Consider the following 72,089-nt stretch of genomic DNA (forward strand, 5'->3'; position numbering starts at 1 on the left):
GGAATAAAAGGATGCAAATGACATTTTTTAAAATCGAATTCATTGTATAATCGTCAAAATAATCAAGAGATTAATCTAATACCAAAATGACAGAAATTTGAAGTTTTTAAATAAAATACAACAATCAATACATGAAGTTTTATATAATATAATATAATATAATATATAATAATAATAATATCTGCGATTGGTTGGCAACCAGTTCAGGGTGTCCCCTGCCTACTGCCCGATGACAGCTGGAATAGGCTCCAGCACGCCCGCGACCCCCGTGGGGACTAAGCGGTTCAGAAAATGGATGGATGGATGGATAATATAATATAATATAATAGAATAGAATAGAATAGAATAGAATAGAATATATAGTTTGAACTGATTGTCTTTGCTGTGGTTGATTGTCATCGTTTTTTAATATTTTGCTTTCTTGACACATAGTGACACGAATAAATGACACCGTTGTGGTCTCTTTTCGGATGACAGTCCAGCCAAGTGGGAAGCTTCACTAATGATCATAGCTTCATCACAAACTATGGATGGATGTTATTAATCTTTCATTCATTTGCCTTCCATTCGCCAAAGTCAAAGTCCAAAGTCCTTAAAGGGCTGGAAAAAGTGGTAGTGCAGAGGTTACGATAGGACAACCTCCACCCTAATTACCCTCATTACTCACCCGTGCTCATAATTTATCTCGACCTCATCTGGAAATAAAAAAAACGGCATCATTAATAACAAATCAAACTGCCAAAGAGAAGTTTTGCTAAGTAAGATGAGTCTTGCTGATTTTTGTTCCTTGAGGTAAAAAAATAATGAGCTTATTTTGACGGACAGCAATAGAACGCACATGCTCCAAATACTGATTCATAAAAAAATAAAAATAAAATAGAAACACTGACCGGCGATGAAGCGTTTGCACTTTACTTCCGACTACCACTTTAGGCAAATCTTTTATTTTCGTCCATATCCTACTTGTATCTTCTTGCCATAGATCAATAGCTCATCACAAGGCTCATTAGTAGACAAGATGGATTTAATGATGTAAGGAAATGAGGAGTTGGTTAAAGAGGGCCAGTAAAGCATGCACCTTAACAGTTAACTGTAAAGAAGGAGATGGATTATTTATTTTGGGATTAAATGAGTGAGTGGCTTCATGTCCATTTTCAGCGACTTTCATTTTCTTGCTGTGTTGTGAATTAGTATGTGAAATAGTTGTTGAATTCTGTCTGAATGTAATAATTCCTTTTCTGTGGATTGCTTGCCTACCCATCAAGTGTGAAATGAAATAACCAAGTAAATATTGTCCTATATCCTTGCTTGTATCCTTTTCATCAAATTTGGATTTGTTTCATGTTATCTGAAATGTTGTTTCTCCGTCTCATGTTTGCGTCAATATTAACTTGTCAGGTCCTTTTAAGAAAAGCATAATAAAGGCATTTATATTTGATTTTAGAACATTTTTTATGCAATGTTTTACTCGCTTAAAAAAAGCAGCCGCATTTTAGCGCAGACAAATTGATTGCAATCTCGGAATCTGTAATGAATGCGGCGTTCAACATGTATCCAGTCATTACATTTCCTCATTTTGCGTTGTTTTCGAGTTAAAGATAATCAATTTTCTTACAAGCTCAAGTCCCGTGCGTGTTCACGGCCTAAAGTATGCCAAAGTGCTTCCATTAATCACAAACTACACCCTAGAGGGATATTCAATTGCACATCCTAGAATACAAGTGAGACAAAAAAGGCGCCGTGTAAAACAGGAAAAGATAGCAAAGTTACCATCCAAGTTCCTTTTGTTTTCCAATATCCGACCACTTGAATTTTACTCATGCGGTGATTTGTGAAAAGCTCATTTGTCATCCAGCAGGTGAGGAGAAACAGTCACTCTGACCTCCGCTCTTCCGCTAATGAGACAGAACCAATGCAAAGTCTGGAAATATTTGTCCAAATTCCACCCCTCCAATTGGCAGTGCTAAATTTGATTTGTCAAATCTCCCTTCTTTCCACCCATCAATTCTCTATACTGCTCATTAATTTTAAATAAATAAATATGAATAAAGGATACACTCATTTGAACACAATACCTAGTAAACAGGACTATGCATGTGGCCGTTAACTAGAGTGGGAATTTGTAAAGAAAACAATACATCAAAGCCACTCGATGAGCTAAATGTTATTTAAAATTTGCATATCAGTGGTGACTGCTCATCTGCCTCGCTGATTATCCGGGATCATCTAGGGACACAAATGTAATACCGAAGCAATCAGTCTTGTAGATGTTGATATTTCTCAGGTCAAATTGGAATATGCGACCTACTATGGGGGGGGGGGGGGGGTGGAGCAATTTCAATTAATCCAAGGGGGACCGTGAACCCTTCTATGAAGTGACGCGCTATTCCATCAAATAGACGCTGAGGCTTTTACAAAAAATAATAAAAGACAGTCACTTAGTGACAAGGTTGGTCGTTGGTGTGCACCAAACTGGATGGAATACATTTTGCTGGCTAATTGATCAAAGTGGTCGTACATCAATGCAGATTAGATAGAGGCCATTACATTTACATAGTCCATGTAAACATTCATCCATCTAGTTACTCCTGGATAGAACTTTTGGCTGTAATTTTCTCTTTTGTTCATATTGCCCATCACTTGAATAATGCATTTTTTATTTCTCCATTAGAGAATGCTTTATTGCGTATAATCCACACCCTCAAGTGAGCCCTCATTGATATGACGAGAATTCTACTTGCAGATTCTTGTGACAGTTTCAGTGCATTGTTTTCTCTTGTTTTTACGTCTGAATGATGAGGAAATACCTCTTTGAAGTTTTTATGCTTTGTTTCAAAGTGAGAGCTAAATTCCTTTGGAATCTTCCCCACCTGCTTCTCTGGTTGCAACATTTTCAGTCTCATTCTTCTTTGAAATGGCACTTTTCAATGTCCAGTTTATATTCGAAGAACGATCTTGCTTTCCAAGAACTCCTTTCAGCCCACGTTTGAATGAATAAGTGCTCTAATCCATGTCCAGCTCTGTTGGATAAACATAGCAGCACTAAAAGAGACTACAGCACCTGAACGGGCCACCATGAGTCTTTGGTGGTCTTTGTGGGCGATCCCCACAAAGCGTTTCTGTCCCCCCGTGCTCTGAAAGCAGCGAGCGAGAGCCGAGCCAAAGCAGCTGAGCCTGATGAGAAGAATCGAGGCCTGTGAGGAATCTGGCGGGAAACGGAGGCCGATTGGAGCGTGCCGATATCCGCCATCTTGGCTTGTCACCTGAATAGCCGCTTTGATTGCAGTGAATGGGCCCATAAAGCATTATGGGGGTACCGATAAGCTTCAGTTGGGTTTTGGCTGGTGTTCCTTTTGGCTTTTTGCAGCTGCGACCTGCAATGCCAGACCAGCACCTGGGATTCCAGATGTCTCGAGGTGGCATCTCTCAAGCAACATTAGCGCTCAGGGTGACATTCATCATTCTTCAGCCTGGCACGGCCGAGCCCGCAGTGTCGTGCCAACTTCCTATCGACCTGCATATATCAGTTGGAGCGAGACCTTCCGGACAAAACAGGGGCAGGTGGGAGATTTTTGGGAAGGGCAAGCAAAAATCTTTGCCAAAACTACAACAATAATACTAATATGGATAGCTGAACCTAAGAATTGTGAAGTCGACATGCTTCGCTTCCCACCAGTAGCTGTTGTTTGTGCTAATGTTTATTCCATTTCGTCTTACTAACTACTTTGTGTGGAATTTTTGGTTTAGTGCCAAACTTGTCAATTAAGGAGCTCGCTTGATTTGAAATGATATCTTCTATAATTACGGAAGGTGCTTGACACACATGACTTTGCCTGGTTTAATCAGCAGCTGCATCCATCACTTGTCTCAGCTCATTCGCACTAAGTCAACTCAACCAGATGAATTATGGACCATCCTACAGTCAAATTGTCTCATCCGAGGCCTAACTTCAGCTGATTTCTAACGGCTTGTCGACTTGAATTCCTTAGCAGGCCTGTTTTGGCCCACGGGCCATATGTTTGACAATGTCTCTCCATTCCTAGCCCCAATATGAACAGTATTACTCGTTTCACTACAGGCTATCTTTGGAGTCATGCCGGGTAAACAGCAAGTCAAAGCACTTGCCAGCTGCACACTGTGTGACGAGAATAATAATGTGTGCACGGAGATGGTCGATTCTCTATCGTATTTAATCTGTGGAAAAAAATAGTAAAATGGCAGAAATGTGAATGCATGTGTAAGAGACAGGTCTGATGTACCATCATTTAATGGCACCTACCCAGAAACCTTTAAAAAAAAAAAAACATGGCGATACACATACGGGCGCTATGACATCTTCTCCACTGACCTTTACTAGTCCCAAATGTGTCTCCTTGAAGAAAGTCATATCCCTTGTCGGCTGCTAATATGTTGAAAGATGCCAAAAGACAGAGTGTGAGTGAATGTTGTGAAAATGCATTTTCCATTAATGATTCATCAAAGTGTCAGTGCGGAGGTAAAAGTGGAAAATCTCATTTGGTCAAGTAACATTGATAGAAAAAGCTCCAACACACACTGACTGGCGCCTATATTGCTTTCTCAGGCAACCACAATGAAGTCAAGGTAAAGAAGAGATTGATTCTGTGGAGCCGGACGGAGATGGCTTGTACATTGGGCTGGATCAGCACCCCCCCCCCCCCCCCCCATTGTCCCCCCCCCACCAGTCAGCCAAACAGTAGGGTGATTAATGACACCCCTTCCATTACCCTCTGAGCAGAGACGGGACGTCAGGTTGAAGGTTGATGGAAAACATCACAGTGTGTGGTATTACGCACCATCATACACATTAGGGTTTCGACCTCACAGAGCGCCCACCTCCCGTTTTCTCTCGTTCTATTTTTTTCCTGCTGCCACGCCGTATTTATATCCTTCAGGTATCCTAGGATTTGTCGTTGCGGTGGCTGCGCAAGACTTATTGTTATTGCTGAGGTTTTGGGCGAATTGCTGCTGCTATTAGACTGATTGGATTTTCAACATTCTCCCAAAAGATAACAATACTCTTACTATCAAATTAATAAAAAATACCAATAAGTAAATGTTTTTTTGATATATATATATATATAGGCATTATGTGGTTTTATCTTTTCCTTGTATTCCTTTGTATGTCTGGTTAGTGTGTCTACCTGTGCTCATTAACCTGAGCCGTTGTGTTAGCCAATCGGCTCCTTTGTGTCTTGTTCAGGTGTTCCTCGCTACCTTGTCAATTTGTTTGTATTTAGTTCCCTGCTTTATTTCACTTCTGTTTGTTCATTGTCCATGCCACATGTAGTTGCTGTTTGTTTTTCAAGACAAGTTTCTAGCTTTCAAGCTTTTTTTTTGGGGGGGGGGCTTGTGTTTCTGATCATGCACAAGTTGCTTGCCTCTTTGGTTTTAATCTAGGTTTTCATTTAGTTTTTGTTTTTCATCTTGCCCTCGCCTGCCGCTGACAAACATTAGAAACACAGTAAGTCAAAGTACACTCAACACTAACAAGTATATCGTGTCTGAATCAGCTTTTAATTTATGCACAGCAACACAAGCAGACATGTAAAGAGTTAGTTGCAACTGAACCACTGAATAACCTAATATTTGGTTCTGAACAAAAATGTCTCTTCCTTTTATTTTGCAGTATACACGGGTAGCTCTCCAGTTGGCAAGGATAGTGTTTGCTACACTGTACAGTAAATACCATAAACATCCTGCTCCCACAAATACAAAAACAGGAAAAAAAAAAAAAAGAAATAGCAAACACTCTTCTCTTTAACGTTTTTTTTTCTTACAAAAAATACAAAAAGTACTGCGACTGAACTGGTGCAGGCTAATGTGAATACTGCCAGTTACATTTCAGAATACACAAAGAATTTTCTTTTGAATATTTAAGACAAGTATATAAAAAAAATAATTACAAAACTAAATTGTATCAATCACTTGTTGCATGAGTCTAACAGAAAAAAAAGTAGCTTGACTTCAAATATCTACAGCCTGATTCTTGCGAGTTATCTTCAAAAGAAAAAAAAAAATGGAATGCTGTCATGCAAACTGAGACGTCAGATGAGTCATGCAAAGCAGATTTTATGTGCCTCATTAGAAATGCAGCACTTTTCACAGAGTCACAGGAAAGTTAAAATCGATTCCCCCTTTCGTGTTTGTCGAGCTGTCGTCCATTTCCCAGAAAGGGAACTGAGCTTTCCAAACGTACCGCAAGGCACCTGAGAGTGGGCCGCTCCCTCTGTTGGCATGGCAACGTGTTCACCTTTTCGCTGCCAGAGTTTCAGAGTGGACGGAGCTGCCCGACGCGTGGTTTTATGAATCTCAATATATATGCAACAATTTAATTCAGTCAGGGTGGGGGTGGGGGGAGGGCAGCCATTTGGCATCTTCTTCTTTAATAGTCATCATAGGTGTTAAGGTCGGTGAAGTATGCGTTGGTGTAGGTCTTCCCGGTGCGCTGTGGGTTGAAGTACTTTTGCCGTTCCTCCAGAATCAGATTGTTTTTGTTGAAGGCCTGCATGAGGAAACGAGAAAAGGACCAATTAGTCTGCTCTCATTTTTCCTCAATAGTGATTAAATAATTATTCAGCTCAAAAATGGGAAGGTATGTTAGGGGCTGCACTGAAAAGACACAAATTGTAAACAAAAAAAATATTTTTTCTTCTTGAATTAGGATTTTATGAAAGGGATTTTTACATTCAAACTTTTCTTGAATATATTATATATTTAATATATTCCTTCTATAAAAATTATTGTAATTTCAATGTTGTTCACTTACTGCTTTTTTTTCTTTTATTGTTTTAACCTACGTAAGAAATCTTTTTTCCTCATAACCACATTTTTTAATTGTGTCAACTTTAATCTCGTCCCTATTCTTTTCAGTGTGGCCCTAAAAAATAAAGTCAAGCAATTGAAAGGCATGAAATGAAACATCCATTTTATATATATATCTATATATCTATATATATAGATATATATATATGGCATTTGGGAACAAGGTTGAAAGGAGCGCAAGTCCACCACGTAGTTAAAAGTGTTTACTTTGGTTTCTGTCATCACTAACAACCAGTATCAGCCATTTCTGTACTATAATGAGAGCAAAAGAATGTTAACAATAAGGACACGATGGACTCCGCTTTGGAACTAAGTACAACATCAGCCATTTGATCAATTCAATGTGATCAATTTGTGTAATTGAACATTTGATAATACTGCACATACAGGCATGGACACGGAGCGAAGGCGCTATCCCCGCATTTTATTTGCCTTCATTTCCGTGATGTGATTTGTACGCAAAGAATTGTAATCAACACGTTGTAGTCCCATAGGGACACTTGGGATTGCATCCCTGTGAAAGAGGCCCCTTGGCGACTCCTTCACAGCTGTGCTCGAGTGCTAATGAGCACTTTTTGCACCTAGAATGCGCTGACTGAAAGAAAGATTGTCGGATTCCGAAGAATCAAGCACTCAAAAGTAATGTGTTGGAAAATGCACCGTGTCAATAATGTCACAGAGAACCTGTTTCGATGGAGACTGAAGATTATCAACTGTTTAGCTGCAGTCGGACTGCAAATGCATGATTCGGGGAAACTAATGTCAAATTGGATCAAGTAAAAAAAAAAAAAAAAAAAACAAGATTAGGAAGATTTCAATAGCTCAACAGAAGTACCAGACGTATTGGCTATTCATTTTAGTGGCTATAGATTAGCACTTAGTCTGATAACAAATTTTGCAAACACTGCATGTGGTATAAAAAAAGTCGACCAACTTTTTGGGCATACTAAAAGTACTGCAAAGTCTTTCTTAGTTTAACTATTATGTCATCCCATTTCATTTCTTCAAATTAGTTAAGGTTAGAATATTGCTTCAAGCTGTTCTGGTGTTAGTGATGAACAGAGGAGCATTTAGGGGAAAAAAAAAAGCGCATCGATACATCAAATTAAACACAAAACGTGACAAAACCAGAGACAAAAAACATGCAAATAGTGGCAATCGCAAAGAGAAATATCATCTCACAAGCTGTGCAGGGGAGAGGAAAGGTGTGCGATTTCTTCACGATGCTCGGGTAAAGGCTGGGTAAGGAGGGGAGGGGTTTTAGCATGATCAACTAAAGGCTGTACTCCAACCTGTCGCGCACAGGAAGTGCCACAGGAAGTGGAAGGGACACGGTGAGGGGTGGAAGAGGAACTGTTTTGGTCAGAGAATTTGTTTGGGGTGGGGGGGGGGGGGGTCGAGAGGTGGGATGTAGTAGCGAGGTCAGTGGTTAGTAGAATATCTCCAGGCCCCGCACAGACACCCCCATGTTAGCAGAGACAGGCTGGTGGTGCATGGCGGGCTCGTCCAAGGGCAAGAGAACCGAAACGTCTGGCTGCAAGGAGAGGAAGGAAACAAAACCAAACCTTTTGCTTCATTATTCTTCAATGGACACCACGTGACCATGTAACCCATATGCACTGCTTCTTTTTCTGCTCTGGATGATAATGACGATGCTTTGAAGATTATTATTCAAATGTGAGCTCTTGCAAAAACTCCTATTCTTAATTGAACCTATTTAGAAAGACAGGCACAATACGCCAGAGGAAAAATAGTGTTGGTTCTGTTCAATTTCTTCTTTCTTTTTGTCACATGATGTGGAGCGTCTGTATTAATATCCGCCTCTGTCTGCAAATGAACACAGCAAATTATGCTCCTGACTCTAATTGCATGACAGATGAACACTCCTGACACCTTCATGCCTTGATGAAATTAGACTTGGACATGTTTGTGCTGAGCCAAATCATCTTTTGCCTAACGGAGCCCCTTGGCTATTCACTCTTTGTTTATAAAACATGTCTTATGTAATTATGTGCAATTTTTCCAGGTCATTGCTGCAGATAAATGGAGCAAGGTAACAATTTATAGAGAAGGGTTACGCGATTAAACTACCTGGAAAGGTCTTTGGGAAGGTCTATTTGTACTTTCTGGACATAGATTTGACACCTCAGGTATAACTTCTTTTTTTTTTTTGGGTGGGATTTCGCCTACACTCAAACTACAACTAAAAAGTGGGAGATCTCCAAGACACAGTGCGAGTGTTCCCTGACAGCCCCGAGGTGTATGAATATATTATGAGAAAGCAGAAGTTTGACTCCGACATAGAACAAAGTGACACAGTGAGACGCCAGAGGAGCACATGAAAAGAAATGCAGGCAACACTTGTCAATCTGTTAACAAGGCTAGATCGAGGATGTCAGCACTCTGCGGGTGTTTGTGTGACAGTCGAGTCATGCAGCTCAAATATCCCGTACGGACCTTAATGGCTTCCACCGTGTCGTATTTGTCCAGTTTGTTGATGTGGTTGGTGATGCTGGTGTTGAGCGGCGCGGCCGAGATGGGGTGAATGACGGTGGCGTCGTGAGATTGCTGTTGGTAGTGTTGGCAGTACGAATACACCAACAGGGTGACCAGGCATCCCAGGATGGAGCTGCTGAGGCCCACGGCAATCATGTGGAACAGGTTGAAGTCTGAATGGAGATGGGGATAGAAAGGAGTTGGTCCTTGGAGCTGAAAATCATACCATGTAATATTACATACAATACTTTCAAATATATTTCTATTTTGTCTCTAAATAAACACGGCATAAGTGACAGAAACAATTTGGGTTTTTGGCTGCGAGCTAAGATTGCGTGCGCGCCAGCTGCCAGTTATTTACCAACACACGCCAGCGTGTCTTCTGAACTCTGAGCACTTTCATCAGCATTCCTGCAGCTGTTGCACGAGTAAACAGGGTTAAAAGAGATTTTATTGAGCTCCTCAAAGTGTAACTGTGTAGCTAAGGTACGTTTTTTCTCCGGATTTCTGCACCTGAATTTTAAGCGTAGTACATTACTGGAGGGCGTGTGGAACGTGGATTAGCACGTAATTCCGATTTCTGTGGTGAGATCTTATCAGATCAGCATTTCTCTTCAATTCTTCTTTTACAGAGGGATTAATCGTCATTTAAATAGAAATGGAAATGAATGCTGCACACCTCTCTCACACATCCAAGTACACTCACACATTTATTACCTCCACAGTGTCTCTCCTCCTGACTGGAGCGTGCAATGGAGACTTCTGAAGGAGGAAAAAAAAAATAGCAAAAGGTATTAGAATTGGGCCTGGAACGGGCGCAAACACACCCCTGCTCGCGTGACAAATTACACCTCCGTTGGCGAATGCTGAGATGAAAGCTGCTTTCAATATGATAAAGATAACAGAAGAAAGTCTGCAAGCTATAATCATGGCCGTGGCAGCACCTGGAGTGCTTTATGAAAAGTAGAGGTCCTCATTAGAGAAAATGAAGTACAAAACATTCCCAATGCGCCGTCATTGACAAGCCTTCACATTAAAGGCGATTGATGATAGAAGAAAATGGGTAATTCTCTCCCATTTTTGCCAAGTATTATATCCTTTGCTAATGAACGCTGAATGATTAAAACCCTTTGATTCAGCTAATTGTTCACGCTTGTGATTAATGGAAGTAATCGCATGGCTCCCATGAATATTGTAAAGGAACACTTTTTTTTTGACTCGTGCATTAAAATGATTGTCGTGGATATTTATGACGAATATGTTTCATCTTCCGTTAATGAAATTCAATGCGAATCGGCTTTTGGTGTTAACTTTCTGTCGATAGCGATATGGCCGCCTAAGCAGATATCAATATTATTGGCGAAGGAAAAACAATGTGTATACATTTGACTTTGACAAAGCTGCCATTTCTTCTATTTTCTGACAAAAGATTACGTGCCTCGACTGATCTATCTCACTTTATACATCACACAAGTGCCCAAAGCCAGATAAATAATCCATTTTTTTTTTTTTATCATTACATAATTTAAACGACTGCCTTGGGCCTATGTACCAGAGATGGATCTTCAATGTATTTGAGTGTATGAATGAGTACCTGGTATAAGGTTGGAGTCTGGTGAGCACGGCCTGCTCTCACTGCTGTTTCCTGAGCACTGATTTCCAGTGGGAAACAGGACATCGCAATGACGGACACGTAACTGAGCCCCTCTGGAGTCGCACAGGGACCACTGGGACCAGCTGGACCAGCTCTCTGCAAACAAAAATGAGCTGTGTCATGTTTGTGTGGGCCCTTGGTTATGTATTAGTCATGCGTGGCTACCCTCCACAGGGTCTAGAGTGGCTGAAAAGAAGAAGCAATGGAACTTGTGTGTGTACCTGGACAGGCTTGAGTGTTGCATAGAGCCTCCTCAGTGTGCAGGCCAAGGCAGATGTCTCCTCCATAAGCAGGCGGGGGGTTACTGCAAGTTCGCGTCCTCATGTAATGTCCACCTCCGCATGTCACAGAACACTTGGACCATGAAGACCAACAGGACCAGCTTCCATCCACTTAAGGCAGCAAGAAAAAAAAAGAGAGGTTTCGCCTTGAGACAGCAGTCCAACAGGAAGCTCCACTTTAATTTTCCAACCAACCCCCGAGAAAATGGATTAGAATTCAGGGCAGGTAGTGAATTTTGCTTTCAAGAAAGCAAAATAATAAGGCACAAGGAGGTGTCAAATCCGTTTTTTCGGGAACACAAACTCATGCCTGATTTATGTTGCAGTTCAAAAGAAGCTGCTGCAAGCTTTTTTTTTTTTTTGACGAAACAGAAATGATGAAAAATTGCGTGCGTGTGTGTGTATTTTGACATGACAGAAAGTATGCGTCCTACAGCTGTTCCAAATAAATCCAGATATCCCTGAACTCATCCATTTCTTTTTTTAATCAAGATAAATGAACCATCGGCAAGCGCGTTACTGATCGCAGCATCAGTTTTATTACTTTTATTAAACCACTTATGTTACTTATTAGTTTGGTGAAATGTGACTTTCTATTTTATGAAGACTTACGGCTTTTGAAAAGCCATTGTTGCTACGCAGGTAATAGAAGTTGCCGTTTTGTATAATTTCTCTATCTCAAAGTGAGGCGCAAGTCGATTCCTGGCCCATCATGACGGATGGTCTCATCTTGGTCAAAGTGAGAAAAACAGATTCATTTGTTTCTAAACCAGACGGATGGTCGGAACGACAGCCCTTTTCTTCCTTTTCGAGAGTTGAATTAAAAAGAATCAGATTAGACTACAAAGGATCACAGCTGCTCTCTTGGGGGTCTGGCTTTCAATGGACTCTTTTCCTTAATCAAGCAAAGAATGCATCTCCGTGACTTTGTGATTCCGTAAGATTTGGCGCCACGATTCATTCATTCGTTAATAGATGTCTTGATCTTCTCCATTTGGTGAGTGGACATCCCTTACCAGGACAAGGAGTGCTGTTGCACTCCTGGTACTCCTGGGGAGCCCCCATGCAGGTCTGACCGCCGTGCTTTGGCTCCGGGTTGCTGCAAGTCCGTTTCCTGCTGCGGATTCCGCGGCTACAGTCTCTGCTGCACTGGGTCCAAGAAGACCACGAGGACCAGCCACCATTCACGGTGCGGGCGGATATTTTCCCCAGATGAAGAACCTCACCTGCAAAGGAAAATTGCTTTAGTTCATTTCTGCTTTCTGAAGATGGATTTAGTAAGCTATGTGCGGCTGGCTTCTCGTGTTCATCAAACAACATCAGTTTTCATCATTAGTGCTCTCTTGTGGAATGAATCACAGAATCCCAGTGAAACTTTTATTCAACTATAATTATCTGGTGCATTAGTCAAGGTTGTGGAACTGTTGCAGCCGGTGAAGGAAGAATCATCTGGTCTGTCTGAGTGAGTGAACGATAATCACCTGAGATGAAATTACAGTGACTGTCCAGGTCGGATGAGTCATTCTTTCCTTGGCCACTGTCTGCTTTTACAGACGATAATGGAGCTCCAGGTTGCTGCCTTACTTTTATGTCATTCTTCATCAACTCTCATCTTCTTCAAGGCCTTTGATTTTTGGCCCATCTTTCTTTGTGGTCTTTTTAAATTTGTCTCATTATACATACCATTTCACAGTTTTTCCCAGCCAGCCCTTCTTGTGTTGTCAACGAGACGGAGTGTTTACTTCAATCTAGTCCTAACCTCTTCATAAATACGGCCGACGTTGGCAGCTTACCGCCTCATCACCTCACAAGCCGGCTTGTGGACCGACAGGGCCCGTCCGAGCGTGTGCTCTTTATCGATTGCAAGCGCGCAGTACCACGGGCTGACCTGCCTGCAGCTGTGACCTGATACTCTTCATCCAGACTTATTTGAGGCCCATATATTGAACGGCTGCCCGTCGTGATTAGGTTGGTCAGCTTCATCGGGTTTCATCTCATTAGTGCAGGCAACTTCTTATCTTATTGTCATGGAAGTAATGTAAACGGGACAATTGTCATTTGTCAAAATTGAAAATAATTGTCCTATATTCAGAGCAGCAACGCTATTAAATGTTGTTGCGGTTGCTCACAGTGGAACCGCACAACTACGGAAATTTCTGTTCTGACCTGAAATTTGTCAGCCGGCAGCTTTCTCAAGGGAAGTTTTTTTTCTTTTTTTGCAGAGGAGCCATATAAAGAGAAAGCAATTAAAACTCTTGAAAGGGCACAGGGGTATAATGAACAGAACGGACTCACAAATGAAATACATGAGGTATGTGTACACCGGGAAATATAGAAATAAATAAGGTCGCCTCCTTCTGAGCATGTTTGTGTAGTTTGGTCTTCAAAGAATGAAGCAACAACACGACAGCTGGCGCTAGTCACATTAGAATGGCTGGCTATCGTGTCTGTTCGATTTTCTTCGGGTTCATATCACATATGGGTTCCATCAAAGCCAACGTCTGGTTTTAAGGATGTTAAATCATAATGCCAACTCAGCAATCCTTCTCCATATGCTGGCGTATTGTTTATATGCTACCTGGTAAGACTCGCTTGATCTAAGCTTCTGACAGACGCTCGGCCCTCCAACGCATCAGCAATTTTTTTCAACTTGATAGAACTTTCACAGTAATTCAACGCTGACACCGTTATGGTATTTGATGTTAAGTGGAAATGATCTGAAAACAGATGCTCATGGGAATAAATTAAAGCTATGAAGCAAAAGGTATGCTTTTGAAAATTCCAGGTTGAAAGGTTATTGTCTGGTGCAGATGTGGGCCTCAATTTGATGGTTTTGAATGTATAAGAACATGGAAAGTGAGGAAAAAAAGATTTTTCTTGTATGTTGTCAAATAACAAGCTTTTCCTCTCCCCAGGTTAATTGAGTCACCAATGGCACCCAAGGAAGCATCCAGTCTGAGAAGGTAACAAAGCGAGAAAACAAGCTACAAGTCTCCGCCTTGGTTTAAAGGTCAGGATCAAATCTTTTTCTCTCTCATTAAAGGGCACAGTCCAAACTTCCTGACAGGCAATTTTTCAAGTCAAGGCATCATTTCATGGCAAACAAAACGGAAAATATTGGAGGATGACTACCTGTGTCTGGGGTTTTTTTTTTTCTTCCTCCTTCATATCACTTAAATGTGACAAATGGATTGTGGAAAATGTTCACCAAAAATCAAGCAACAGACATTAATACAAAGAAGTGTTGGCCCCAAAAAAAACAAAACACTGATTAAAAAAAAAATCTCATCTCTGTTCCACCAAACAAATGTCATACTTATACAACAAATATTAAACTCTAAAAGAGCGCAACATTAATACAAGACATAACCTAAAACCTCAACTGCACTCTTATCTTAACCCCGTTCAATTTCGTACTTTAAAAGCCAAGCGTGCCGGCTGAGAAGAAAAGACGAAAAGAAAAGAAAGCAGAGACAATAAGGATAGCGCAGCGCTTATCATCAGTCAGCACTGGCGTACGTCCAACAAGTCTGTGCTGTGTAGAAAAGTAATCTGTTGCCCACAAGAGGGTCTTGGCCCTTATAGCGCATCAGCTCAAGTGAAACGCATCAAGCAAGCCTGCTGCTGTGCTGACATGTCATACTTTCTCCACAATGAAGCCATCGCTCACTAAAGCAAGCTGACCAAACAATAAACTCTTCCAAAGCTTGGCCTTTGTGAATACATTTCCCCAAAAATCCAAATATACTGCGGCTTAATTCCAACACATTAAGTTCAATGGTAGTGCTATTTACTATATAAGACTACTGAAACCAGATCATTAATTTCTTTCCATTGATTGAACGAGACAAGCATATTAGTTTTTATCGTCATTTATAACACGGGCCGGCTCGGGGTCACACGGGATGACTTACGACTAAAGCTTTGATACGTTTGAGGCCCGCCGGAGACAGACAGGTTGTTGGATTCAAACAGTGAGAGGTGTTTAAATATTTCAAAAGATATCTCTTTTTTATTTGTGTTTTTGACACAGTTCTTGTATCATTATTCTGAGCAGGTGTGTCGAATGAAGTGCCAACGTTTCTCATATGTAATGACTACTCTATGCTATTATGCATCTTCTGATTTAAATTACCTGAAGTTTAATTGCAAAGAGCTCATCTCTTCAAAATCGCACTAACGATTTAATGCGGTTGCTGATAATAATGCTCGGTGAGCATACTTAATCGAACGAGTCTTTTAAGTTAAGTATGTCAAACACCAAGCATGGAATGGATCCCCAAGCTTAGATTCTGACATTTGTGCTTGAAGCCATAACAGGTTCTTACTCATGAAGTTATCGCTGTCATTAAGACAAGATCATTCATGTGAATCATCACAATATACATTTAGTGGTGAAGCCTTTTTAAAAATCATATTTCATCCCCTGTGATAAAGACTGATATGTATCGTAATGAGTTCAAAGCAATGATGGCTTTTCTTGCATCATTGTCATGTGCATGTTACGTGATGACGGAGAAATGACGCAGATGAGTTCCCAAACAAGAGGAGATTAGAAGAAAGCTTGTAATGAATCGGGTTCAAATGAGAACCAAAAATGAAGACCATAAACTTGAAACACTACTGACCGTGAATGAAATTGGCTCATCAACATCTATTTTCATTTGCATACGAGCACGTATATTTTATTTTCTTTGCCTGATTTGCGAGACGGGAGGAAACTCCCTGATTTGTTTTTAGGCGCTACTCAGTGCTACGTCGCGAAACATGAATAGGAAAATTTTGGGAGAAGATTCACACTTGTTTTTCCAATTGACTACTGCTAAAAAAAATAAATCTTGTTTCAATTAAGAAGACAGTCTTTATTAAAATATGTCCCTTAATAAATTCATTCACATATTTCCCCTTTAAAAATAAAATTAACATCCCTGAAGGGATTTTGTCCTCAGGCTACATTTTTTTTTATAAGAAAAATAATATACTTTCTTTTCATTTCTTTTATTATTTACTCCTGGTTCTTGGGCATCCTTGCTTGAGAGTCTTGTCATCTCCCCACATTGCCACTCCCTTTTTTTGTCACTTGCTGTGATGAATGCACGTGATGGGATGTCAGGCTTCTACCTGGTGACATTTTCTAATGAAACACATGCGTGTGTCTACATGCACGCACATCCTCCTGATAATGAGGAACAAGGCAAATCAGTTAAAGCTCCCTGGTGTCTGTCACGTCAAAGTTTGTTTTTCACGTGCCCGTTGGTGCTCAGTGCAAACCCCTCGAGGTGTATTTAAAAAGTTTCAGCTTCAACAATATGCACTCGTGACAACATTAGACTAGATTTTTAATCTGGAAAAATGAAGCTTGGAGAAGAAACATCCTAGTGACACGTGGGACCACCCAGACTCAACTCAAAGTGGAACAAGCCATTATGATAAGCCCTTGTTTCCCCCCCCCCCCTACTGCAATGTGATTATTTTTTTTTTTGACCCCCTCCATATTAAAATTTGCACTTAACAACACGCCAATTAGCTGCCTCTTTGTATGCATGCTGAGAAGTACTTGTTTCTGAAAGTGCAAATGGGAATAGCTGCAAAAAAGTATTATTAGATATTACACCTGGAATGAGACGTAGCAGTGAGAACCATTTTTATTATTGGCGTCCATAGAAACGACAAGCGTATGCAAGAATTAGCTTGTGTGTTTGTCATTATTTTAGCAGCGTATCGAATAAATCTGGATGTGATTTTTGTCACCCAGATTTTGGTTTAGTAGCTGTCATTTATCCGACGGAACAATAATAATTGCAAGTCAAGTATGAACCATACGGTGTGAAAGGGGCAATAGTTGGACGGATCGAGTATGTCGAAAAATTAATAATTCTAGCCTAACTACTAATTAAGTTGGTCTCAATACCTTTGGTTGAATTATATATCATGGCAGAGATTGATGTGGTTATAATCTAAAGATTGGCTTTTGGATTGGAACTTAATTAACATGTCTGATGCTTTGGTGTGTTGATAAATGACAGAAGCTGAAATATGAGTGGATTTTTTGGGGTCATGCCGTTTGAACGCAAAGAATATTGCACCAAGGGACAAACATCTAGCTTCTCACCATCAGTGGAGCAGCCGGTCGAACCGTCGCTAGAGCAGTATCGCATCTCAATCCTCTGCCTGCCCACCTCCAGCAGGCTGGCATCCGGGATGCGAGCCTTGCACGTGTAACGGAAACGCTGCTCGTAATGCCCTCCGTTGTCGGAAATGTTAACCGGTGTCCACGGGGTCCATGGTGTGGTCTTCTTCAGGTCTGGACAAGGCTGGGAGTTGCATGACTGGTATTCCTGCAGATGCGGGGACAAAATGTTCAGCATGAAAAGTTCAGACAAACCATTGCCGTGTTTCTCAAGCTTAATAAAACACCAGACAATAGCTTTGAAAATTCAGTCAGAAATTTGACGTGACAAATTATTAATAGCATAAAAACAAACAGTCTTTTTTTAATATCTCATTGCTGCTCATCCTTTAAAGCCAGCTGATTCTGGTTGTGGTTGGTTTATGTGGCTGGGGCCAGCGGAGGATACGTTCCCCTTCGGACCATTTCACTGAACACGGCCCGACGCAAACAAAGCAGGCAGTAAAGGTCATTGATGGAGTTCAGAGGCAAGTGGAAAGGAAAGGAGGGCTGGAAAGGGGAAGCAAGGAGGTGGAAATGAGGCGCTTTCCCCTGTCTGCATTCAGCTATAAATATGAAAAACACATCACTGAAGCTCATGTTGTGAGACTATATGGCCTTAAATTCCCTTCCATTAGGACAAGTGGTCAGAAAATAACATTTGTGCTGCTATATGTGATAAGGAGATAATCACGGCACTTCTATGCCAGACGAAGTAGAAGACCGACGACGACTATTCTCCCCTTGCAATCTTGTTTATTTATGCTGAATACGACTCGAGTGCCAGCCAGACCTTGAAAAATAAGATAAGAGTTTCGGCAGCTAGAGTAGCGTGACAGGTCACGGCATTAGGTACACCTACACAATCAAATGAGATTGAAAAGTTGTGTGAAAACATTTTTCGAGTCAATCATGTTTAAATATGTCCCTGCACTGCACTTCTATATCAAGGTTGACAACCTTAAATACTTCAAGAGCCATTTCAACCGTCTTCTACAGAAAATAAACCCATCTGAAGACACAAAACCCTTTTGACATTCCAAGTGAGGATAACTTTGCATCGGACTTTTTTTTCTCTTGGTGTCTTTGTTTTGGTTTTTGATTAGAATTTAGTTTCATGTTTTCACATGAGTATCTTGGCAAATTCCTTGATATTAAATCACTTGGATTGCACTCCGATGTCTCCTATCTGCTTCCATGCACTTGCTTCCCAACCATGCCCATCTCTGACAAATGATTTACTTTCCAAAGTCACCAACTGGTTGATATTCTTGCAGTGAGACCAGGCAGACTTGGGCAAGATACCAAGAACAGGCCCTTTAATGAACAAGAAGCTCCTGTCATGTTTATACTAAAGGAGCTGCCTTGTTCTCCTAAACTTGCACTTGTTTTAGTTACACTCGGAACAAGTCGTGTACATTTCCCCCGGACCACATTCTGGAGACAAATACATTATCTGCTCAAATGTAGCAGCCTATTCTGCCCATGAATGAAGGAAGTAGCCTCTTGGTCTCATTCCATCCATTTGTGTATTGCATCTTTTAACTCATCATCCAACTTTTGTTCCTCCTTTTCCCACTTGTATCTGTCTCATCTTTCTTTGCCTCTTCCAATCGTCACACGTTCTCCCTCTTCTTTAAAGGTTAGCCAATGGTGGGATTGAAATTCTGTTAGTGTCCGTGATGAACGGGCGCGTCAGGTCCACTGCACTTCCTGCCTCTTTCCATCTAGCACCCTAATCGCCACCACACATTAATATTTAACATTGTTCCGCACAAGCCGCCGGCGGTCTGTGATCATCAGACACAACAACGGGGTAGACACACAGAGGCAACCTTCATGTCTTTCTGGCCAACGAAGCAACTACAAAAATAAAACACTAACGCGGCGAGATCAAGATAAGTGATCTGTGGGTGTTGTGAGTTGTTAATGGTTGGCCAACACAGTAAATATTTAATGAAACCGCTCCGGTATGCTTTTGTCTCCAATGCTCTCAAAGGATTCATGTCAATCCAGAGGTCTAAGGATCATTGCTAATCTTAAATCTGCCTCAAGACTCTGTTTTAAGTACTGCTTGTATATATTTTATAGCAAGATCGTCAATGTATACCTAACAAAAGACATCCTAGTGACTGAACCCACATGAAAAGCTTAGCAAGAGGTGGAAAGCTTTTAACTGAACACCTGAGAACTGAGAATCAAATATAAATCTTAAAGGGCTACAAATGACTTTTCAATGTCCATTTGAAGTCAGTCAGACAACCGTACTTTTTGGAATATAAGCCACACCAGGTAAAATTGGTGGAAAATCTTTTGTTTATATATAAGTTGCACCGGACTATAAGTCGACTTTGTATTAAAAGTGCTTATTTCAATTACCTGTATTACCAAAACATATCCTCGGGTTATAGTCCAGAAAATACGGTACATTGCGAGAACACTGCAAAACAAAATGTTCTGTTTCATGCCCTATCGTGAATCAAAAGTGTATTGGGAGGGTGTGAGCAAGGTTTTCTTTAAAAATAAACACAAAGAACTACAAGAAAGAAGGAAATATTCATTGGCAGTCATGTGAGTGTGTGCTTAGTGTAATTACTTCTCATTAAGTGTGTTTACGTGGCTGTGGTACTCTTGTTGTGCTCAGCACGTTAGAGGTGAATAATAACGAGACTTGCCTTTCAAACCTCCCACCATGATGGCTCTAATTATGCTTCTTATTGGTGTGCCTGGGTGTTGTTGGATGCAGAGGTTATGTTAGTTCATATAATCGGCACACACTCGAGCTCCCTGACATTTAAGACAAACATCCAGATGTGAAATATCAGTGTGACTAATCCTCTTTCCAGGCTTTATCTAACACCATCGTGTCCATGGCGACGGCGCCTTCATCACCTCACGTCTCCATGACGCGTCAAGTTTAATTAGCAGTGTCTACTGCGGCACACTTTGTCAAACGCAGACTTCACCCAGTGTGACTTCTTAGGAAGATGCTGTTATCCTGATTACTTGCGTGCTGTTTAACTCGCATAAAAATAAACACTTGCCTAAAAAAAAAAAAAAGACATGGCTACGTTGAGGTCCCAGGTAGTGTACATGAACTGAAAATCTGAATTTCCAATCTTGATCGCAAACTGTAGTGTGGATGTAAGAATTGCTTCCTCCACATCTCCATGGGTTCATGAGGTCCATAACTCTCGCAACAGCGATCTCCCGCCTAGACCTTGATTACATGTAGCTAGGCAAGGGTGAGTTGGTATGCAAAACGCCATTACAAAATCACTAGTCAAGACATTTACGAGAGTGAACATTAAAAATGTCCTTGAAAATAAGCTTTTGACCTTAGAAGACAAATGGGTTCTTCTGAAAAAGCAACGATCTACAGGAATCTAGTGCTTCTAGAAGTTGAGATGTCATATTTAAGTCCTCAATTGCGGCACCGCAGTGTGAATAATTAAAATGTGAATTGACATCCCTCCCTCCTTGTTTGGCTGTTTGGATGACCTTCATTAGCGAAACCTTTTCACAATCAGCCATGCATGATTTGCAACGCAAGTTAGATGTAATTACAGGGTTGAATCACACAAAGATCGGACTGACATTCACATTCTATTATGAAACATTTCGATTGTTTGTAATTACAAAAGTTCATTGTGGCATATATATAGGGCAAAATAACCTGAACATGTTTGCTGCTTGCAGACATTTTCATGCTTTCAGTTTTTTGGAGTTTAGGGAAGCCCCTTTTAGTCTGTATGATATAATGCATTGAAAGATAAGATCACTCACTCAACTGTGGAAAATGCATTAGTTCCAATCAGTCCAGACTTTCTACTTTGAGCAACAAGAGCTTCTCTCAAATTCCATTTGTATATTGTACTGTTCACTATCACTACGTTCCCAGAATAGATCAGAGCATCACGGCCGACGCATCGGTGCGGCTATTTTGACATGTACGATGTATCCCACGGAGAAAGAGCATAAAGGGCACTATCAGGTGACTGCTCAATGAAAGTCGAAATGGGGAGATGCTTTTTCCATTTGTGTGATGTTGTGTAACAACTTACACGTTATGGTCAATTATCAATATGCCAGACTGAGGCTACTGTGTGGGAGGCTTCATAATACAATGCTGACTTTTTTTCCCCCCCATCTTATCAAAAGGTCCATTAGATAATGCTTATGGCGTACTTTTTCCACAAATGTTAATTTACTCGACCACAGTGTCTCTTGTGGTTGGGAAGGCGGGCATGTAAGAAATATATTTCCCTATCCACCCTTGGCTACTATTCAAGAGTCTGTCAAAATAAATATGGACAGCGATGCCATTGCTGGGAATCTAATTTCCGGATGAGCAAGTTAAGTAAGTTGAAATGAAGCTAAAAAATGGTTAAAGCTCGTTCTATCTAAACAAAACACTCTGATAAACACTGAAGGACAAGAGGGCTAAGGACATCCACAAATCTCTATTTCATTTCTAAGATAAAAGCAACAGAGATAATGTAATCACCCCGCCACACTGCCATCAATAGCAAATTGTTCAGCCTGACCTTTGCTTTGTACTTTTCTTTATGAACACACAAAACCTGTTAAAATGGAATATTCCCAGCAATATAGTTGATGGATGCTTTCACAGGATCCAAATGTTATTTTTGCATGACGTACCTGGCCACACCCGGGACAGTCATTGCCATTCTCACATGTTCTCCGCCGCGACTGGATGCCGCCGCCGCAAGGCACGTTGCAGCGTTCCCATGCCGACCAAGCCGACCAGTAGATGTGTGGAGGGCAGGGCAAGTGTTCATTACAATACCTGCCCGAGAAAAACAACAGTGACATCACCATCTGGGAGTTAGGCAACAACCAAAAAATGCCAATTAGAGACAAGACAACCCATTCAACGAGTAGAAAAGAGAAAAAAGTTCATGTAGAAACAAGTTAATATCCCGTTTTTTTAAAGTGGTCAGAAAAATGCAAAACGATTGACATGAATTAAAGTCCTTGACTTAAAAACACGAGGAAAGTGTCCTTTGAATACTCAAAAGACGCCTACGCACTGATTGCCTGGGCAACAAACTGCAAAAGTTACAAAGACTTAATAGTGCAAGGCAGGAATGTCTCGAAAGGCATATCATTGGACAGAAGTACCGCGTTGCTTTGCTTGAAGACATTTCGTCAACGTACTTAAAATATTGCATTTAAATGACGACAACATACACACAATGGATTTGTAATTGCAAAAAAATTAAAAAAAATACCAGACATGATAGCACTTACTTTATAATAACAATGTCAGACTTATTAGAGTCATTATAATTGACAACTTTTGGATATGCTAATAAAACGCTTTACTGTTTAGCAGTGTTTGGAAAGTGCAAGTGCTGAAATAGCTTTCCATGCTTAAATGGGGTCTTATCCATTGTCCTATTCTCAAATAAGACGCTCTTCATGGACAATCAAAAGCTATACTCTTGAATATTGTGATTGGAGAAAATAATCCTTGAAGCAGTTTTCTTTTTGATGTTGACTAATCTGCGTGCTTAAAGTTGGACAGAATGATGGGACTTGGGAGTGGGACAACAAAAAGTGTGAAGGAGAGACTGAATCACAACAATCATTCGCATGCTCCATAGATTAGCAGGTTTACAATAAATCACAAGCGAAATGAGTCACCCCCAAAAACATCTTTTGCACCAATAATAAACATCTTGAGCAGATTAACTTCTTCAAATCCCATTGCAGTGTTTGTCTATCCGATTGAAGCAATTTTCTTTCTAAAATGCGACTAATGAGTCACTAAAGCTGCCAATGTAGGCCAAGGTATGAACTAAGCAATAGTTGATCAATGTGACCTGCCAGATTTAAGATGCGCACGATTGCTCGGATTCACAACATTTGCTCCACCTTTAAATGCTTCGGCTACTACGAACGTTGAAGGCAAATTAATGGAAAGTCACTAGTTCAAAGTGTTGTTAATGCTCCAGCTGATTGGAAAGTAGAAAAGAGAAGAAAAGCCATTGAGGCTTAAAGACAAAAAAAAGAAAATAACGGGTGGGCGGCAGAACCTGCTGTTGGCCTCCCGCAGTCTTTGTGAGGTCATGAATTTGCAAGCTTTTTTTTGTCAGTCAGTGTGTTTTGCTCAAGGCAACTGGTGAAGCTCCATCAGGAGGCACAAGATGAGTTCAGAGGAAGCAGAGGGAGATATTTGATCATCTTTTTGGTCTATTCTCGTTTTCTAATATAATGGATCAGCCCATGTGCGCCTGACTTCATTCTGTCCCATTTTGCCGCATTTAGTTTTTCAATTTTGAGCATCAAATGACACCTCGTCATTAAGACTCAGTCGCTTCATTAAGTCGTTTAACTTAAAATTTTTCCACCCCACATGTGCACTTGTTTCAAGTTTGAAAAGAAATCTGCCAGCAAATTGTGGTACCTCTCCTCTCGATTCTGTCCCACACACACTCGCCCGCCATGACGAGGGGTCGGGTTGCTGCAAGAGCGCTGACGAACTTGAAAGCCAATACCACAGCTGGTGCTGCAGGGAGACCAAGAAGTCCAGGGAGTCCACGCTCCGTTTCTATGGAGACACACACAAAAGATAGTTGTTGTTGATGCTTCTGCCCTTTTCTAAAACACGTACACGGACTGAGTCTAGTTTGGCATCTAGGAATTAAAAATAGTTCAAATGAAAATGTATTTTGTAAATGCTTGAACAAGTAGTTTAGAGTTGGCAATTTAATGCAAATGATTGTTTTCAATTCTGATCCTATTATGCAAGCAAAGTTAGTTTCTCTCCTCCAATTTTTTATATACGGAAATCAATTGAAGTTCACATATCCCAAAAAATTTAGTTGAAAGAAACAAGCTCATTCTGTGCCTGTTAATAAGGATCTGATTTCTTTCAAATTGTCAGTGTTAACAAAAGAACTTGGGAAAGGTGAAAAAAAAAAACAACACCGAATAATTGTCTTCCAAGAAAAGACGTTTTTCTGATTATCACACAACACCACCTTAAATGGAAAACTATTTCGAGCATCATTTCTGTGGGATAAAACCAACCTGGAGCAGTTGGCGACCTCGGCGCTAATCCCGTGACATCTCTGACCACCACATTGAGGGCTGGGGTTATCACATGCGCGTGTACGGCATAGGCAGGAGCCCGCGCTATTGCTGCCGCCGCCGTCGTTGTGGCTACAAGTGGACCACGCCGACCAAGCACCGAAACCTCCATCAACTGTCACATTCCGAACCTGTTGCCAATGAAAAACCATTGAAATACATTTTGCCCGAAAGTACAAAACCATCTATGGCATCTCGAATCAGTCAGGCATTTGCCAAGAAAATCTGCGCAATATAAAAACGGTCTCGGAATATGATGTTCCAAAATGAGGAATGGACACAGCACAGCAAAATGAAAAAAAATAAAATGGCTAGCGTAATAGGAAGGTGACACAGAATTGACTTAAACTGGAAGGTTGTTTTATCAGAGGAACTGTAAATTACTATGTGCTTTGGCAGGAAAAGCTAATATGAGCCATGTTGACACACAGCTCTCATAGATATAAAATGCACATAAAAAAAATCCATATTTTAGACGGTAAAGGATTATTTAAATTATGGATTTTTACCGATAGTACTGATGCTTTTCATCTGGCTTTTCCTCGGTGGAGAAAATGAATTATACTGCAGAAACATGCTTTTTGTGTGTGTGGCCTTCAAGCCCGATATGTCATATAGTATATATTAGTAATCAAAATTTACATAAATGAATGAATAAATTAAATACATTTTCAAATCAAGGTCACCAGACAACAGGCTAACAAGCTGCAATGCTTATATTTACTGTGCATCCTTGACTGAGGTTAATAGATCATATAAATTATCTGTGCTATGTGCAATGTGTATACATACTTGAGAAGGAAAAAAAAAAAAACACATCTTGGTCTCTCCACAAAAGATGAATAACTAGTCATTATTATTTTACAGTATCTTAATAAACTGCTATATGTGATAGAAAAATGTTGCGGAATATTTTTATGGCCCACTTGTTAGGAAATGACACAATTGTGCATGTATATAATGTACCACATTTATACAAGGAAGTAAACAATACACGCAAAAGTATAAATCATTTTTCAAGTCACAGTTCCTACCCATCCATTAATCCAATTTATTATTTCTCTGTGATATTATATATTGATCCTGAACTGCTTACATTACATTGATAGTCAAGAGGTGGTTTAAATCCCAGCGGGTACCAAATGCATCACTTGCCACTATACGACAGTGTACCGATGTTCTTAATTAGTACCATCATTCGGAAATCTACCTGCAAAGCATTTTCTGCTCACGTGACAAATTTCCCTGCAGGATGCCAAAGCAAACTTGTATATACATAACGGCAGTGTATTAATCCTACGTGGAGATAAATGTGTTTACGCCAGCACAAATGTATGCATATTAGGTCCGCTTTATCATTACCAGCATCTGTGCATGAATACTGATTATTTAAACAACATACACAGAATAGACTTATTCAATTGAATTATTTTGGTGCTGAGTGATTAAAAAAAAAAAAAAAAAAGGGCCACAGGTTTTATGTAAAATACCCTCATTTTCTATGCATGGGAAGCCGTGAGGAAGAGTATCAAGGGGTGAGCCGGCTGTTGTACAACTGCAGCTTCTGTTGATTAGAATAAAGACTGTCTGCCATGACAATCGTGTCAAGTGTGAGCACGCTGGATGTATTCTTGCCTTGAGTCACGTTTGAGAGACTGACGAGCTGCTTTGGGACATAGCACAGAGCAGACTCCTCTGCTCGTAAAAAAAAATGACATGAGGGATATTTCTCAAAAAAAAAGAGCTGTGCTGAAAAGGTGGAGCTGATGTATGTGAGAGTTTGAGGAAAACAAAAAAGCAGCCAGAGGTGAATGATTGAGGAGGAGTTCTTGGGAGACATGCTGCTCCCATAAACTTTCCTTGTTGGTTCCAAGGATACCTTTTTTGGAAAGGTTCATCTGATTTTTTTGGGATCTACTAGAAATAGCTCATGTGGATGTGACTATTCCATTCTTGAGGACATTTATTGACTGGACAAGTAGACTGATACTCACAGGGCACTTTGTAATGCTCTGCTCCCATTGGCTCATTCTGGCGCTTTCTTCTAAAGTGGTACATTTCTTCAGGAGGAGGTCCCAACCACAGTAAGGGTCTCTGGCCCCCACACATGCACTGGCAAAGGAAAAGATTGAATATAAGAGAAACAGACAAATTCCTCGAAAAGAAATGCCGATTTACTCTGTGTCCATTTCTTGCTGTTCTGTCTTTTTTTGACGTAATCCTTAAACAAGCACCGGGATTAACCGCGCATTGATCAGATGTCCCTTTCAGGGGAGTTCTTATGGATAGGCTAATTCAAACTCAAGATAGGTCTACAAATATTGACACAATGCCCTAAACCTGGCCACAAAAAATGAAAAGAGAATGAAAACGCGGTCCACGTTGCAAGCTGTAACAGCTCCAAGTTGTAAATCTTTGTTGCATTTGATGACCAGCGCAAATCACAAACACTTTACCTCTCATTGCCATAAAAAACAAGAAAAAAACAGGAATTGTTGTGATCTTTAGCGTGTGCCATGATGGATGGGATTCCACCCTTGTGAGGAGTTTTTACACCCGAGCCTCTGTCAGGTTTTACACTTGACAGACTGCCAGTGTGACAAAGGAACTTAAACTGACCGATAACCACTCGCATTCGCAGCCATCCGGTGTGCATGACAATTTTGGAGGCAAGACAGTTAAGATGGAAAAAAGGGCATCTGAGGGCATCTCTGGAATCAAATTTTTGTTTTTTCGTCTTAGCAACATGGATCTGGCTTCTTAGATAACACAAGACAAAGGTTTGCTTTGGCTGCTTTCCATTGAGACAAATGGTGCTTGCTTATGCATGTACTTACTCTCTAGCCTTGTGGTAGCTGCACCTCTTCAGGGGGATCTTGATGACCTGGTCTCGGACGCCCACGTACAGCTCGCTTCGGCTGTGCAGGATCAGCAGGCTACGGATGGGCTGCCTCTTCCTGGCTGGGAATAGCTCAATCTCTTCCAATAGGCAGCTTCCCGTGGATTGATTCAAAGGCGAGAGCACTTTTCTGATGGTGCCGTAATCTACAAGAGAGAGGAAGTGAGCCTTGGTTTCAAAAGAGAAATCTTTTTTTCTTCCTTAATAGGGCAAGAAACCCTACTATATTATCAACGTACAGTGCAAAATAAGTTTATGAGAGCGCTGTCTCAGACTGTGTGGATGTTTTAGCATTTTAAACAGAGATGAGAAATTTCAAATTAAATTCTGACTGGCTTTGGAAAAGTTAATTAGTCTGTTTATTAATCAAACATAACATTTGCAAGTGGATTCATTTGAAATCTTAATCAAAAACCAAATGGTGTTTTTACAGTTTTAACATTTTCATTTTGAGAAAGTTTAAATACGAAGGGATAATAACAATTCTTGAAAACACACACACACACACACACAAAAACTTTGGTCATCACCTCTGCTACAAATGTGACATTTTTGTGAAGCATTGTGGTGTCAAAGAAATTTGAACGGCACAATTTGTTTTGTAACCATATTTTCCATCAAAACCAGCACAATGCATATAAAATGGTGTTTTTTTCCCCACAAACAACCGATCAAAAGTACAAAAGCCAGCAATGGCCTGTTTATCTGAATGCACTCCTGATTATTCTCACTTAACCATTATGCTGGTAGTTATCAGTGCCCCCCCCCCCCCCCCCAACGTACTCCGAAAACAGAGCTGACACCCACAAAGATTGAATGTGTTTAAGATTCCTAATCAGAAATTCTTTTGTCAGTAGTCAGCACAAAGGACAGACGGCTCAGCCTTGAGACTTTTTATGTGACAATATCCAATCAGGAGTTAAGCTCTGCCTGTCGCCAGGCTTCACCAGAGTGTTTTGTCTAATGTGTTAGTATGATCGAGTCATGAAATCAAGTAGTAGAAACACAAAGTAGTTATTACAACCTATTTTTTTCATTTCGGTGAGCCCCCGGAGATATTTGTTTATTTTCCTCCTTCGGGAGCGTTTAAAAAAAAGCATCCATCTATCATATGCAATCCATCGGGTGAAGCAAAAAAAATAAAAAATTAATGAGGTGCCGAGTATGCAAATTGGCGACAGGGTGGACTTGTGGCTATCAGTTATAAGATTAAGGTTTTGCAAGTGAAGAAATTAAATAGATGGGGAGGGAGCGCATATCAACAAGCTTAGCAAACATTTCCACGAGCAGCCAAACAGACTTTGCAATACGAGCGGATCTATTGTGTATCAATTGTGAGTCTGTCTGGGCCTTGTTAAAACAAACACTTGAGTGTCATCTACATAAGTGATGTTGAATTTGCTCAATTTGATCCCCCTCCCATGCTACGGTGTGTGTAACAAATGATTACAAAACAGAAAGCAGATGCCTCGTGAGTATCTGGTGTCCCACTGATAACGCTTTCCGCACTTTACTCAGGCTGTCATAGGCTATTGTCGCACTGGTGGGATCAAACGGTGTGCTGATTGGCGGTGACAACACACAATAAGATAGAGAATGTGTGCGAGATGTCATTTTAATCACTTATGACTTTTTTTTTTTTTTAATCGTTGAACACAATTCTTCTGTCTCTTATAATAAAATGTGTGGGATCACATGCAACATTGACAACTTAATTCTTGTTGCATTTTGTTTATTTATCAATCAGCATACAAGCTGATTAAAAATGCACAAATGTGGTCAAACTCACCTGTGGCTAAATAGATGATATGAAAGAGCATGTCTTTGCCTTGCACCACATCCACGGCTACGTGGCTAAAGCGGACGTTGTCCTCCATGAAATACGGGACGGGAACCACAGGTTGGACCACCTCATGCATCAATAAGAACTTCTGGGCGTCTTGCAAGTTCCTCTCCGTCAGGTTCACGTACGAGCCCGAGTCGATGGTGCCGCACTGTAGAGTCGGACAAATTGTAAAACGTTCATTTGACTATAAATGACAAGTCTCAGCTAGTCCGATATAATTCAAATGTGGCTATATATTTGCAATCCTCCTTGAATAAGCAGTCGTATAATAAATTGCAATTTTCCTCAGGCAAATCATACTTGGACAAGTTACACGTATCTGAGCCTGGACATTGTAACCATTAGTTCTAAGCGACTAGCTACCCTAACAACAAAACCGCCACTTTATACGGATCAATTCCTGACATTCCACGGTCTGACAGATGAGCATCATGGAGGCTTTTCCGGTGATGGGCGATGGATCATCGCCCTCACCACTTCAGCAGACGGGAAATGTGTTGTGAGGGACAGCACTGAGCTTTATGCATGCCTGCTCTTATTGTTTCTCTCCTAGCAAAGAGACACACTGTATGAATATATATCATAATATAGCATCTCCCTATGGTGATGGGTGAGATTGGCCTTGTGAACACGGAGATGTGTATGATAACATATTTGGTGGTGACAAGGCACACGCGTGACACCAGAGATGGATGTGTGCTTTTGGCCGTTCATTCCAGTTGAGGTGAGGGACGGAAGCGTCATTTGGCTGAGTGTGTCCGTCTCACCTTCTGTCCTCTGCTAAGATTGCAAGCGCCTCTGAGTAATGGTTGTGAAATTGCATGTTTTGAAAAAAACGCCTCACAACAAAAGGGGCTTGTCTTTGCAAGTGGAAGGTGAAATATTTGAATTTCAGTCAAAATTGGGGCGGATTGTTTGAGATGCATTCTATTAGTCCCTTCATTATTATTTATTACCATCGAGGTTTATGTGGGACTGTATATTTTGATTGTGGCCCATTGTGACCACATCTGAATCCAAATTGATTCCTCAGACAAAAGTGAAAAAAATTGCTGACATACGATACAAGGAATTGTCAGGACAGCCATTCTGATTCAAAATGTAAAAAGTTGTCATTTTCAAAAAAACAAAATATTATTGAGTATTTGTGGGGCTGTCACGAGAAAATCTGATCTGAAAAAGATCTGCTCATGTTTACAAAGGGATGAAGTCATAAAATGCTCTGCCCGTAAATTCCGTGCTCATAAATCTAATCCCGCAGCATCGACAAATTGATCAAGATGTCACCCAAACTAAGATAAAGTACGCTTCGGCCCGGTGCCGAGCATCAGCTATTGTGAACACTCTTAAGGAGAAACGGAGATGGCGACGCTCGAGAAGTTTTTAAAAGTGCCTCTCTGGAATGTATCGACAGAGAGAGAGGGGGAATATGTTGGGAGTCCCGAGCAGAAGGAAAATTGAGTTCCTAGAAGGGAAATGACTTTTATTCAAATAGCTTGTTTGCAGACATGAGAAAGTGTGACAGGGCTGAGTGGCTTTCCATGTCACTGAGTGTTTGCAGACTTTTTCTTGTAGAACATCATCACGTTGAGTGCTACTGCTTGCTGGAAATATGCACAGGCTTGCCGGAACATGTGTGCCAGGGAAGGGGGACGTCTCACGGGTTGACAGCTAGGCCTTGAAGTGATTGCAGTCCCTCATGAAGAGTGGGTGAAGATTATCAGGAAAACTCTAACCTTAAGAGCCACTTCTGCTAATAAAACACCCCCCTCCCTCTCATTCCTGAGGAGAAAAAGCCTCACCGCTGCTTGTGTCGAATAAGGATGATTCATAGAAATCCAGAATGATTTTTTGAACTCATTCACTGCCGTTGACGGTTATAGACGTCAAAGATATGAACTTGGTTGGCAGTGAATTAAAAAATGCAAAATGTGGTTGGTTGTGTCTCATTGTTGGTAAAGCTTAATGTTACCTTAAAGTCAGGGTTGGGGTTAGAGTATGGCAGCCAGGCCGAGCGGGAATTTTCCTGGTACTTGAAGGGTCCATTGAAGACCTGCGATATGGCACTCAGATTGAAGGCACACACAGCGGAGGCAGCGATGCTGTTTCTGAAAATCAGCAAATGGTAAAAGGGGGATGAGAGGACAGACGGGATGATGGACGAGATGCAAGGCCACTAAACTGTATTTAGCATTGCTGTGCGCCAGTAATACACATGAAACACACCCCTAAGGTCAACTCCATTGTAAATGATGGCCGGTATTGGCTCGTAAATTCAACGACAGGGCAGAATTAAACTGTTTGGCTTGTCTGATTAACTGCACACATCCTCACTGTGAAATACAGCTCGGACTTTTCCAGCTGTCGCTTTCTGCATGTCCAAACGTCGTTCCGCTACAGCGGAAGAAAAGATTGAAAAGATTTTCATTCTCCACTCAGGACTTGGCCCATGTGAATTAGAATCTGACGTGGTTGTTTGTTAAAGTAGGCGGATTGTTTCCAATACCTTGGGAACGACTTTGATTCCAGCAATTGGGAGCCATTCAACATAGATTAGTCAGCGTATTGCAATATAAGATCAACAAATCCTTTTTCAAGCATCTCCCGTATAAACTTATGAACCCTTATGAACAAATACTGATTTACTCAAAACTCACACATTGGTAGTAAAGATGCCGTAGAGCAGCTCCAGTTCGGGCAGGTAGAAGGTGCCCTGCAGTTCGTTATAGTTAAAGGGAATTTCACCGGGCCGGGAACAGTTGAGTCGAGCCTTCATAAAGGTCGTCCACGTATCCTCCAGGAGGAAGCGGCCGCCGATGTCGTTCTTACAGACGCGTCCGGCACGGGAGAAGACCGTGCGACCGCAATCGTGCTCCACCGCGTACTCCCGAAAGAAGAAGTACGTAAAGTTGCCGATATCGTAGGATGACACAAAGTTGGGTTCTGTGGCGGGACAAGAGAAAATACAAAAAATTGACATTTGGTGTGTATGAGCCTGTCACATACCAAAACAGCGGGTGATCAGGATTAATAGCTACAGGCAATGTTATTAATGACTTTGCATTCCAATAGGAAAACTCGTTTTTCATTCTTAAAGGTTGAGATGAAAAACGGCTCGAAGAGGTGAAACGTAATAGTTCTCACCCTGTCAGAAACACGTAACCCCAGCAACACCGCCCCGGCAACCGTTCATCTTTTATGTATGACATTATTAGATCCTAAGCGCACACTTTATTCTCCTTGGCAGTGATTTAATTCATCTTTAAATGGAAGTGTAGCAGTCCCTCCCTTCTCACTTCAACCTTCTTATTCTCGGCACCTTTAGAGGGCGGAGTAGGAGGGAAAAAAATTAATCGACACGCCGTAAAATTAGTTATTAAGCACCCATTTTCCCAGGGGTTGTCACGTAGTAGCACATGGCCACTTCTAATTTCGTTTTCCAATTTAGCTTGGATGTTGAATGCGAATTAAGACTGCCTGACCAAATAAAACTTCTCTTCCCCCTAAGACAGACACCCTAAACTGTCTTAAACTCTCACTCTTGACTATCCCCTGAAAACATTTCAACAGTCTGGCAAGAAAAATGAGTACCTCCAACTTTAAGTGAAAAATCCCCAAACTTTCTATCATCTCTCAAGTTACACCTGCTTACCATTAAGCCACTTGGAGTTATACTGGGCAGTACGTAGCGGTGGCAGGCCACCCAGGCTGCGGTAGATGGCGGGGTCACGCCCGGAGAAATCCATCGCCGTTGCTGCGTAAAGCTCGCCGCTGGATGTGATGAGTGCCGTGGAGTTGTGGAGGGGATTGTAAGGACACCGTGCCATTCCGCTTATCTGATCGTGGATTTCCGTCAGATTGGTGAGCTGAAAGAACAACAACAACAAAAATAGAGACGGGTGAGCAGGTGGAAAATAGTAAGACAAAATGGCCATTGAGATCATTCCTAGAACAAAAGAAAATATTTTGAACACAGGCGTCCTGAGGGAAGTGAAAGAAAATGTAATTGCAAATGAGATGCCTTTCTTATTTCTAAATAATGGATCATTGAAGAAAGCTGGCAGGATAATACAGGACAACATATCAAAGGGCAACATTAAAATACAAACCAGCCAGCTCTGCTAATGTTTTATTTTCTCTTGCCAGTATGCAAATGAGGCAGACAAAATAAAATCATGACATTATGTTTGGTTTACATAGCACACACAAAAAATAGGAGTACAAAGAACTGTACAAACGGAAAGAAACATAATCACAGTGCAGCTTTGGACTAATTAGCAGCATAAAACTCACAAATATAGCAGCTGCCAAGTTGAATGATCGAATAAAATATGTGATAAGACGCCAGCTAATTCCAAGGCTACTTAGCCTTAATGTTTTTTTGTTTGTTTTGTGATACTATGCAGCTGCTTGTCAGTTTAAATCAACAACCAAATCTTTGGAAGGCTTTTTAACTCAAGATAGAAATTCCCCAGCTTGACCCTGACTTAACTTTGACAACCTACACTTACAAAGGGCATAGCTCGAAGACGTATGATTTAATAGTTTTCATGTAAACACAATACAAAAGAACTCGCTTAGGGGAAGTTCATTTAAGTTAGCCTTGAAGCGGAGGAGCCGTTCTGGATGCAATTACTTTCCTATCACTCAAAAGTTCCGCACGTATAACTCAGTATCGGTGGCTCAAGTCCTCCAGCGTTGGCTTGACTCTTTGCCTTAACCCATTCACAGCTCAATTCCCTCTCTGGCTTCACACATATATATATTTTTTTGTAACGATGTAATGAGTTTGCTCATATGGCAGGCTGCACTTCATTCAACAAGCGGAAAAAGGCAAGTTCGTGAGCCAATTTCCGATTTGGATCACTGCAAGTTTGCCTTCGCTGTCCACGTCCGCTCCGCCCAAACCACAACAAAACAGAGTTCTTCCTGCTCGGTCGGCTGCCTTGAGATGAAAGCCTGTTATTTAGCGGGTGACTTCTGTGGGCCGGCCGGACAAGTCCGTTTTGGGCCATTTAAAGGAAGAGCAATGATAGATCAGCTGTGCATCCCAGAGGAAATATCCAGATAGTGGATAGTGCAGCCAGCAACTGTGCAACAAGGACAGTAAAGTGTCTCTAAAAGCCAGAAATAGCTGCTTTTTTTTTGCTCATTTTTACTTTTGAACCTGTTTTTAGCATTGAGCATTCTTTGACAGTGTCAATTCACCATTGAAAGAACATTATTTGATATTATTTAGGGGTTGCCAAAACAACTAAGCGGATTATAGAGACTTGCGTCATCTAAATATCTTTCAACATAATCAGAAATGGGAAGGTCAAAGTTTGATTTCTATTAAACAGAATGTCAACTATGATAACATTCTTTTTGTGCACAACTAACATCCGTTCGGGACTTTCATGTCCACTGTGTGTTAACAGTCCATCAGTGGGTTAATATGGCGTTTGATAATATACTGCAATAATAATGTCATGACATTTGAACGTTATCCCCTGTGAGAGCTGTCATGGCTATATTAAATCATGAAAGCATCCCGCTGTGAGATGTAGACTTTGATAAATAGCGGCAAATGCTGCTCTGTACTTCTCTGGGATTTTCAACGGCGTGCTGACAGGAGGTACGAAAATCAACATGTTATTCGTGTTTGGGTCCTAATCTCATGATCCAAGTGAAATATTTGATTGATTGATGTTTAGACCGACCGTTCGGTTGGTGCAGATGGGAGTGAAGGCATTGGTCCCGCAGGTAAACAGCCTGTTTCCATTGACAAGCAGGACCCTGATGTAGTTCTGGCACTCCTCCTGCGGAAACACAGCAAAAAAAACGATGGTTAGCAGCTGGAAGCCGATCCGCTGTCTACCTATTGACGAGCGGACTAAATGAAACTTTGTGCCGGCAAGTGAGACAAAACACCTGAAACCACGGGAGGGCCACTCTCAAACATGGTCGGGGCTCGGTATCATACGATCAAGTCTAATGCCGCTCGAGCGGACAGGAGCACATCTGGATCGGGTAGCAAACCGACAAAACACAGTAAAGACTTTAGAAAATTCACTTGAGTGTAGCTTGATATACTTCACTCATGTTTGTTCTCAGCTTTTTGCCCCCCTACACGAATCAATTCACTTTGCTCTCCACTACGGTTAAGTACACACTGCCACTCTGTTCTCGACTCTCTCTTCCATTCAGACTTTGGCGTAGGCCTGCAGCAAAGCACTTAGCGAGAGCCTCACGAGAAATAAAGCGAGGTGACAGTGTGATTGACTTATCAAATGATTGATTGCCGGTGTGAACTTTGCCGTCAGGCTTTCAGCAAAGTTTTGCTTGCGATCTCCATCAACAAGGCCACGACAAATGGAACAGTGACCGGTTCACGTGTCAAGAGTGCAGTGATTGTTTTTTCGCCTCCCCCGGATACACAAATTCTCAGAAGGTTCCGTGGTTTGAATAGGGTTGTCGAGGGAGCCCGTGTAGCAATCAAAAATCTTGTAAAAGCTGCTCGTGCCTGAGACAATCGAGACGCTCATGGGAAAATAGCCGCACCGATTTGACCCTTCTGATATATATTCTATCAGGTCAAGATGGAAGTTGACTCTGAAAATTTCTAATTTACATGCGCTAAGTAAAGCAAATGAATGTTTTATGAGAAGTTGCTACTTTGTACTTCTATTACTGTGCTGCTGCACTTTTATGGCTATAGCTGTGCTAACTTAAAAGCATTCCACTATGTATATTACGCTTATGCAATTCTACATCTTTCTAACATCTCGCTCCTACAATAAATAATGGCATTGTTAATATTTTCCAGTCTTGTTTACCAAAACGCCTCCACTAATGTTCCATGACTGTATTGTAATACCCGGGCTGTTATAGTTTTGTTTTAAAAGACAAAACAATCAAGCCCTGTCACCTCAATTCTTATATATAATAGAAGAACAGATAAGCGCATTAGAGAGAAAGAAAACCATCCAATCACTTTTAAATTTCCTCAAAGCATAGGCGCTATGTCTTAACAATAGCTTACTGGTGGTATATTCTGCCAGATAAACCACAAAAGGCTTGTCAGTAGCAGGAGAAGGAAGCCCTTTATTGCTATTCTTAGTGTAAACCACATGAGTCTTTGCTCACAGGGGAGGTGAGGAAAACAATTTTATTCTCAAGGACTGCAGTAGGATTGGACTGTAATTCAAGGAAACTATCCCTTTGCCCCCTGTCTGCTTGTGAACGATGGAAAACATGTCAAGTTAACGATAGGTTGATACGCACGAGCATGCTTTGTTTAACTTTTTGTTTAATTTGTTCTAATTTGCTGTTTGGTACGCATAAAACCATTTCCTTGTTAGTGACAAAAGCTGATGCAAAAGTGCCCGGAAATTGATCAGAGCCAACACATGATGTCACAATGACAACTCTATGATGTCACTAACAGTTAAAAGGGTCAAGCAACTACTTTGATGCTACTTATGTGAATATTCAACTTGTTGTGTTCTCATTACATTCTGAAAGTATCAAAAAGTGACAGACAAATGGTTGGGTTCATCTTCCAATATGGTTGAGAGCATTCATTCTTTTATGCACCGTTTATCTGCGACCCATGTCACTCTCAGGTTTGTGTGCGTGGGTTCCACCTCCTCAATATCAAGGAGAAAAAGCTGGTACTGGATGGAGGTCTATTTGGGATGAGCGACAAAAAGAAAACTTCCAAATCAGATCAGAAACTTTCTTTTCCTCCCCGTCAAAACGAGCCACAAAAGCAAATTCTGATCTGTCACAGAGGATACCTTCGTAATCTCCGAGTTCCACGTGAGGAAGTACCTGAAAAACAATTAAGTCTTTCGGCTTCTGAGTACGACAGAATCCTCGCTAGAACCAGGGAAAAGACTTTACAGGCGGAGGAAAAGGCTTCCCAAAAGAAGATCGATGACATTAAAGCCGCAGAAGAAAGAAAACGGCAGATCATCGAGAAGGACCGTCGCTCTGCTCTGGAGGCAGAAACCGACTTCCAATCCAAGAAGCAGAGCCATGAACGTTATCAACACATGCGGTGTAAAGCCCAAATGGAGAAAGACAGTCAGATTCAAAAACTGGACACTCGTATTCAGCGGTGTAAGATCCAGTCTGATCTGGACACCCAATTTGAGTGGAAAAAACACTGCGAGGCAGTCGAGATTGCCAAAGAGAAGGCCGACTTTGAGCGGATGCTCAAGTATGATCAGGAAGCCCTCAACGAGGTTGAGGAGCGGGAGAAGAGGCGGAAGGACAAGCGGCTCCTCCATTTAGAGGTACTAAAAGAACAGATAAGGGAAAAGGAGGACTGTGCCGCCGCCAGACGTCGGGAGAGGATAAACATGGCCAAACTCGAGACCGATGATGTTAAGCTAAAAAATAAATGCATCGATGAGCTCAAGGAGGAGAGGCTGAGCGATCTCAAAGCTTCTGGGATCCCGGACAAATATTACAAATATATTGAGAAGAAGTCGGCAGAAGATGGAGCAAAATCCAAGCAATTCCAGTACCATGCACAATGATCTTTGACCAACATGGAGTAAAACTGCCAAACATTGACGGATGACTGCAGGTTTGTAAACAATGGCTACCATAATGGCAGTTTTATCAGACTCCAACGACAGTCCTTCATTTCAAGACCAAAGAATCGAGTCAAGTATTCTGATTGACTGCAAATGTTCAGGACAATAGGCTCGGTCAACCCCTTCCCCACTTTTTTTTATTTTTTTTTTTTTTATGCTGGTGCTAGGTAGATATTAATGCTCCATATTTGGATGTAGTAAACATGGCATTTGTACACAATCACATGATATCACCTGACCTTTTTGTTGTCAAAGTGCCTAACCTTATCTATGGTACTAAAACAAATTAAAACACTTTTCAGTGTCTCTTTTCTATCTTCTGCACTTCTTCTCCCAAAGAGGTGTCAAATCTGGGTCCAGGCAGTAAAAACCCTGCCATAGTTTGGTTTTAGCCAAAAGTCATTTCACCCGCCTTATTAACACAGGAGTGTTGGATCAAAAGAAAATGTTTAGGGAGGAATAATTGTGACACAGTGCTTATTTTCTTACCATGGGCAATCCATTTTCTGGGAGATTTGGTTCTGCTGAGTTGGTATCATTAACCAAAGCCACTGAATGATGTTGCCCAGTAAGGAGTTGCTATCCAGTTTGATAAAAACGATGGAACTGTTTTTTCAGGTATAATATTGAGGAAAAAGTGCTCCCGTCTGGAATTGTGTAACTCTCGATGCATGGTTGGAATCAGGTGGCATCAAATCACACAAAAAAAAGATATGTGATATGTATCTTTAGAACTGATCAGCAAGACCAACAGATCTTGTGGATATGATGTCATGGTCTCTCAGTTACAAAGCCAACTGTGACTTCATCATGATGTGGTGAGTGTACTCAAATAGTGATGTCATTAACCACCTCTAGTTTAAAGTCGTGAATTTTTACATGTCGGTTTTTGTGTTGACATCGAAGAACCGATGGGACAACAATACATGGGTTTTTACATCAATATTTTTCTTATTTTTTTTTTTTTTTACATTGGGACCAAAATAACGGAGAATCATGAGTGTGGCGGCGTCATCTTTGGCCAGGCAGGGTCGGTACTGCATGAAGGACCCGCTGGCTCAGCCTGATGAAGCTAAATATGGAGTTGAGTCCAATCAGAAGGTTCCTTTGATACGTAGGCAGCCAAAAAAGACTATTGTTATCTGCAACCAAGGCTTCATATACAATGTCCGAGTTCCACGCGATGAGCTCTACGTGCAGACAATCAACCTTTCGGAGGCCGAGCATGAGCGAATTCTCGCAAAAGCCAAAGGCCCAAGTATCCTTGACAAGGAGTTGGCAGCGTTAAGAAAGGCGGCGATGAAAAAGAAAGAGGACATAAAGGCTGCCGAGCAAAGAAAGCGTCAGATCATTGAGAAGGACCTTTTCGCCATCAAGCACGAGGCAGAGAACGAGTTGCTGTCCAGAAGGCTCGCCTACGACCGCTATCAGCAAATGAGGGAAAAAGCAGATATAGAAAAGGACACTCAAATCAAACGGCTTGACAGGTTGGTTATGAACAGTAAAATCCAGGCCGAGCGCGACAAGCAGCTTGTCTGGAAAAAGCGCTGCGAGGAAGTGGAGATATCCAAAGAGAAGGCCGAGTTTGACCGGGTGATCAAGTGTACGCAGGAGGCCATACGCAGGGATGAGGAGCGGGAGAAGAAGCGATTGAGGGACGCTTATGCGCATTTGGAAAGCATCAAGGAGCAGGTGAGGGAACGCGAGCAGATGGCTTTAACTCGGCGCAGGGATCGACTCTATGAGTTCGGCAACATGAGGGAGAAGATTGAGCAGAGGAGTCAGTGGCTGGAGGAATGTAAGGAGGAGAGATTAAAAGAACTCAAGGCTTGCGGGATCCCGGAAAAATATTGCAAGTACGTTAGGAGAAAGACCAAAGAAGACGAAACGCCGCCTAATAGAAACCGTACACACAATACGTTTGATCAATTACTCCAATGGACAAACTGTTCTACTCAAAATCCTACAGAGCTGGACGATATATTGAATCCTTTCCCGCCTTTACCGCCAATCTCTATAAAGGACACACCTGAAGGAGGAGATCTGGAATGAAAGACAGAGACCCTTTGCCTTCCACCTTCTTTCGTCATAACCAAAGAGAAGTGACACATTAGTGAAGGAAAAAAAAAAAAAAGATTTGAAGAATGCCAATTGAAAAAACAAAATCTATATATTTGTGCAATGTGAGTTAGGAATGAGATATGGCAATGGTTGATATTTTTTTTGTGTGAAATGGTTTTGTTGATCTTTTTCTAAATGATGTTGAACAATGATTTCTTTCAAGGGATCATATTGTTTGACAGGCTTAGTGGTATTTAACAATGTTTGTTATTGCGCTTGACAAGTAGCCTGCACTGCACCATCTAAAGAGGATACCTGACATTGGTTGACCTTAGAACTACCTCTACAAGTGGATGAGGTTGTGTTTTTATCTGTGTTAGTATATATTTGTGTTTGATACCAGAATAGTTGAAACCATTTTTTTTTTAACAATTAAAACAAAAGTATCGATATTTGGTGTGCTGTTTTGAAAACATAAATCAGACCTGAAAACTTAATCACATCACATTTTGTTCCCTCTGATCCAGAAATGGTTCCGTGGTTAGGGGACCTCTAACATAAGTGATCATTTCACCTTCACCTTCATTTTTCATTTTTTCTTCATATTTCTAAATATATAATGTAAATATTTTCTATTTGTAAACTGCTTTCTTTGTGATAGTTAAAATGCTTCATCCATACACAACATACCTCAGACTTTCCTCGGCTGAAGCAAGCTCCCTTAGTAAACTCATCACAGTGCCACTCAGCTTCCTGCAGGAAGAAAGAAAGGAAAAAAAAAATCTGAAAAACATTATGGGGGAAAATCATGTCAGTGTTTCGCTACCCGCATCAGCGATTTTGCCACGCAGATTGCTGGGCGGGATGACTTAAAGCAGAGGCCAGTGGTGAATGAATTTGTCAATATGCTCTCATCATCCTCAGCCCCATGCGTGAACACACACATACAGAGCCAGTTCGCAAGGCTAAGTTAGATACAGACACAAAATCCAATTAAAGTGGGTTCCGAGCGCAGTCCTCCAGAAGCTAGAGTGCGCACAGCAGAATGCCAATGTGATTGATTTGTGAGCGGGGATAAATAAAAAAAAAAAAAAAAAAAAAAAAAGATTTCAAAGCATAACACAAGTAGAGGAGGACGTCAAGGTGATTTACATGTGAGGCCGACAACGGCTTGATACCACTTCTTAATTTATGAAATAAGTGTTTGCCTCACGATGGCATCGCCACTGAAATCGCCTGCCCGTGATAGATGGAAACTTGTCAGTAGAAAACTTGGCCAAAGTGGACATTATTTGCTGTGTCTGCAGAAATTAACATCTAACCCAAAATGATTGATTAACCAAAGTATGTGCTTGGGTCGTATTTGATTTTTTCTTTTCGAAGGGCTCTTCCTAAGGCATCCATTTTCAAACCACGCACATATGAATAATTGCATACACATATTGTCAGCATTAGGAAAAAGCTTAAATGGAGTAGAAAGGTGAGAGAATCCGTTCCCATTTAAAAATCCCATTGCATATTAATGTGAGCTAGCTTTTCTCTTCTCACTGTGACCTAGTCAATTTAAATTCCAGTCGTAAACTGCCACAGATGTGATCCACATATAGTAGCAGCTCAGCCAAGTCCCAGCGGAATTGGATTTTGGGCTTTCAGAGCAAAGCATCATCATTATACTGCAATTTATTTATTTTAATACCTCTTGTTATTATATCATTAAAATGGACACCCCTTACATATATGATGGCCTTACCAAAGGACGACAACATTTGAGTTTATTTCAATGTAGCAAAATAAAAAGCTTTTTAATGACACTGCAAATGTATTATTATTGATTTACTTATCAAAATGGAATATTCAGAAAAGAAGTAGCAGGGATTTCCCTGCACATCGGGAGAGGTGTGAACTCAAGGTAGAGAATGATAATAAAAACATATTTGTGTCACTCAAGCGCCGTGACTACGCAGCGTGAGCAGTTTTTCGATGTGATTCATCAACACGTAGGAGCATCTCGTCCGTCCTTATACTAAGTTGTGATTGCAAACGAGCCGTGAGTGATGTACAGATACCGATTGAGACGGGGGAGATGAATAGAAACCAAGGACAGGACATAAACAACAAATAGATAGAGCCTACTTTAGACATCTGTCAGAATGAGGGCAAGATTGTGGGCTGAGTGAAATAGTTAGCCAAGGAGTGATGAGCTGAATTGTAAAAAGGCCATTATTATGAGCAAAGGAAACTCATGGAGGAATCGCTTGTCTGGCTGCAAGACGCGGGCGGCACTGTGAGTGAAAGCTGGACAGCGAATTTGGGTGGGATTCAGTGAATAACTAATATTCCAGATATTTTCTTGATGCTCCAGTCATTTCATTTATGGGGAAAAAAAATGGTTGACAGGTCTGAAGTGCCACTCGAATAGTTTGGTAATTGTCTGTCCAGGATAGATTTTTATTTTTATTTTTTAACGAACGTCAAATCTGTGACAACGTCGAGCTGGCAATCTCCATTAAAATTTTCCCAAAAGCCCATGTTAAGGCCATGTCGCGTGCTTTTAGTAGCAGCAAATGGTCCAAAATTTCTCAATTGGATAAAGAATTAAATATGAAGCATGAGGACTTTATTTTCATGTCTAAAAGCTCCCTTCAGTTATGGCTTTCAGGGCCATCATTAAAAAAAGGTGTAAAGTGTGTTATTAAACCAAGGGTGCAATTGTGACCAAAATGGGCTGCTTTCATTCACAACATACAGGATCATCTCCAAAATTGCTGTAGGGTAGACGAATGGGGAAGTGGGTGTCATGTAAGTGGAAGATTGCCGGAAAGCTGTATGCTGTGCAATTTGCACTATTGAATTACTGCTGTAGTGTTGGCTACCTCAATGACTACATTGACGTGATATAGAGACAATGCAGTACGGCAACGTCAGTGGCGCTTGAGTGTAAGGGGTGTGACCGGAGTGTCAAGTCTAACACCGAACCCCCCCTTTGTGTTGGAAACCATTATCACCGTCCCAGATGTTAACACGGATGTCACCGCGCATTATCTGAATACGTGCCACGGCTGCCTGAAGGTTTACTTAAGACAAATGCCCTGCTTGAGCAATTTTCCTTTAAAAGGGACTGATTGATAAAAGATAAAAAGGCTGTTAGAAAGATGTGCCGAATTGGCTGTGGGAAGTCAAATGTACCATCCCGGTCCAAGCGTTTTCCATAGCGCTTGTACTCGTTAGTGTGGTCGATGAGCCAATGCGTGTCCCCTGCTGACTTTGAGTGAAAGACAACTTGTTGTGTACCTAATTTTGTGACCAAGATTTCGGTCGGAAGTGGAATTTGTATAACTCTAAGATAGCAAATTGGTTCCAAACTAATGACGTCACGTCGATTCATCTATTGTGGCCTGAAGGTGTTATAAAGTAGGACAAGGAGAAAGTACAAGCCGTTTGCTCTTGACAGTGTTTCGCTGATAAGCGAGGACGAGGGTGGAGGTTGACAGGAAGACAAAAGCCACGACAGGCTTTGGGAATAAAAACATCTAAAGAAGCATATGTCAACTCCAACCATGAAAGGAAAAGGGAAGATGAACTCACAGAGCAAGGTCTAACATGTTTTTTTTTTAGATTTGAATAGACAGTGATGTGTGGTGACTTTATTACAGATATACGGTTTCGAATTCTGTATCTGTCTCCGATCTTGTGTTTCTTTCCCTCTATTTTCTGGCCACCAAGTGTAGCTGACACTCAAATTATGGTTTCTGGTTTCAGTGGATCTCTTGAGTCTGGCACTGATATGTGTAACAAGGCAGAGAAGTCTGTCCCTTAAATCCTCCATAAAGTCATTGCAATTTGAAAAAAAGACTCAAGCTACATATGATAGATTTTGTCATGAAGTGACTAAAGGTTTCAAAGCTGCAAGAAATACTTCATACGTTCACTATTCAAGCCCATGCCTCTCCACTCCCTTTTTTTTTTTTTTTTTTTTTTTTTTTTTTTTTTTTAAGTGCATACGATCACAAACACCTCTTAAAATGTGAGAAAAACAATATTGCAGAAGGGAAAATAGTCTCTAACATCAATACAAATGTATATTATGTGGCTGTATAACCAGTGAGGTAATCAAATTCCAATGCATACAGAGTATTCTTTTTTAGAAGACACAACAGGAAAGAAAATACTATCGAAGGTATAAAAGGTAAAAGAGCATCTTTGCTCTTTAAAATTCCACACTTGCACTCAGCCTTCTGCCTGACGTGGAAAAATCGTCTCCAGTCAAATGCAAAGCAGGGACGAGCACCTGGGTCACTTCTAAGTTTCAAGCTTCTTTTTATTTTATTTTTTATTCACTTGCATCACAGAGCACAGTGCGTGACCAGCATAGACAAAAGTTTGACGGCGTCTTAACTTTTGTTTGACCAAGTGAACGTCTTGTGGTCTGGAAAGGAGGGATTAATTGATAGGATTGGTGGAAATCTCCCCCATTGAATCTCGGATTAAAGATGGAAGGATGAGCTTCACAAAGCATGCGTGAGCATCCAATCGAGACTGCCTGAGCTTTTTCTTGTGTCTCACACTACCCTCCGCCAGAATTGGCCTTGCCTTCTATGTCATTTCATCATTTTTCTCATTTTGCTTTCCAGGCAGCTTTGTGTTTACATGGCTGCCACTCGTCCCTCTTTGTTCTATTCAGCCATTCTCAATCCCCTGTTGCCTTTTTTTTCTTCTTCTTTTTCCTCAATCTCTCCATTGGTTCTCCCGGGATTTTAAATGGCAAACATCAGCGGCTGTCTACCCATCAAAGAACTCTCGCTGCTACCGACAACAAACAAACCTTGGATGTATCAATGTTTGTATGTGAAGACTGCGGAGCCTCAAAGGTTTAGCTCTGCAGGGGGCAGAAGTACATGCAAGGCTCAATTAGGCATGAAAAAGTTACATTTCCACAAAAGCCTTAGAATACTGGCTGTTCAAAATATTAGTTCTCGAGGTACCCTGAAGCAAGGCACCGACCCTTTGACTGCTTTGGGGCTTGACACTGTTTTACAGCCCCCCTCACGTTTCTGTTATGCCCCAAGAGATAGATGCCAGGAAGTAGTAATTGGAGTTGGTAAGGGGAGTAAACAGGGGCGGAGCTAGAGGCGGGGCCACGGGGCCACTGCCCCCTTCTGAAATATGTTTGGGTATTTTCTGACCCCGCACCTTTGAAATAGTATTTGGGGTTGTAAAAACATTGTTTTTGTTTTGAGATATCCTTGAATGAAAACATTCCTAGCTCCGCCAGTGGAACACACGAGCTGTAATCGGATCAGCATCAAAGCGTGTGCAATCGTGCTCCTTCATACAATTTTCCATTACGATTCGTACATTAAGAACAAAGGGAAATGTCCTCTCGGGAAAATAATTCTTCCCCGGCCTGTGCGACATTTCTCAATAAAGTTCAGTTGAGATTAGTTTTTGAAATACGGTTAGGTGTCATCTTCCAAACGAAAAGAACAAGGATTAAAACACAACACCTACGTGGATAATTTTCAGGGTCACTGCATTTCCTCATTTCTACTGACAAACGGCTCTTCGACTAAAGGCCATTATTTCAAACTAATATTAAACAACATTATGTTATATACTGCATGTCTGCCTCAGTTCTGAGGATGGAAATCAAATCTTTTGAGGGCTGTAGATACAATTACTGCAAATAAAGTGGATCAGTAAAATAACAATTGACGTGTCTAAATATTTTGAGAACATCTGTTTGCATGGCACCCATATTCCTACTCTGACCATATTTTAGCAACTTGTGCTTGAAAAAAAAAATATTCAAGCAGCTCTTTTCCTTCCTTGTGAGAGGCTTATAAGCAAACAAGCTGTCACTTCAGAGGACATTGTGACGTGTGAAATGCAAAGCCGTTTTTTTTTTTACCGTGACAGCTTTAAGTTGTGGGTAGTTTCAGCTTACTTCATCCTGCATGAAAAGTGTTGCTTGGGAGGCAAGTGGGCGGGGCTAGAAAGTAAGACGGCGGAGGAATATTTACACTCACCTGGATCAGTGTTAGGTCCTCCAGATTGAGCCTGAAGAGATGATTTCTAAAAGGAAAAGAGGATGGCGTGAGGTATGGTATTCCAGATATAAATAGAGGAATATTCCACGGGGGATTTCTAGTTTCGAAAGTTCAGAAGTAAACTATTTTGAGCGTGTCAACATATTTAAAAGGGCAGCTTGACTTGGAATTTCAAATAAGCCTTTGCTTTCATTGATTTCAGTAGCAACTGCAGCAAGAGAATATTTCCACCTCAATCGGAAGTCGTTTAGCAAGTTGAATGGAGACAAACTATTTCCAGACACAAATTGAGGTGCTCGCCTTATAACATTTCTCTCGTCTCCCAATACAATAAAAACGACGGAAAGAGTTTGTGACTTCAAATCAAATCTAGCTTATCTTCTTTGATTTCATCGGTGGTGTGAATATATGAAAAGGACAAGTATTCTCTGAAACCTTGTTGTGGTGAATCTCTTGCGCCACCCTGCCTAAAGCCTTTTGCTTCGGCAAACCACAAAACGATTTCATTGACAATCATGGCTTTTCGAGAGCGATGGCTCTGGCAAGAAGTAATTTTTTTATTGACCCACAATGTATCAAGATGGCTGCATTGCCAGCAGGAGACCCTTGAGAACTACTTTCATTTTCTCGTTGCTGCTTTTTTAAATGGTCTATATTTTACATGTCCTACAAATCATCATCCAGGAGGAATTGGTTTAGATTCCATTTCAAAGTGTCAATAAATGAATTCCATGAAAACATTCCTATCTTACACTTGTAACTTTTCGTCACTATTCTTCCTTTTCGGCATGCACTGCGTCGCCACACTCCCTCGGTGCATGCACACACATATCGTTATACACAAACCGAAATCTATCAGTCTTCCTGAGGAGAAGCTATCAAGCATGTTTTTTACCGTATTGATATTTGCATCGATCCCTCGTCCCCGCCATTATCACCCACGTCTAACCCAGCTTGCCTCCATCTATGCACCCAACCACAACACCCTCATAGTTAGACTCTCAGCAGACGTCGAAGTTGGCGGTGAGTGAAGACTGAATTAAATCACTTTTCTGAGTGGCCCTACTCCCACACACTGACAGGATTAGCTCAATGTTAGCTAAAATAGAAAGTGCCTAGATGGGGATCTTAAATTAGGTATTAGGGTCACTTTATATAAATTCCTCAGGAATAACGTCTTAAGTTATATTTCTTCATAGGCTGTGCAGTAAGGCATAAACATGCCACCTTTAGTTTCAAAACATTACAACTTTTGTTTTTCCTTTTTATTATGCCCCCAAAAGACCTTTGAGGGAAAGGATCCGGCAAAAGTCGTTTTTCTTGGCCTTTTGAAGAAAAGCTGATGTCGCGCAATGCACCAGTGAAGCGCAATAAAATACAACACGATGACAAGGAAAAGTGAAACATTGCCGAAAAAACACTAAAGGGGAAAAAAACAAAAGTATTAGTTACCTGGCACCCACAATCAGTTCGTTCTGGCTGGGATCAAAGGTCAGCTGGGAATAATCCACCGTGTCCTCTGCTTTGAACCGGAAAATCCACGGCTCCATCCCTGCCAATGGCAACAAAGGACGCGAGTTAACCAATCCGAGACACAGCTGCACAGATGTATTAACCGTCGTATTGTAACTTTTCTCTCGACGCACGCAAAACAACAAAACAAGTCTAAGGGTCACCCTTGATTTACAATTTCATCTTCCTTTATGTTCACAGATGTTGTTTTGCAATTCCAAGTGTTTACAACAGCAGTGACACATTTATTTTGCATTACAATGAACTTGAAAGATGCCATATGCACACAGACAACAGATACACTGTTTATTCAAGTGCACACAGCTTGAATTGGACCAGGAATGGAATAAATAGTCACCATCCAAGACAATCATTCTCCGTGGCAAAATAAAATGATCGTAGGTTGTTATTTCAGACCAGTAAAAAAAAATAAAAATCAATTAGCATTGTTCAGTCCATTTATAGGCTATAATTGGCAAAATATTTCAAGCTAACCTTGTATAAACTGGCTAGCATTATTGAAAACAACTTTTATAGTTGATTGCAAATAATGCTTTTTTTTTTGCACCTGTTTCACAAATGATGAGCCGCGTGTTTAAACGCACAGACATCACCGCAGACGGGAAAATGACATAACCCTGGCGTCCTTGCACTCGAGCCATTAACCTTTACCCAATCTAATCACGGGTCCAGGGAGTTTGCTTGCCATGAGGAGAGTCTGTCTGCTGTCTGGTTATTTGATGGGATTAAGAGAATACTCAATCATTCATTCATCTCACGTTCAATCTATGTGCATCATAACTCATCATGCCACAATTGTATTAGGGCTGTAACAAGAATCGGATTTTATTTATGTTGCAGCAGTCAAGTTGAACAATGTGAATTTTGACGCAAATATTATATAAACATATAAATAATCAGTTGCTCCATTTTGGGTCAGTACATTTTTGCAATTAGGCCTGACATGATTAGTTAAATGGCTTTTTAAATAGACAACAAAAGTGTGTTAAACAAAACAAAATAACAAAATACCTACTTTTTGTAAGTTAAGTCTTTGCAACCTTTGCTTGCAGTCTCAGAAAAAAAAAGATGTAATTCTTTCTGTCAAAGTTCAGTGTCAAGGGTACCATTTGGATGATACCATCTAAGTGGCAAGCCCATCAAACTCTAAACACTGTAGGGCAAATAATATGTTTTTTTCTGTAAGTGTAGTCTTCAACAACAATTATCCTCTTAGGTGGGAGTAAGTGCATCTGAAGTTGCTCTTGGTCTATGTGCCAGAAATCCAGCAAGTTTGGATTCCCAGCAATCTAAATTCATACAGACGGCCTTTTTTTCCCATCAAGGTTGGAACACAGCAAAATGACAGGCTGAATATACTGCAAAATGCGTTGTTGGCTTCTTCGGGCGCACCTGTCAAGATTTTGAATGAAAGCATGCGTTCCCTTGATAGCACCAAAAGCGTGCACCAACAAAAATGTGTTCCTGTGACAAATGCTGGTGTTGCGAGCGATTCCAAACAAAGACAACGAGAGAGTCCCAAACAACACCTGCGCTCATGTCGTAGCTCATGTACTGGGACCAAACTCTATCTCATCCTTTTCCTTGCTTTCTTCCAACAAAACACACTATGGATCTCGCTTTCACGTGTCATGATACATTTCCATGACTAAAATCAAGACCGCAGTCAATTTCACCGAAACATTTAATTTAACTGAACGTCCGCCATTTGCTTTTATCTGGATGGAGACACATTTTTAGAAGCACCAATCCTTAAACGTCACTATTTTTTTCCTATATCCTTGGCATACAAATGTTTCTGTGACACCACCTGAGGGACGACAGGCTTGGCAAAACCAACCTCATAAATCTCCACCACTTCCCCCAGGAGTGTGTGTGTTTGTCCATGTGTGTGAAAAGAAATGAAAGAAGACAGCATTTGCTGAAGTATGCAACAGGGGCAAAAGGTCCTAATTGAACAACACTCGGGATTTATAGCCTTTTGTGATAAGGCCAAGCACCATAAACATTAATTGATGTCGATGGGCTCATCCAGTCACAGTAGTTCACCCGATCCCAGTTTGGTTTTACAGCAGTCATGCAAATTTGTGCTATTATGATATTTATGTGCCTTGCTGAGGGTTGAAATAGCTCTTTTATAAGGCCACCCTGGGGAGATTTTTATGATCCCGCGCAGAGCCAAACAAATCAACCTTATCGTTAACTCGGTAGCAAAGGAAGCGAAGAGACAAGCCCCCAGCTAATAAATAGCGTTAAAAAACGACGTTCCTAGATTTCTTAGTTTGTTACATGGGTACAGTTAGATGTGAGATAGATGCAAATGAGATGACGGCACCATCACTCACACACAGACGGGATCAGACACACCATCACTGGGGGTGAGGATTTTAAAAACAGCGCCAAGATGAGACCAAAGTACAGACATGCAAATCCCTCGCTCCCCCTTAACCTCTGTCTTCCTCCTCCTCCTCAAAATAGAACACCCCATCGCTCACATCCCATTTGTTATTCCTCGACTCTGACACGGAGCGGCAGGAAAAAGGCAGGAAGGATAAATATTTGCACTCGGCATCAGAGGCCACGACAATCTGGCAGAGCTCAACATTACAGCCTGGTGCAGCCAGGATGACAACAATGGCAGCATGTGGAACCAATTTTGAAGCATGGAGGTGGGAGTGGTTCAAATAGAGTGTGGCAGCAGGCTCACACAGAAATGAAGAGTCAATTCACTCTAAGTACAGCTCTGTGGTAATGGGCGGGAGAAAAATTGCAACTATTCAGTCAAGTCCACCGGAGGAAACCGTTCAGACGTAAAGTTGAAAAAATAAACACCTGCTCGCTCGTACAAAAATCGAAAAGCAAAGGGCGTTGAAGACCTTGAGCTTGCTGAGGTTTCTTACTATTATTCCGAACAAGAAACGGAAAAAAAAACAAGCAGATTTTACAACTAAAAGTCCTGACACTCCTATTTCCGCGGCTACGCTTTGGGCCTGAGGCAGATTGTAAATCATGCAGAACAAACCTATGCAAAGACAAATGTATGATGAAATACTAAAATTCAATGGATAAAAATAAGTGACTAATATATATAAAAATATTTTTATTTATGTATTTATTCCCTTGCCTCAATTAACATGTTAAAAAATAGGTATGTAGTGCACATAAGTCGAGTCAGCAACTAGGACATGTGAGAAGAATAGCAACCTTTTCCTGCTTTTGCTCATAGTTGAAGAGAAGATGAAATTTGAACTTCAGTCTGAGCTGTATAACTATAAACTCTCCTCCTCAGAGACCATGGCCTTGTTTACAACACACTTTACAACCTTTAAACCCCTTTCAAACACACACTGAAGAACCCTTGTTAAATAAAACACTATATTAATATAGCGGGTCTTAAAGGGCTATGTGCCGCAATAAGACATTCAATATCACATATAAGGCTACTTTGCCACTCTTACCTTGAACAATGAAAAGACAGAACATATGGTGCATTTAAGCTTAATGGCAGCTGAAGCTATATTAAGGGTGAGCGCACCTTTTGTATAAACACGATATATGTTATGAGTGGAGCCGTACAGTGCATTTTCTTTTCGGAACCCTCTATTTGAAAAACCACCATAAAGAAGTGGGGAAAAAACTGAGAAGAGTCTTCTCATCTTTGCACCACAGTAGCAGTTCTGTCAGCCAAGTGTTGTGCCAAGTTTACAAAACCACGGTCACCAGTAGGCTACGACCCATGGGAGGCACACCCTTCCACATACAGCCCGCAATCTCCGAGAGGGAGAAACATTTCCCTATCCACTTTTCTCTAGGTGCATGGAATATATCGTTGCACAAGATTTACCACCGTGCTTTCTGTTGTTCAGTTTTACAGCGATGTCCTTTTCTAGGGTTTTTTCTTACACTGACTGTAATTGAGACATTGAGGTTAGCATTTGTGCATAATGAGCTCATTCGCACAACGATGCAAAAATATGTTGCCACATCACACAATGAGACACACTTAGTTTCCATTGTGCTTTTTTTTTTATTATTATTGTTGTTTTTTTATGGCCATCAAGTGTTTTGTCATCCAACTCTTGATTGTAGTTATGATTTTATTACTGCAGTGCACGTTGCACTTTACAATATGCATGAGTTACAACGCTACCGTGTGAACAGAACTTCATAAACCAAGGTCGCTTTGTCATAAAAATAAAAAAAATCTATCTTGACTGGAGGCGTATACGCCTTATTGCTATGAGTTCATTTACATCTTGTAACTCCCAGTGTCGTCATTTTTTTTTTACCTTATCTCTTTTGGGTAAACATTGCCTATAAAACACAAAGAAAAATAATATAGCATACACAATTGGAGTGAAATGCATACTGAGGTATACAGATTGATGCCAGCTCATTTCCAAATGGTGCCAATGCATTTACTTGGGTACTGGCAGCCATGGTATTAATCTTCTTATCTTGAGTCACAAAACCGACTGAACCCAAACTATCAGATAGATCCCTATAATCACTGTGTGCTGGCACCATCCATTATCACAACCACAACCAGAGGGATCAGCCTTGTTGTGTTTTAGTGTTCCACGTTGGAATATTTAATAGTCTCAACAGGCAGCCTACGGATAGCCTTGGCACTCTGGTAAAAACAATAATCAGCATACAACAAGTCACATCAAGAGCTACATAATAAGTTGAACGAGAAGTTTCTCATCACCCATGCCCGTATGTGTCTGCATATTTTGCTATGACTCGAGGCTTTTTTTTCCCCAGAGGCTGTAATTTGGTCTGAAAAAGCTTTGTATGCTTAGCGACTTGGAAGCGGGAGATGTGTTTGAACTGAGCAAACGCTATCATCAAGCAAAGGCAAAGATTAATCGTTGAGAGACAAATGAAGTGATTCTTTTTTAAGGTTCTGACGAGAGCCGACGGTGGGAATAACCGCCCCAAAAACGCTCGAAGGCTTTGCATGGACAATGTCGCAAGGTTTCAGTAAAAATACTGATCTAAGAATAAACAACGGGACCAACTATGCAATTAAACCAAATCACCTTGTATAAAGTTTCAAGTGGAGCCAAAAATGTATGTCCCTTGATAGTCTGTTTTACTCCAACTGCAAATTGTACATTGTGCCTTATTGGAGAGCAGAAGCCACTAAATTCCCAGAATACCAGATTGATGTTCTTCAGACTATACAGTGACACTTCCTCGAGCGACCACTTCAACGACTATATCTGAGAGGCTTCAATTCTCTCGGTCTCAAACACATTTCTTGTAATACCGCGTTAACCACACGTCGTACAATTCGACATCTTACACTTGTAAGACTTCAAATAAAAGCTCCAAGAAGCCTGGGAGAGACCCATGTGGCATCTAAATCTGGAGGTAACTGGAAACTTTTTAAAAGAGCCCCATATGCTCCACTTTTTGTCATCCCTAACGTCACCCAATGGGACTTGAGACCTTCCTGGAGATAAATGGACAGTCGCTCCACCCAAAACTGTTTGTTTGCAAGACAGAATATAGTTTCGAGACAGCACTTCCTCCCACTTTCCAAAGACATGCATGGTATCCCGATTGACCACACCAAATTTTCCGTGTTTGAAGATTTCAATTTGCATCGTGACCCAATTTTTCGGCAAAACTACCTCCCGTATCCTCTTTACGGAATAAAATTTGACGGATTGTGGAAAATCAACATATCTGTTCGTACAAAAATAATATGAGGTTTGTTGTCGGCAATTTGAATTAAATTTTGTTTTATCTGGCTAAAATGTATCAATAATGAGTTCTGCTTAATTGTGACCGCACAAGTCAAATCATTTGCATAATATTCTGAGCAGCAAGATTAGGAAAAGAGTGGGTGTCATAAATTGTGTTTTGTCTAGATTATATTTAGGTTTATTTCTTGTTATGGTTTGTTTTCTTGTCAGTCTTTTGTGTCTTGTCCAGACCATTGTCATTTTGCTTGTATTTGGTTGGCTGGTTCCTTTCGGTCCTTGTTGGCCGTCACGTTGTTTTGTTTCTGCTGATGGTGAGACTTGTTTTCTGATGTTTTGTTGTTGGTTTTGGTCATTTTGGAGCTTTGTTCTTTCGATTTTAAGTTTTCCCCTAGTAACCCTGACAATGTTTCTTGTTAATTGTTTTGTTTGGTATATGTCTTGCTCTGCCACAAGCGTTTGAGAGTTGTATTTTCAGAGGTGTATTGAGCCAAAAGGTTCTCCCTGAAACTTGGAAGTACCCACAATGTCAATCATCATCAATTTCAACCAAAGTGATGCAAATAATCACAGCACCATAATTGACCAAAGTTGATTAACTGTCCTTTATGCAGAAAGCGTATTGCGTTGGGACGCCACTTCTCAAAGAAGCGTCCTTGCGTGCATGCAGATGTCTGCGCACCTTCCAGTCCATTTCTCCCAGGACTAAATGCAATGTGATTATCTGACTGGGAAGCTTACGGGGCCGAAAACAGCTCAATGCTACTCCATGCTCTGCAGACAGTGCCGCATTGATTGGAATGGATATGCTCCAGTATTGTTGTTCGTAGTAATGAAAGATGAAGGGGAAAGGACAGTGAAATTCGATGCGGAATATACGCATTCCAAAAGTTGCACAGGCAAGTCATAAACAGAGGCATAAATGCATCTCCTGTGTAATCGGAGATTTGGGGGGAGGAATTCAAAAGGGAATAAATTAACCAAAGAGGTCAGACATTTGCAATTAGCGGTTGGGAGACAAGCATTCACAACAATATTGTGGTGAATAATAAGATTGCAGAGGGAAAACACTCACATTATTGTGGTCGTATGTCCAAAACATTTCTTTTAATTATAAAAAAAAAAAAAGTTATAGCTCAAATGATTATTTAATTTAACAAAATTAATAAGAATAATACTGTGCAATACAATTTAATTGTTGGGTTATTATTTTGCGGTCGCTTTTTTTTCCAGGCACAGTGACTGACACTCACTAATACATTTTGTGTGTTAAAAATTTGCTCAGTCAAACAAAAGGCGTGTATTGTTATTTCTCTTCCCCCCCACACACTCACACAGATTGTTTGCTTATTCACATCAACCAATTGGACACATCACTTTTGTTCTAAGACTCAAGTCACATGATCCTTCCTTACCCGAGTGGGGGATGATGGGGTGCTCTGTCTTGTGACACGGTGACTCGGGGAGCAACACCGGCCCTCTCCTCCCGGCCACGCCTCCGAGCAGCAGCATGCACTGCAGTAGCAGCAGCGCATGCTGGCTAATAGGGCGTCCCATGGGGAGGGGGTGCTGGGGCTAGGCTCACTCCTCCTCAGAGGCCAAGAGCATCGGCGAGACACACCTAGAGAGAGACCAAAAAGAAAAAGACATATTTAGGTTAGAAGGAGGGTTACTTTCACATTGAATCAGATCAGACGGTTCCCCAACCGGAGCAACGTATAATCCTACCTATCACTTTGGATTCCGTTTGGGAGATAAAAAGCAGCAAAAATAGATCCTTTCACAAAAGCAGAAAGAGGTGCAAGTGTGCTGAGATTGTGCTGAGAAATACACCTCGGTGATCCCTGACACTTATAAATCACACAGTTTGCATTACGTCAAGCACCCAATGTTAAAGTGCACGTGCCTGTCTTATCTCTGACACACTTTGCCTTATCTGATGAGAGGCGTTTGTTTTCTTTCATTTAGTCCATTAGTCCTAAACAAATTCCTAATACTTTCAATCAAATCTAAGCACTGTTATCTTTGTAAAAGATTCTTCCTACGTGCTGATGTTGCTGCCGGTGAAGGTTTATATAAACCTGAAAAATCAAATAGGTTTTAATTTGCAACTAATCCCTCAATCGCTGTGTTTTTATGACATTCAAGTGATTCTTGCATCATTTAGCCAACAAAGCGCTCTGCACAATTGTTGCGCAATTCTTCATGCAAAGTGATAGCAAGTCTATCATTTTAATCATTTATGTGATGCCATGAGAAAGATTGATCCAAGAATACAAAAATGAGCCTCTTGGACTGGATTTTTTATATATGGCATGGGAAGAAATGTGAAAAAATGAATGTCCAAAAGTAATCAAGCGTTGCCTTTTGCTAATGCATTGTGTTGCTGAACTTGTGGCGCTTTCTCATTATTTCAGTGCAAGAGAAACTTTTTATCTCAAGTCCAGTCAGTGGGAGAAAAAAAACAAACAAAAACAAAAGCGCTTTGTAAAGCGAGAACACAAAATTCCTTGGTCCGTGAAAAGAAATGCAACTTTTCCAATTAGCAACTACTATTTGTTGTTTGTTACAGAAAGACAATAAACTCTGGTGGAAGTGCAAAAAAGAAAAAAAAAAATAGAAGTCTTCTTCTCTGTGGGGTATGAAATCAATTGAGTTCAAGGCTAAAGCGTCTATGCTTCGGTTTCCCTCACGTCATGCCGAGTATTTGCTGCGTTGATTTGATTTTCTCCTTGAATGCAAACTTTACACCTGCCTTTTGGAGTGAATCAACCAGCGTCTTGACCCTGGGATGACAGAATTCAAGTCTGGAGGAAAAGTCACAGCAGGTGTATCAATGTGCTTTTTCATTACCTACAGAGAAAAGTTTAAGCACCTGTCATCGGCTCAGGGGAACGTAAGTGACAGCATGTCGCCTCTGTTCCTTTTCCCCTTTCATCTCAACCGTCACATTCTTTCATAGTCTTTAACTTCTTTTTCCGCACCAAAAAGACAGCTAGTGCAGAGTTGTGAGAAAGGCAAGCTGAGGTGACTCTATTGAGAGGGTGGGCATTTCTGTTGTGTGTTTTGTTAGATGGTTAGGCTAAGCGTAACACAGTTGTGTCACTTAAGTGGTTGCCACGCCAATCCTTAGACCTTTGGACATTTTTTTTTTTTCATTCATTCTCCATACATTTCCAGGATGTCCATTTATATGCCTTTCTGTGACTCTTCCAGTCTCACTGTGTCATTGTCACAAGACTCTAAGCTCAGTTGACACTTCCCTGTTTGAAGTCTTGCAAAGGTGAATTGTTAGGCATCATGGGTTCATCCACTGGCGGAGCTAGGATTTTTTTTTTTCTTGAGAAGGGGGGGGGGGGGGGCTTATGTCTAGAAATATGCCCATGTCATACGATGGGACAGTCATGATGTGCGATTTAACAATTACGTCATTATGTAAGCGAAAGAACAGCTTGCGCGTTTATAGGACTAGACACAGATGTTAATATTATTTGTGTATGTGAACAGACAGATGTTGACAACATCTGTGCATGAGAAAGAACAGACACATTCATCCTTGGGCCAGTTCTTATAGACTGCACTACTGCAGCTTTCATCGTATATCCTCCCATGGATTCCATTTTGTCTTCAGCCACGAATGGTCCTGAAGGAAAACACAGGAAGCTTTTTACACTTTGAAGCAGTCTGAAGTCTCAAATCATCTCCAGGGCATATTAGTACAAGCCTCCAGCCTCTCCCTGCTCTCCTCCCACCATAGCTCCACTTTCTGACTTTGTTTCACAACCTGACAAATACGCTCTCTACCCCAAGACACCGTGATGGATCACTCAACAGCAGCAAGGGGCATGAGAATGTTGAGCTTGCTCTACATGATGTTCTCCTTTTTAAATGTATCAGGGGCATCATAGCTCACATTAAGTATTCCTGCAAGCACTGAAGTCATTTTGGCTCCTCTCACAAATATACATCATGAAATGATGCAAGGTATCAGCAGCTCCATGCAAACATTAGCAGTTAATGTATCCCAGACTAATATCGCGGCAAGCTTTTCTTGACTTAAATGTTTAGCTAGCGCAAACTTAATTGCAGAGGGGTGTTCATCTCCCTTTAGTGCAGTTACTTTTAGAGGAAAACAAAACCGTTACACAACGGAGATTGTTTCGCTCCGAGCCAACCTCGGAGCAAAATACAAAATACGATATGATGCTTGTGATCATCGGAAGTGTGCAACAAAATCATTAAATGTGCAGTGCGTACGAGTTACTTCGCGAGTGCATACGCTCCATCTTGGCAATTTATAATTCCAGGTGTCTGCTAACTAATCAATTGAATTCTTCCTACAGTAATGAGTCCACAGGATCATATTAACACCGCTATTGATTGAGTCCGAGGTGGATTACACTATATAATGAAGAAGCTCCCTGCATAAATGTTGGATTTGTAATTGTTACAGTGACCAACCAACACACGGGACCGCCGCTACGCATACAAACACATCTCAAGTGTCCAAACACACACACACACACACATACACACACGGGAGTGTGAGGCCGAGGTCGCACCTCAATGGCGACCGATTCCCTGCACACCAGACGCGACACGCACAAGTAAAAATCCAAGCAGACTTTGTTCAAGGCCGCAACGCACAAAGAAACTACTGAGGAGCTTTGAGTTTGCGTGTGCATTTCATTGGCAGCGTATTTGTTGATGCCTGTTTATATTGCCGCTTGTAGTTTGTTGTTGTCTGCTGTCTGCTCTGATTTATGATGTATTAAGATTTCCAAAAACAGTCTAAATGATCTTGGCTGCTGAAAAGGTGCTAAACAACATCATTGCTGTTTTACGAAAATGATTTGAAAGGAATTTTATTTCTCAACATCACTGGCATAAACTGAAATATGATAATAGACTTTGGGATATTTTCCGATTTCTTTTTCTTTTTTTTCTGATTATTGCTGCATCCAGGAGAAAAATCCTAGCTCAGCCTGTGAGAGCAGACTTAGATGAGATATTTTGGTCCCAGCATTTTGTTTCTTCTTTATCCATATCTTTACTTCTTGCCCCCCCAAAACATAATCCCAGCCCCTGTCAAAACATGGAGAGATAAAATTTATGAGTGGAATTGCTTCGATAAGGAATTTGATTCAATACCTCAAGTAAACCATTGAGAAAAATAGTAGCCCAGAAGAATAATTGATTATTCTGGTAATGCTAAATAGCTTTAGCAAGAATGCTCAACTCATCCAGCAGTCACTACTGTAGGGGGGAGTCTGAGGAAAAATACTTTTTCTGCTCCTGCATGAATAATACATTGGCAAGAAATTTGTTTTGGAGCATCGCTTTACTAAAATGACTCTTGGTGGAGTCTGAAGTTTCCAACAAATGCAGCAAACAGACCAAACAAGCCACCAGTGTGGATGCTGACATTTCCTGCATTGGCATGCCATTTTTTGAGGGAATTCCAACTTTTTGTCAGGAGTGCCACTGCAATTAAACACCGCAGATGTCAGGAAAGCATTCATTTCCAGTCTTAAGAATATAGTACAGTAGACTGCCATTGTTTTTGCTGCCTTCTGACTCATTGCTTGGCTTGACACACAAAAGCGTTGCACCATCTATAAAGCAACCGCATATTGCTACTTTACACAAGCTGTAATTTCATCTGCATTATCTACAGAAAGAGCCAAAACAGAAGGAACAAAATAATGGTTGTCACGACAACTGATATCAGCAATAATGCAAATGTCTCAATTCTCTCTGTTGACATTTTTCTATCTACTGTATTTCCTCAAATAGAGTCTGGGGGTAACAAAAAGACCCCGAAGCGCTTTCATTGGGCTTGCACAGTATGGGTGGTGTCTTTTTGGAGTAAAAAAAAAAAAAAAAAAAACTCTGGACACCTCTGATGACTAATGTGCATGTGTGGCAGGTGGTGTTTATTCACCAGCATGGCTCCGTGGACACAGCTTTCGGGATTTATTTGCTCGGTGTGGGGCCACCCTTTAATTGCTAACCACAGCCCTCATGATTATCTTAGCATTTTGAACTGGCCTTTCATTTGCACTTCAATTCTTCGCCGGCGTTTTGGCACTGGCTAGCCTGTGCAGCCACACACCTTCTTCATATAAAGGGCCATATTCTCCATTTTGTGTAAAGAGGAAATGGCTGCACGTTCTCCCCATTGACCTAAATATTTACCCCAAAAAAATGGTTGGCTAATTACAGCAATTTTCCATGTTATTGTTCACACAAATACGAGCCAATTTAAACTCTCCGCCTGGCTGCTAACTAGACCAGCAGCATCGAACCACATTGACTTTCTCACAGATGAATATATTGAAAATTAATGCATGATGGATTGATTTTCCTGTGCATTGTTAATTATAATCTTCATAATTATGATCTTTGTTTATTAATTAAAGATCGTTTCAAGCGATGATTGCATTACTATATATATGAAGCTAAAAGACTTCTTGTCATTTGTTTCTTCTATCCATAATAGTTCAAATTTTTTTTTTTGAACTCCAGATTTACGTGACATAAATCACAATATATGTCACCTCATATCTGCAGCTAGGTAAAACAAAAACCCATATTTGCTGGAAAATAGGTATCATGCTTGCGTTATATTTCACAATACCTCATTCAGAACATGCCAGCGAGGAGGATGGAGTGATGATGATTATCTTCAGCAGGGGCATTTGTTGGACCCTCCATATCCGAGGGAAAATTAATTTCGAGAAAATGTCTGTGCCTTTCCAAGAGTAGGATTGAAGAGCTCTCATGGATCAAGATGGCCTGTTTGTTTCTTATCTGCTGTGGCCAGCGTGGCTTTGGAATCACTCATCAAACACAAGCAGTCGGTCTTCTACTTTTTCCCATCTCACAAACACAATTTCAGTCTCCAGCATTGGTGACAATATGCATTACGGCTTATGTGAGCATGTTGGAATAAACACCAAACAGCAGAAATGTCACTTGCTTCAGCTGGATGCACACATTGCTTCCAATCTGTTTGCAAATGGGAGATTGGAGTAAATGAACACATGCGCACATGAATATGCACACACAGACTCCACTAACAACTATCTAGCTGGTTTTGTGCAGAGAGCGCTTTCCCACCCTGAGGCCCATCCAAACTCTCAAGTGGCTCACAAATTCTGCCGTTATATTGACTTAGCTCACTTTCTCTCGCTGAGGTAGTGCTGGTTAGTATTAGCGTACCTGTGTGCGGGACGCAATTTCAGATAAGGCGGAGAATTTAACAACATTTTTGCAAAAAAAGTAACAAACATGAGTGTGAAAAGTCCTCACGCGTCACTAGAGAGCAATTATAGGCATGAGGTGCCTCGATGATTGCTTGAGAAAGTTCAATGTGATCACTGACTTTTACAGCAAGCGACTTTTTAAACATTTCTTTTCCACTTGTGAATTTAGCAGTATGATCTACAACATACACACCCAACATCTTTTTCAAATAGATTCATTCTTCTGATCTCCACCTTGTAAATGTGTGCAGTCAACTCCCCCCTCCCTCCCAAACGGCTCCTTGCTGAGACATGTTTGACAACACTGTGTCAACCCGTGAAAAATCCTGCGGCCGACCCAGCCTCTGATGGAGTGCTGAGACGGTGGCTCTGGACTCAGACCCTCAGGCTGGTGTCAGCGTTGCTTCTCAGTGCCAAGGGAAGGGCGTTCCAGGCGAGCCACTTGTCACAACAAGGCCAGAGAACAAACCGCTTTGTCAACGCCATACCTTCGCTACGGAGACAAAACAACCTCCGTCAAAGCAAAATAGATGTCAGCTCATAGTACGTCCTACTTTATTGAAATGACAATGTTCGAACGCAGTTTGAGTCTATGCCGACTCGGTATTATTGAACAAAAATCTTACATGTAGAAAAAAAAAAACAATAGTTTGACTCTCAACAAAATGACCAGCTATTTTAACTGCTTGGATGATGCGACAAATTATTTCAAGTGGAAACTTTATAACAAGAATACTCAACAGCAAACAAACATTAAATCAGTGTTACCCCCCCAACCCCTACCCTCAGATGGGCTTGCATGGATATGGAACATAAAGCCCACCTCTGTGCACGGTGACATTTTTAAAGCTTAATTACATGCTTGGCTAACGGGTAAGTGAACGTCTCACCGGCTGCAGAATTACACTATCACTGTCTACAGCTGGGAGCGGGCGGATTTGCCCGTCGCACATGCACACCTGCTTTGTCTGCAAAGCAAATATTCACCACCAATCGCTTCTTCCCAAAGAGCTGGCCATATAACCCAAAGAAATTCTACCTCGATTGAAAAGGAGTCTTTCAAGGCTGAGAGCCTTCTTTTTCTGCACAGAATGATCCAAATGACTAAGATTCTAATCAATCATGTGAGCTTCAGAGGTTACGGAATATAAGAGAGCGAATGATGTATGACATACCTTAGAGATAAATGGCCGAGTGTCTTTCATTACATTCGCTGCATGCTACCATATGGGGATGGGCAGTTATGATGATTCAAGGGGTCCTGCGAAGACAAGGCCCCCAGAGAGCATTTTCGAAGATGATGTATGAGTTAGCCCCTGTATTACATATTTTCACAAGATCCAAATTTTCTGGACACTCTCTTGGGTGTCACTGAAAAAAAACGATTTTCAACGCATAGCGGCGGACACGACAATTAACAGGTGCAATTTTATGCCCGTGCCATGCTTAGGAGAAATATGATAAGAACTAGTTAACGATACAAAGGACTTTATTAAAGCAATTAAAATAAATGGTGTGATGTAAAAACAGTTGGTCCTGAGAACCCCCTGAGGATTCAGCACAGTGGTACCTCCAACATTAATGACGCTTCTGATTTATTGATATTAATTTTACTGCATCTAGCTACTTAGAAGTGGAATCACTTTTCTACTAGACTGAAGTAGGAGAGATGCTACCTGCACCAGTGTATTTTAATCAATCTTCCCACATGCTGCCTGTACTCAACACAGCCGAGATAACAAGCTCACCGGCTGTCAACATCAGCTCTGTAATTAAATGGCTCTAAAAACAACTTTTTGGGTCGATTAAAGAAAAAAAAAATCATATTTTCTTCAGTGCACATATAGGAAGAGAGCCATAAGGAAGCTGTCTTGAGGAGTACATTATCTGAGAAAACATGGCAGAGTGGATAGAAAATGAGGTTTCAGCTCCAGTGGAACCAATTAATTAGCTGACCGTGTTCACGTGTATTCGGTGCGGGCGTCTGTTGAGTTGTAAATTGTCCCATTAACAAAAGAGACTGGCACAATCTTCCAAAGTTGGAGTGTTAATGAGAGCGAGTGTGTGCATGTGACGCTGTGGAAATAGAGAGAGGCAAAATTGGAGACAGGCACCCTCCGGTGATCTCATCTCTGTTAGACCACGTAAACATGCAGGAGCATCGTTTCTCCTCCTTAAGAGCATTTTATACAAAAGCCACATTCTTCATTGGCATGCATTTTGTCTGCCTCCCCATATGAGAGCAATAACCTCAGTCAAACTATGGATGAACTCACTTTATGTGTCTGGCTTCACTCAAGTAGAGAGAAAGAGAAGCATAAAAGCTTTAATTGCACTCTACTTGATTTTATTCTTGTGATACAAATTGGAAGCACAATCAAGTGATTCGACATTATAAAATGGGGCATAACTCTATTGGCTGCAATATAGCACAACGCCCAGTTCTTAAAGTATTTTTAAACATTTAATTTCTGTTGACCATCAATAAGATTTATTTTTTTATTTTTTTATTTTTTTGACATACTTGGCCAATTTCGGCATTTCCAAGAAAACAAAAAAAATGTCATACATTAAGACTGACGGGGTTCAAAATGCAATTTCAAAGTACCATATTGTTTTCAAATGAAAATAGTGTACTTTATTGCCACACAGAATTTGTTTTGTGCAATCTTTGAGAAGAATCCCAAGCCTCCTCACTTGCTGGCATGGGCATGGTATGGCCTAGCAGCTGCATGCAAGCCTTACATCACCAAATATCAGATGGATCAACCTCTGCTTCTGGAGCGCTGGGAATCACTTCTGAGGAGTGACTAAATCTCCATCTGGTAGTCTCATGAGTGACTACATTGTGCCAATTGAAACCTTTGCTTGATGAGGGAGGGATAATGCTAGAGGCTTGTTTTCCAGAAGAGGGCCTACAGCACTTAACTCTAATTGATGCTTCATCTTACCAAGACATTTTGGACAATTCGGCTTCCAACTTTGTGGGAACGTTTTTTGGGAAGTTTTCTCTTCCCCCCCACAGCATGATCCAGTCTCGGTGCACAACGTCAGGAGTCAAGTATGGCATGAAAGAAATTCAGAGCCTTGAACTAAACCCCTTGAAAATCCCCTTTTTTGATGAACGAGAACTGAAATTATAAACCAGCCTTTCATCCAAATGCAATTTTCTCCATAAAAAAAAAAGGTGTCCTAAATAAACTTTGCCACTCGTAACTTTATTCATTTAAAAACACTGTCTATGGGGGCCACACCAAGAATAAAGTCAGTAGCTTATCTTGACGGCTACATCCAAGAATGGCCAGATAATAAGCTTATTTGCATGCGGCGAAAATGGGAAGCCAGTGAATTGCTGCTGTGTCTTTGAAATTCAAAACCCATTAAAAAGAACTTTTAACATCGGGGCAGAGTGATTAGGAATCTACTGGGAGGCCGTAATTGCATTTGCTTCTGTGCAGTGGCGGCATAGGCTGCTTCACAGAACACTCTCGGAGGGATAGAGAAGACGGCAACAATAACAAAATATTAACATTAAACTGCATGGAGGTGTCTCTGTCAAAGTTTTCTCACAGGTGAAATATTTCGGAAATGCTTTGATAAATTGCACCTGTTCACGAATGCAAAAACCAATGATGGTGACGTGTTCACGAGGACTCCGAACCGAACGCGGTTGTGAGATGACAACTCTATTAAGAGAGCAATGACCCCTCCCCCTCTAATCATCAACCCCCACATCAATAGTTGCCTTATCACAAATCCGTATTGGCTTAATGACCATGGTGTCCTTCCATGTGTGCTCATTAAACACTGCAACAAAGCTGATTGTGCAGGTAGATGACCAGCGCCAATCAAGCCAAGGTCACAAAGAGGTTGCAAAGAAATTGCATCAAATATGACTCAATGGGTAAATTGGGCTGCCCTAGCAAAGCATCATGAAAGACTTCTGAGGCATGAAAAACAAGGGTGTCATTGTTGCTGATCCCGCCGACGTGTCCCGGCTGCACTCTTACTAATCACGTCTCACTTTAATGTTTCCACAGTGTCTCGCAGTGATCGATGACACTATGCCCTCCTTCGGAGGCATGAAGCAGAAAGCGTGAAGCGCACACTTAATCCACTCAACTAGCTCGCCCTAAATCATCACAACGCCACACCAGGTGAAGCCATAGTGTGCGGAATGTAAAGTAGCTTGGATTGAAAAGGGCCACACAGGTCCAGTAAACAGATCATTTGATTATTTATCGATAACATTGACTCTGATTAGCATCTGATCTCCTCTTTGTACATGTAAACACATCACTTTTTGTGCACAAAAATGCAAAATGCAATAAAACAACAATAGCAGCTCCAGCAACATCCCCAGAGTGACTTAGTGTCAGAGAAGACAGTAAAACCCGCCTATATTGCTGGGACAGGTCTAATTTAGGCTTGGGGCTAAATCTGTTGTGAACCGCTGAGCTATTTCGTGACGCCTCTGCTGGCTCCACATCAAAGGCGGATAGCATCACTTTTAGCTGCGATACATTCATTCACATTCTATGTTTAGCTTTTACCTCCTCTTCCCGCTCCAATTAAAAATAAAGACAACCAAAGTTTCCCCCCCACCTCCCCCTTGCGTTCAATGCATATTCATGCCACGTGCTCCCGAGTACAATACAAACAAGGCTAATTGGATTTTGGCCAACTGAATTATATATCAGAGATGAGGCAGGTATTGATTTTGGTTGCATGCCCCCTCCAAAGCATGATGGTGTATATTTACTGTGAGCCCCCCCCCCTGTTGTTGTTACTTCTGCCCCGAGGTCCATCTGGGCTCAATTGCAGACCCAAAACAGATGTTTCTTCACGCATATGTGTTTTTGTTGCGGAACGAGCGCAACGCATGTCTGTGCAGGGTGCCAGTGAGTGTGTGTGTGTGTGTGTGTGTGTGTGTGTGTGTGTGTGTGTGTGTGTGTGTGTGTGTGTGTGTGTGTGTGTGTGTGTGTGTGTGTGTGTGTGTGTGTGTGTGTGTGTGTGTGCGTGCGTACTGCACGGCTGTCTACCTGACCCAAATATATCTTTTAGAGCTGAACAGCCTCTTTGTGCGAATCCCCCCACTCACTTGGATTACTGGGGGTTTGCTGGGTGAGTTGTATCAGGATCACCTCGTGTGGATTTAAATACCTTCCAATTTGTGTAGCGACGTGTCAATGTGCCTGAGGTTTTTGTGTTGGTTTGTATTTTATTTTGAAACTTGTCTATTAAGGGAACTATGTAGATGGATTTGAGTTTTCGTGCATTTTATTTTTTATTTTTGCAGTATTCTGGTTTACTCCTGGATATCATGCAAATTGTCTATGTATGAAAAAGGAGTGTTTAAAAAAAAAAAACGTAAAACCTGTATGTCAAATAGTGTAAAAAGTAGTATGATTTTTTTTAATGCATGATTTATTTTTGTAGCTCTTTTTTCCTCCCTTCATCTAAGTTGAAGTAGCTGAATAAATGGCCTACGGAATCACTCTGATCTACTGAAAAAGGAAAGGAGCAAAGGCCAACGGGTCGTCTCGGGTCACTTGCCCGAGATCACTGATGCGGAGAGAGCTTCTTCAAATGGGAAAACGAGAAGAGTCAAAGGATGAAAAAGACTTAGGGAAGGATGAGAAAAGATGAAGCAAGCATGATGGTTCGGATTGTCGAAGAGAGGAGGTGTTTAAAGAGGTTAGGCGGGAACAAAATGAGCCGTCAGAGAGGAAAATAACAGAGGAGATTAAAAAAACCCAAAGAAAGAGATGGAAGAACGGGAAGTGAGAATTGAAAATAACACCTTACTATTCCACAATCCTGTGAATACATGTGGTCCTATTGAGTAACTGAACCAGGGAGGAAAAAAACAAAACAATACGAGTGCACATCAGAGGTGGTCAGCCACAGCTGGAAAAACAACAATAGCCTTCTTAGAAATGGAGAGGAAACACCATGGTGAGTGAGGGAGGGGGGGTGCATGGGGGCAACACAACCCAACTGGCCTTTATAAAATCCTCCCCCATTAACTTTCAACCAGCTTTAGTTTTTGCAACCACATCATGATATCACTTGAGCAAGATATGACTTGCCAAAAAATGCGGTAAGATTTACTCAGAGCCAATCCACACGTATTGTAGCCAACCAAAAAAATAGCAATGATGCTATTTTCATGATTGCACAGTGCAGACGTCCAAGCCAAAAGCATTACAGGAGAAAAATAATGCACAGACTGCCATGTCATTTGTTTACGAGTCTGTTCCTGTTTTTGAATCTTGCCTCTGACAGATGGAAGAAGCTTGTTGTGGGATGTTTCGGATAATCTTCTGTGCCCTCCTTGTGAAGTTGATTTATCCTTTAGTAGATTTTACTTTTTGTGTATATGGAAGCAGAATAGTCGGCTATCGGGTTCTTTTTGATGAATGAGGGAAATTAGACTCTTGAATATTTTCTTTCTTTTTCATTTCCTCGTAAAAGCGAGGTGTCTCATTACCATGGATTTCATTTGTTGAAAGGTCCATTGTGGAGCAAGCGCGTGAACGACGCTATTTTTACAGCAGGCTTTTTGGCGACTTTACAAGTGGCCGAGACTGTCCATGTCTGCACTTTTTCTATTAGCCCGAACCCCCTTAGGTGGCTCACACAATTGTGTTATTCTTCTGTACGGTGCGACTACGTCTGGTGGCGATAAAAGCAGCAGAAAGCACATAAATAATGACTTAACGATCCCTTCCACACTAGTTTTTAATGATGACGATGGCGTTTTTCATCCACATGTGGCTCGCAGGTGCCACCTCTGTAAGTTCTACCAACTCCCCACAAAAAAAAGGCTCCTTTAACTGTGATGCCCTAAAAGTAACCTCTAAGCCCCATTTACTGCATATATAGATGTTAGTCATGTGCTTAAATTCATTTTTCTCGCACATGTGCTTTCTTGGCTTGAAGAGTCAGCGCATTCATCATCCCGTCAAGTTTTTTTTTTTTTATTCAAAGTGTGTGAACGAATGATGAATACTTGCATTTGGATGGCTCACAGGTGTAATATGTCCTTATGAGTACCACCTAGATGATGAAAATAAAAATGTGGATATGAGCTACAATGCCTGAGAAAAAAAAAAAAGCTTCAGCCAACACTATTGACCCCGAGCGAAGAAATGCCGTTACATTAACGATGGCGCCTCGTCCTTATCATGATGCTATATGAAGCCAGAGGCCACTTGTGCACAGGAGAACGATGATGATGAGAATGATGAAGAGTTACAGTAGGTCTCGGATTTATTTGGCACTTCTGTGAAAAGGGCTCACAGGAAAATGTTTTTTGGATGCTACACCATAAAATTGCATACTTGACCCTGAACTCGAACCCATCTCTTTCCACGGAAAGGCAAGAAAAGGCATTCACAGCCCTCTTGGGATGGCTCAAGTGGTGCATGAACGTTTTAGTATTGAGTGATGGAGAGTATGGAAGACAAATCTTTGGGTATTTAGACCTCTCTGGTCTTTTTTTTTTGGGTGCAAAGCATAACGTTTTGACAAATGACATCGTTATGGGGACTGGTTAGATTACACGTCTTGAGTAGTATTCTTGTTGACAACTTTAATACTTCCGTATGAATGTTTAAAGTGGTCAACTGTGAAAAGGATTGACTTAGGGAAGCCAAGTGTTCCGTGTAGGAGTGAGCAAGTTTAATAACCGCTGCAGCATTTGTGTTTAAGTCTAGATATAAAACAAAAAATGAAAATCTGCCATTTTAGAAGAAACAAAATGCTTGGAATGAAAATCTTGATCTGCTCGTATTTTGTCTGTGCATTACTTTCATTCACAGAAAGGCAACAGATGAGTCGTGGTCGAGGGAAAGGTCGGATGTGGTCAAGCTAGCCTAAGGTCAAAATAGCCTGAGAAAGTGAAACTTGAGCCTTGTGTTTGTTTCAATGAACGTTGATTTACTTCCTCCATTCATATCCTCTATCCGACTGCCTCGTTGTCAGTCCCCGTGGAATCATAATGTAACCAACGCCGCAGGCTTCAATGCTCCATTCTTGTTTTCGGGGCATCACAAAACAACATAAAAGTCAACCTGTCTTTCCCCACAAGTCAGGGCAACTTATATGGAAGCCATGTGACTCTGGAGAAGCTTTAAAATCCCAGCGGGGCCACGGAGGCGGCGAGTCAGCACAACTGGGTGAAGGGGATAGAAAGATTTCATGAGCAAAGACTTCCAGCGCTGGGATAACCAAGCAATGGGAAATCAAATCCTCTATCTTCTGTATTTTGCAGGACTGTGATTTCTCTGTGAGGCTCCAGGTACCAGTGGAGCCTGAGGTAGCAGAGTTTCCGTACTCAATACCCAAATTTAGATGAAGAAAAGAAACAATGAATGAATAGTAGGCCTTCACCAGCCCAAAGAAAATAATCACACGAGAATGAATGAATTCATACTTTGACGGGAATGGTCTCTTCTTATGAATGTGTGAGTGAAATGTTGCCCGTATGTAATAACAGCTGCTTTGTTATTCACAGCCAGCTGTATGTGTCAAAGCACACTCCACTTTTGCCGTTTCACAGCAAGAACTGTGATTCTATTGTGTCCAAAAGCAGGTCACCCGTGAGGTTGGCTCGCTTTAAGTGGATTCAGAATGTGGACACGACTTTGGAGCACAACACGCTAAGGGCTTAATTTACTCAGGTTTGCGTGTGCAACAAAGCATGATTGCTCAAAAAAAAAAAAAAGACAGACGCGGAACCTGATCGAGTAACCCGGCACGCTACGAACTACAAATTCACAAAAAGTGCCACTTAGTTCAAAGCGAAATGTTTTTTTTTGTTTTTTTCTTTTAACGAATGCCACAAACAAAAAATGATTCGTGAGAGTATCCAACAATACAATTGGAATGATCTAAAATTGAGTCATGAGAAAATTGTGCATTAACTGGGTCATTTGAGAAGACGGTAACAATTGGTCTTGGTCTCTCCTGAGTTTTCAAAGTGGAAAAATATCACTTTTATAACACAAATAGCATTCTCAAAAGACCTCTAAAACGGAACCCAGACAAAGATTCACAAAATTGATCCTTTGCAATCATCACGAATGGAAAGTACTTTTGTACTTTGGTGACGTCAATGTGTGATCCAAGATGGACTTTCTTCATCTTGTCTGTTTTTCCTTTCACTTTTGTCTTCTTCACTTCTCATTGTGCACTAGCTGTCTTTTTCTTTGTCCCTGCACTACATCAGAGATTGGCTGGACCGCTGCCTCTTGAGAGAAACTGCTCAAATGTTAAACAATTTCCCCTCCCTCGGGCCTGATTGGGACAACCTGTCAAGTTGACAAGTCAAGATATGATCAAGTCCATCGAGATGATTCTTTTTGCACATCTTTTGCATTGAAGAAGCAGGCGGCTGGGCTCTTTTGTCTGTTTATCTGCTCAGTGGCTTCTATCACCGGTGTCCAATCTTCCTTCTCTCGAACTCTGCTTTAATCTCCTTCTGTATCTGCGTTCCATTTTTCCCGCATCACAAGCAGTGAGCCGTTTTATCTTTCAGATGTTATCGCAAACTTGGGTTTCGGGGTGGGATAAAACGAATGCGGCGAGCTCCTCGATTTCCTTTCCCTATTCATCTGCTGAGTGACGCTTCCTCTTTGATTTCCCCTTTTGAGGCTCTGATTAGCCTTTTCATAATGCTTTCAAAGTCAAGTTGTATGTTTTTATTATGACTGCAGGATTTTTTTTTTGATTTTTTTTTGTATTTACACACGTACACTGATCAAACTAAACACATCAAAGCACACAGTCAGAAAAACAGCCAATCTCACACAACCTTTCTCTAATGTGAAAGCAAAAAAAAAAAAAAAAGAGACACGCATTAGTGCTAATTGAAGTGACTATACGTACATAGCAGCACATGTTGCAGTCTCTCAGGAGGCAGTCCCGTTTTACCTCAGTGAATCATGGAAGGCGGGATAAATCTGTTGTGTGTCGAGGGAAATAAACTAGTCAAGTGTCGCTATCTAACCATGCTGTTGCTTAGGTTCTAAATGCCTTCCTATTTCCAATAAATAGGGCAGCACAAGTATTTGACATTGGAATTCAAACTGGCACATTATACACAACGATCAACGAGCAAACCTACTTATGTTTAGGTGGATTCAATTGTTCAAAAAAGAAATGCAAAAAAAATGAAATAATGATACTTGAGATTTTTTTTTTTTTTAGATGCATATATTTCCTATTTTGTAACTTCTACAGCTTATTGTGTGGTAAACCTCGGTCACGCCGGCACTATTAAGTATGCAACTATAACACTTGAAGTGAATTAATTGAAAGTGAAAACTATTACCGTGGCGACCGACCTCTGCTCTACTAGACCAGCAATCGCCCACATGGTTCTCTCAAAGGATCTTATGATTTGCCCACGGGGATTTTTTAAAACTAGCTTACTATTGAGATTGCGTCCATTTTTTGTTGCTATTTTTTTTTTTAATTACACTTGCATTGGTGTATGTTTGGAAATGACCAGATTAAAAATAAATCAAATAAATTGTGTCTACTGAATATCACATGACTACATAGAAAAATATAAATTATTCTATGTAATACTACAACCAATTAATAAAAGCTATATTATCATCTTGAAAAAAAAAAAATGACAGCGCCGCTAGTTTTTTCTTGAACCTTTCCAACAGCCTCTTGACTTGATCCTCCTTTGAAAACCTCAGTTTTGGGGATTATTTAATGATGACCTAAATAGAGCCCATCCGCCTCTTTACAGGCATCTTGCATAAAAAAATAAATAAATAAAAAGAAATCCCGCTGCTATTTGAGGGGACTCTAAGGTTGAGCTGTGAGGAACGGGACAGAACTTCCACGCAGTAACATTGCTGGCAGGTCAATGCTGCTTAAGTGGCGCTAATTCCTCCTGACGTGTAGACATGTTTGCGACAAACCGCAGCCATTCATTTATTCTTGGATAGACACAGTAGTGACAGCTGACTTAATAGTGTAGCCAACATTACATTGGATAAAATGCTTGCTGGAATCATGAACTCCACTGACCTTCAACACCTGTCAATCAAAATGAGTATTATTTGCATAATTTGGCTCGGTGTACCTAATATTCTGGTTTGTGCGTGTAAATGAAAAAGACTCACTTGATAGCTTTTAAATAATCTCTATGGCAACTGTCTGGCCTGGACAAAAGCCTTTCTCGTACTCAAGTGGTCAGTCCACTGATGGACTGGTCACCGTGGCAACATTGTATCTTAAATATCAGCAATGAGGAGAGACCTGTTAGCTTTCATCCTGACAACTTTTCACCCCCTACAAGTAGCAAATATGTTGCTGTTCTCTTCAAAGAACAACACCACAGGGTCCTTGTCGCATCGATATTTGCAATAAGTGTTTTTGAGTGGAATGAACTCATCAGTGGTAGCGGGGTAAAGGGGGGGGGGGGAGTGAGTGAGATAATGTGGTTAAAGTGGTTATAGTGTATAAATAGAGAACGGCAGCTTGGAGGAGAAGACACAGCGGGGAGTTTTTGACTAGCTTTACTTTCTAGGAGAATTTGCAATA

At 41.0% G+C, this 72,089-nt stretch overlaps 3 protein-coding genes across 3 annotated transcripts; 2 read left to right on the top strand and 1 right to left on the bottom strand.

Moving 5' to 3' along the window:
* Nucleotides 1–5,512: 5,512 nt before the first annotated feature.
* sema5a (sema domain, seven thrombospondin repeats (type 1 and type 1-like), transmembrane domain (TM) and short cytoplasmic domain, (semaphorin) 5A) lies at nucleotides 5,513–47,553 on the bottom strand. The gene is made up of 20 exons (XM_085939432.1): nucleotides 47,456–47,553; nucleotides 45,983–46,028; nucleotides 40,647–40,709; nucleotides 35,010–35,108; nucleotides 32,960–33,173; nucleotides 31,965–32,250; nucleotides 31,280–31,415; nucleotides 29,251–29,455; nucleotides 27,400–27,607; nucleotides 26,557–26,674; nucleotides 24,503–24,693; nucleotides 23,877–24,020; nucleotides 22,106–22,253; nucleotides 17,387–17,612; nucleotides 12,291–12,500; nucleotides 11,215–11,385; nucleotides 10,934–11,089; nucleotides 10,057–10,101; nucleotides 9,301–9,512; nucleotides 5,513–6,523 (listed from the first exon to the last, which is right to left on the bottom strand). Exons 1-20 carry the CDS (start codon nucleotides 47,551–47,553, stop codon nucleotides 6,404–6,406), a joined length of 3,096 nt encoding a protein of 1,031 aa, XP_085795558.1. The 3' UTR covers nucleotides 5,513–6,403.
* On the top strand, nucleotides 36,532–38,201 carry LOC147041841 (uncharacterized). The gene has a single exon (XM_085939434.1). It carries the CDS (start codon nucleotides 36,987–36,989, stop codon nucleotides 37,833–37,835), a length of 849 nt encoding a protein of 282 aa, XP_085795560.1. The 5' UTR covers nucleotides 36,532–36,986; the 3' UTR covers nucleotides 37,836–38,201.
* On the top strand, nucleotides 38,772–41,465 carry LOC147041842 (uncharacterized). The gene has a single exon (XM_085939433.1). The coding sequence runs from the start codon at nucleotides 38,892–38,894 to the stop codon at nucleotides 39,945–39,947; it is 1,056 nt and encodes a 351-aa protein (XP_085795559.1). The 5' UTR covers nucleotides 38,772–38,891; the 3' UTR covers nucleotides 39,948–41,465.
* Nucleotides 47,554–72,089: the final 24,536 nt, after the last annotated feature.

This window comes from Syngnathus leptorhynchus, chromosome 19 (assembly GCF_054491065.1).
Source record: "Syngnathus leptorhynchus isolate UIUO chromosome 19, UIUO_Slep, whole genome shotgun sequence".
NCBI classification, from domain to species: Eukaryota; Metazoa; Chordata; class Actinopteri; order Syngnathiformes; family Syngnathidae; genus Syngnathus; species Syngnathus leptorhynchus.

Coding starts and splice junctions, on each gene's coding strand:
- LOC147041842 (XM_085939433.1), top strand. CDS start 38,892: ATGAGTGTGGCGGCGTCATCTTTGGCCAGGCAGGGTCGGTACTGCATG.
- sema5a (XM_085939432.1), bottom strand. CDS start 47,553: ATGGAGCCGTGGATTTTCCGGTTCAAAGCAGAGGACACGGTGGATTAT. Junction 33,174..35,009: donor CCATCTGCACCAACCGAACG/GTCGGTCTAAAC, acceptor TTGTTCTTTCAG/CTCACCAATCTGACGGAAAT. Junction 22,254..23,876: donor GGACAGAATCGAGAGGAGAG/GTACCACAATTT, acceptor TTTCTCGGGCAG/GTATTGTAATGAACACTTGC.
- LOC147041841 (XM_085939434.1), top strand. CDS start 36,987: ATGAGCGACAAAAAGAAAACTTCCAAATCAGATCAGAAACTTTCTTTT.